The sequence below is a fragment of the Mixophyes fleayi genome, chromosome 9 (assembly GCF_038048845.1).
Source record: "Mixophyes fleayi isolate aMixFle1 chromosome 9, aMixFle1.hap1, whole genome shotgun sequence".
Taxonomy (NCBI): domain Eukaryota; kingdom Metazoa; phylum Chordata; class Amphibia; order Anura; family Limnodynastidae; genus Mixophyes; species Mixophyes fleayi.
The window spans coordinates 47,904,069-47,975,856 of record NC_134410.1 but is presented as its reverse complement, the minus strand read 5'-3'; the positions used below and the strand labels follow the sequence as shown (position 1 = coordinate 47,975,856).

At 40.6% G+C, this 71,788-nt stretch overlaps 4 protein-coding genes, 1 long non-coding RNA gene and 1 other non-coding gene across 6 annotated transcripts; 4 read left to right on the top strand and 2 right to left on the bottom strand.

The window, feature by feature from the left end:
• Positions 1-28,956: 28,956 nt before the first annotated feature.
• Positions 28,957-35,985, top strand: LOC142100626 (putative defense protein 3). Its single transcript, XM_075184302.1, has 5 exons — positions 28,957-29,266; positions 33,110-33,222; positions 34,060-34,175; positions 35,296-35,360; positions 35,801-35,985. Exons 1-5 carry the CDS (start codon positions 29,068-29,070, stop codon positions 35,893-35,895), a joined length of 588 nt encoding a protein of 195 aa, XP_075040403.1. The 5' UTR covers positions 28,957-29,067; the 3' UTR covers positions 35,896-35,985.
• Positions 35,986-36,883: 898 nt separating this feature from the next.
• NDUFA1 (NADH:ubiquinone oxidoreductase subunit A1) lies at positions 36,884-42,800 on the bottom strand. Its single transcript, XM_075184303.1, has 3 exons — positions 42,584-42,800; positions 42,244-42,333; positions 36,884-36,984 (listed from the first exon to the last, which is right to left on the bottom strand). The coding sequence occupies exons 1-3, from the start codon at positions 42,683-42,685 to the stop codon at positions 36,964-36,966; spliced, it is 213 nt and encodes a 70-aa protein (XP_075040404.1). The 5' UTR covers positions 42,686-42,800; the 3' UTR covers positions 36,884-36,963.
• Positions 42,801-43,635: 835 nt separating this feature from the next.
• On the top strand, positions 43,636-57,578 carry UPF3B (UPF3B regulator of nonsense mediated mRNA decay). Its single transcript, XM_075184300.1, has 10 exons — positions 43,636-43,845; positions 44,323-44,429; positions 44,871-44,977; positions 45,914-46,012; positions 46,444-46,554; positions 46,803-46,846; positions 48,139-48,327; positions 50,369-50,514; positions 52,674-52,989; positions 54,236-57,578. Exons 1-10 carry the CDS (start codon positions 43,732-43,734, stop codon positions 54,374-54,376), a joined length of 1,374 nt encoding a protein of 457 aa, XP_075040401.1. The 5' UTR covers positions 43,636-43,731; the 3' UTR covers positions 54,377-57,578.
• Positions 57,579-58,594: 1,016 nt separating this feature from the next.
• Positions 58,595-60,980, bottom strand: LOC142100623 (uncharacterized). Its single transcript, XR_012678867.1, has 3 exons — positions 60,825-60,980; positions 59,018-59,103; positions 58,595-58,873 (listed from the first exon to the last, which is right to left on the bottom strand). It is a non-coding gene; the product is annotated as an uncharacterized LOC142100623 (long non-coding RNA).
• Positions 60,981-61,048: 68 nt separating this feature from the next.
• On the top strand, positions 61,049-64,914 carry RPL39 (ribosomal protein L39). Its single transcript, XM_075184299.1, has 3 exons — positions 61,049-61,128; positions 61,992-62,095; positions 64,729-64,914. The coding sequence occupies exons 1-3, from the start codon at positions 61,126-61,128 to the stop codon at positions 64,775-64,777; spliced, it is 156 nt and encodes a 51-aa protein (XP_075040400.1). The 5' UTR covers positions 61,049-61,125; the 3' UTR covers positions 64,778-64,914.
• Positions 64,469-64,601, top strand: LOC142102645 (small nucleolar RNA SNORA69). Its single transcript, XR_012679300.1, has one exon. It is a non-coding gene; the product is annotated as a small nucleolar RNA SNORA69 (small nucleolar RNA).
• Positions 64,915-71,788: the final 6,874 nt, after the last annotated feature.

The following is a 71,788-nucleotide window of genomic DNA, read 5'->3' as shown; positions in this document are numbered from 1 at the left end:
GTACACGTTAGCAGATGTCAGTCACGCCAATGGGAAATCCAAACAGAGTAGTGAGGGCCGAGCTGGGTGGGTCTGGTACACGTTAGCAGATGTCCGTCACGCCAAAGGGAAATCCAAACAGAGTAGTGAGGGCCGAGCCAGGTCTGGTACACGTTAGCAGATGTCCGTCACGCCAAAGGAGAATCCAAACAGAGTAGTGAGGGCCGAGCTGGGTGGGTCTGGTACACGTTAGCAGATGTCCGTCACGCCAAAAGGAAATCCAAACAGAGAAGTGAGGTCCGAGCCAGGTCTGGTACACGTTAGCAGATGTCAGTCACGCCAAAGGAAAATCCAAAAAGAGTAGTGAGGGTCGAGTTGGGGCTGGTACACTGGGAAAATTCAGGAGATGCAGGAGAACACAGAGAGACTCAGGGAGCTAGAAGATAGGGAGCAGGAGTCAGGAACTTAACTTGTTGCTCTGACACAGGGCTTGTGTCAGAACGCTATATATATAGGAATAGAGGCGGAGATTGAATTCCCCGCCGAGGGTCACATGATCTGTGCTGCCGCATCCCGGAAGCAAGAGGCGGCCAGCAGCAGGAGGATCGATGAGAGGTGAGTATTACAGTTGAGTCTTGCTGTCACTCACCGTGAGTGCCTCTTCTCCGGTTATTAGGAACCGTGGCCGCCCGCCATCCTGATGGTCTGCGCATGCGCAGCCTCTATGAACCCTTCAGACCTGTTGCTTTTAGTTAATTGGCTGATCAGGCAACACTCCCTATTTAAAGCACCTGTGGTCATTACCTCGTTGCCTGTTCTTGGAGTCTCATTCCCTGTGAGTCTCTGAAGGTGTTGCTGTGTTTCTCCTCGTGTCTTCAGCTCCAGCTGATTCCTTGCTATTACATTGCCGGTTTCCAGACCGCTTCAACTCTCCTGTGTTTCATCGTGTCTTCAGTCCCAGCTGATTCCTGACTGCTGCATTGCCGGTTTCCAGACCGCTTCAACTCTCCTGTGTTTCATCGTGTCTTCAGTCCCAGCTGATTCCTGACTGCTGTATTGCCAGTTTCCAGACCGCTTCAACTCTCCTGTGTTTCATCGTGTCTTCAGTCCCAGCTGATTCCTGACTGCTGCATTGCCGGTTTCCAGACCGCTTCAACTCTTCTGTGTTTCATCGTGTCTTCAGTCCCAGCTGATTCCTGACTGCTGCATTGCCGGTCTCCAGACCGCTTCAACTCTCCTGTGTTTCATCGTGTCTTCTATTCCTGCTGACCTCCACAAGAATCATCACTGCTCCACTCGTGTCAAGTTCTCTGCCTGTGTGCTACACAGACACGGATTACCGCTACCACTCTCCTGTGGCCTCTACTTGTCTCGGCGTTCAGCCGCTCAGCTATCCCTGTGTTTCTCTCGTGACAGCCTGCTAAACTGAATCGCGGTATGCTTACCTTCTATTGACTTTACCAGTTTATTGCATATCCGCTTGGACTGTGTTCAGCTCATCTACGGAGTCCTTTATCTCTCGAAGTTATAGATGCTATTGACTTTGTCTCATATGACCTGGATCTCAGTAGTGACTTTGTATCTCTCAAGCAGCGCTAGTCATTTGCTATTGTATTATATATACCATTTGGAATCAAGTTCCTTGTGCTCTCCGTGTTACCTTTGATGTTCCACTCATCTACCCTAGTGCCTATCCTCACCTATATAGCAGTGGTACAACTTGCTGAACGCAGACCACTGACTCCCTGTTTCCTATTGGCACCAGTTACAAGTTTCCTCACTATAAGCAGTGGTACAACTTGCTATACGCAGACCACTGACTTCCCCGTTACCTACTTGCACCGGGAACCAGTCCCATCACTACAAGCAGTGGTACAACTTGCTGTACGCAGACCACTGACTTCACTACCTCCTATCGACTCCTGGACATTCCTCTCACTATAGCAGTGGTACAACTTGCTGTACGCAGACCACTGACTTTCCTCACTTCTTCACGTCCATCAAGATCCTCGTGTTCATATTGTTTAACCCATAACCTGTTGCTACTAGTCATAGACTTTCCTCTAGCATCCTCTCACCATCTGCTGATTCTCCTGTTCCGCTAGTCACCCTGCTATCAGAAGACCACTGTGTGCATACACTACTCTGGTAAGACTACATCTGGTGATATCCTGGGCAAAGACTCCTAGTGCCCCCAATCAAGTAAGACCGTGGTCATTTCTGCTATTATTTCATACTTCTATTCATTACATATATATTGCTGAGTTTATACTTATAAATGATGTCTCCAACTTAAATTGCATATTAATTTTGAAATTAATTTAGATAGTAAAACGAAAGATTATCTGTAAGTAATTGTACAAGATTCTGTTTGTTAACTAAACCTACATATTCTTACTACACCGCAGAACTTGCTGTATTTTGCTTAGTGGGATATAGAACCACAATGCTACGGGATTTTATTTATTTTCCCTTTAAAAGTATTAACTGGTCAATAAATGTTATGACCCTGTCCCATGTGCCAAGTCATTGATTTGTATGAGTAAATAAATGCCCTGCTAGCAGTAATACATAGTGCGGTACATGCTTTCACCTTGTTCTGCGTGGTTTCAGATAACAACACTTTTATTTGACAGCTGAAAGTGCCTTTATATTTGCATATTGCACTTTATTTTGCAGGAGATAAATTATATAGATATTGTTTGTATTTGTTTGAACAATTTTGAAGTCAGCAGTTCTGCATAAGGCAGCCACCCCTATTTCAGTGATTTTGTTTATACCTATCAGAACAACTATCATAGTGTTGTTCTGTAAATATACAGAAAAGTAACGTATTGGTTGGAGGGTAAATGGATAAGTGAAAATACTGCACTCTGTAGACACAGATATTAAAAAATTCAATACAATAATGTACATTACCTTAACTATATTAAATAAATTGTTATTTTTAATGAGGCCTCTTCCTTTACATTGTAACAAATAAGGAGAAAAAAAGAATTTCTGGCAAGGGTATTTTTTTACAAAGCTGTAGCTTTTACCAGGTCTAATACAGATATAGTAATTGACTAATTACCTACCAAAACTTAATAATCCAGATATAATGACTTTCCCTAGATCCAGTAAGTGAATTAAATCTGGATTTCCCTAGACATGCCAGGTGTATTATAACAACTTCTTACCAGTATTCCTAAGTATAAATCGGGTATTTACAAATAGGACTTGAAAATAGTGTAAATATGACTTTTAGAAACATTACTATGTCCCGGCCACTAATGAGAATATCAGTCATGATTGTCAAACTCTTTATATATATATATTTACACCTAAGCCAATGAAATGGTTTGTTTTGTAAAAAATAATAATACATAAGAACATAAAAGTCTTCTGACAGTAATGCCAGATAACAGAACATTTTCCATACTACTTCCTCCAGCAAGTCATCATTTAAAGTTTTTCCTATTTACGCCACCTGGGATAAGTAACAGAAAGCCAATTGATTTCATAAGCTATGGTTTTGCTAATGTTTTTGTAAAATGATAGCTGAGTAGTTTGAGCACAGATAATGGGCTAAATGTATCAAGCTGAGAGTTTTCCGGCGGGTTTGAAAAACCAATCAGATTCTAGCTATCATTTATTTAGTACATTCTACAAAATGATGGCTAGAATCTGATTGGTTGCTATAGGCAACATCTCCACTTTTCAAACCCGCCGGAAAACTCTCACCTTGATACATTTAGCCCAATGTCTTCAAGTAACAGAAATTAGAGAAAATATAGATAGAAATTAAGATGAGGTCAGGATTGGAGCTTTGAACAAAACATACTTACAGATCAACTCGCAGTAGAGAAGTAAAAATTCCAAGGCCCAGTGTGTCACATGATTAGACTTGTGATGTCATAATGTTCAGGCAAAGTGAATGAGTGTGACATCATTGTGTATCAAAAACATCAATCATCATCTGCTACAGAGGCTCATGAGTTTATTAAAATAATGCTTATTTTCTGTAACAGGAGGGGGACAAAACATTAAGGGGGATATTTACTAAAAGTCACTTTGTAGAAAAACTTATATAAATCACTAATTTTCAGTGATTTGAAGGTTGATTCCCTGATTGTAGAATCTATTAAAGGGAATGAAACCTATAAATCACAAATTTTACAAACCCTGAAAACAAATTGCCAGACATGGCAAAATCACTGAAATCACCCATTTCTCAGGTGAATCTATGAAAGATCAATTTAGTTAATGCTTCTTGGAAATAATAAAAAATGTTTTTAGTGATTTCAGACACTCTAGATTAGGTCAAACCAATTAGCTAAATTTGTATGCATGTTTAATGGCCCATTCATTTCAATGTTTTTTCCACACACAATCTTTTAACCCTGTTAAAATATTGAGATCATTAAGATGAATGGGAAAAGCTGCATCTATGAAGTTTTCCATTTCTAGCCAAATAATTTGGCATTTGGACATCATGCTGGAGTTCTTGTGTAAAATCCAAACAACCCTGCAGTTATTGTGTGTAAACATATTGCCAGAGCACCATTTATTGATCCCCTCCCTCAAATACATAAATATTTAGAAGCTTTTATTTAAGTGATTAATCATCATCAACATTTATTTAAATAGCGCCAGCAAATTCCGTAGTGCTTTACAATTGGGAACAAACATTAATAAAACAATATGGGGTAATACATACAGACAGAGAGGTAAGAGAACCCTGCTCACAAGCTTACAATCTTTGGGACAATGGAAGTGTGAAACACAAGGGCACGTGCTACATCATATTGCACGCTGGACCAGCTAGAATACAAAGGTAAAAGTATTGAGTAGGCTGTGTGATCAATCACACAGCAATGTTGGTCAGAGGGTTGTTGTCTTGTGTTAGCTGTGTAGAGGGTGGTAATAGGGTAACCTAGGGAGATTAAGATGGTGGTTGAGGAATATCATAAGCTTGCCTGAAGAGGTGGGTTTTCAGAGAACGCTTGAAGGTTTGAAGACTAGAGGAAAGTCTTACTGTGTGAGGGAGGAAATTCCACAAATTGGGTGCAGCCTTAAAAAAATCCTGTAACCGGGAATGGGAAGATGTGATGAGAGTGGAAGAGAGACTCAGATCTTGTGCAGAACGGAGGTGTCGAGTTGGGAGATATTTTGAGACAAGTGAGGAAATGTATGTCGGTGCAATTTTGTTGATTGCCTTGTATGTTAGTAGAAGAATTTTATATTGGATTAGTTGAAATACAGGCAACCAATGTAGAGACTGACAGCGTGGCTCAGCAGAGGAAGAACGGTTTGCAAAGAAAATCAATCTAGCCGCTGCGTGCAGAATAGATTGTAGGGGTTCAAGTCTGACTTTGGGAAGACCAGTAAGGAGGGAATTGCAATAGTAGATGCGGGAGATGATGACTGCATGAATTTAGGTTTTTGCGGTGTCTTGTGTGAGATATGTGCGTATTCTGGAAATGTTGTTTAGATGTATATAACATGATTTATATATAGAGTTGGCGTGGGGAATAAATGATAGTTGTGAGTCAAGGATTACACCTAGGCAGTGAGCTTGCGGGGTGGGATTTATGGTTATGTTATCAACAGAAATAGAAATGTCAGGTAGGAAGTTCTGTTTTCGGGTGGGAATAGTATTAATTAAAGTTTTTGAAAGATTGAGTTTGAGTTGGCGAGAAGACATCCAACATCCAAGAACAAAGACAGTCAGTAACGCTAGACAACACAGATGGTGAAAGATCAGGAGAGGATAGACAGATTTGTGTATTATCCACATAGAGATGATACTGAAATCCAAAGGCGCTTATTAGTTTTCATAGAGAAGTGTTGTAGATAGAGAATAGCAGAGGACCTAGGATTGAGCCTTGTGGTAAAGGAAGCGGAGCAGAGGTGGATCCAGGAGAGAGTGGTCAACAGTGTCATATGCAGCAGAGAGACCCAGGAGAATTAGAAGAGAGTAATGGGTTTTACTTTTTGCTGTGATCAAATCATTGACAACCTTGGTCAGTGCAGTCTCTGTGGAGTGTCGAAAGCGAAAGCCTGACTGAAGAGAATCTAGTCGGTTGTTTGCTGTAAGAAAGTGTGTGAGGCAAGTGTAGGCAATTCTCTCGAGAAGCTTGGAGGGGCATGGGAGCTGAGAGATGGGGCGGTAATTTGAGAGAGTTTGGGTCAGAATTTTTTTTCTTTAAATGGGAGTAATCACTGCATGCTTGAATAGTGCTGGAAAAATACCAGTAGAAAGAGATAGATTACAGATGTTAGTTAGAGGGGGAATGAGCACAGGAGACAGGGACCTACTAATTTGTGAAGGAATGGAATCAAGAGGACAGGAGGTAGAGTAGGAAGATGAGTAGAGAGTAGAAACTTCCTTTCCATTTCTGGGATCAAATGAAGAGAAAGTATCAGAGGGTGCTACAAAGGAATTAAGCAGATTGCTTGTCGAGGGAGATGATACCATTTCAAGTCTGATCTGATCTATTTTGTCCTTAAAATAGGAAGCAAGATCCTGGGTACTGATGGTAGTTGGAGGATTTGGGGTGGGAGGATTGAGAAGAGATTTAAATGTGCTAAAAAGGCGTTTGGGGTTAGAAGCCTGAGCATAGATGAGAGATTGGAAGTATGTTTGTTTTGCAGTGTCCACAGCATTTCTATAGGAGTGGTAGATACCAGTATAAGTGATGAAATCATTAGAGGTACAAGATTTACGCCAGTGACGTTCTGCTTTATGAGAAAGTTTTTGTAGAGGTCGTGTTACTTTAGTGTGCCTTGTGTGGCAACGAGGTCTACGTTGAGTATGTAGTTTTGCTGGAGCCACTTGATCAAGGACTCTTGCCAGGGTTTGGTGAAAATGGGGTACTGCCCGATCAGGGAAGGAGAATGTAGAAATTGGGGAGAGAAGGTATTCGAGAGAGGTGGAAAACTGTTGAAGATCAATAGAGTTGATATTCCTGCGGTTGTGAGGAGGCTTGGAAGTGTTTGACACCAGGGAAGGTAAAGAACTGGGGGTAAGCGAGTAACTAATAAGGTGATGATCCGAGAGGGGGAATGAAGTGTTAAGGAAATCAGAAACTGAGCATAGTCCAGAGAAAACAAGATCAAGACAGTGGCCATCCTGATGAGTAGTGGATTCAATCCTCAAGTGAGGATATTAGAGAGAGTAGTTTGGAAGCAGCATTGGAACGTGGATTAGAAATAGGGATGTTGAAATCATCCATGATGATGGTGGGGATGTCAAAGGATAAGAAGTGAGGGAACCACGCAGAGAAGTGTTCAAGAAATTGTTGGTGTGGTCCAGGGGGACGATAGATGACAGGAACACGCATAGAGAACGGGTTAAAAATCCTAACAGCATGTACTTCAAAAGATGTGAACGTGAGTGATGGGACATTTGGAAGAACTGTGAATGTGCACTGTGGGGAGAGAAGTAGTCCAAGCACACCTCCTTGTCTGCCTCCTGGTCTGGGGGTGTGGGTGAAATGGAGACCACCATGTGAAAGGGCTTAGTGGGAAAAGGAGCTTAAGGGGAAGAGACTTAAGGGGAAAGGGACTTAAGGGGAAAGGGATAAATGGATTCCTCTTTATTTAAATTGATGGAAATCTTTAAAAAACAGCTTTATAGATTAAAGAGTTTGAACAAAAAATTCCCCTTTTTTTGGGTGCCTAATAGCAAATTTCGTCAAATTACTACATGTTAGAACATCGATTTATAGCAGCTCCCTTCCCTAATAGCCCTGTGATAAACCTAATTATTGTGCCACCAAAAAGACAACTCAACATCCCAAACATGATTTTCAAACGAGAACCCATGTTGGCTGCACTGCTAGTGTAAATGGAGTAAAGAAATTAACTGAAAAATCATATCAATTTAAACAAAAATAAGTCTATTTTTGTTAATGTTGAAGGCAATAAGGTTAATTTTAAAATAAAGTGCAAACTGTTCCTGCAACAACCCTATAGATTGTAAGCTTGTGAGCAGGGCCCTCTTACCTCTCTGTCTGTATGTCTTACCCAGTATTGTTTTATTAATGTTGATTCCCAATTGTAAAGTGCTACAGAATTTGCTGGAGCTACATAAATAAATGTTGATGATGATTTTAGTTTCGTGTTTGCTGGAAACAAGGAGCGATGGTCTATGGCAGGTGTGAAGGAGGAGAGCAGAGCAAACGGAGCCACTTCTGAGTACTAGAGAGGTCTGACTCAAAGAGCAGGCCCTTTACCTGTGGAATAATTGCCTTAAATATCCTGAGGGATAATTAGTCTCCCAATAAGTGGAAGGAGGAGAAGGTGATAAAAGCTGGGTTTGCATATGCGCAGTTCAGGAAAGTAGACTGGTTGTATCAGGGGAAGCAGCCATGCCATGGAGCGGGCAGGATGCTCAAGCAATGCAGGCAGGTGAGTGCGCTGGACCCTGGGCGTTAGGTCCAGGGGTCCGATGTGTGACAGTACCCCCCTCCCTTTAAAGGTGGGCACAGAACACTAAGGACCGGGCTTCCTGGGGAAGTTGGCATGGAATCTCTTAAGTAAAGAGGGAGTGTTGATGTCTGAGGAAATTACTCAGGAGCGCTCTTCAGGACTGGAGCCTTTCCAATCCACTAAATATTTAATCCTTCCACAGGAAGTTTTGGAGTCAAGGATTTGACTGATTTCAAATTCTTGTTCTTGTTGACACTCAACCAGTGCGGGAGGAGATGATGGCTGAGAGAAACGATTGATGACCAAAGGTTTCCAAAGCGAAACATGAAAGGTGTTGGAAATACGGAAACATTGTTGAAGCTTAATTTAAAAGAAACGGGATTGGTGACCTACAGGATCCTAAAAAAGATGAAGTGTGGTGTGAATTCCTTGTAGGGAACTTTTAACTGAATGTTCTTTGTAGCAACCCAAACCTTATCTCCAACGCTTCTTATCAGCAGAAAGTTTATAGGGGTCACGTTTTCTTGAGGCAAGCATGTACTTTGAACCAGATGGAAGTGAAGTCACGGTGGAGTGCATCCACAGTAGGTACCTGGGTGGGCGGAAGGGATGAGAATTTTGGTAGAGAAGGATGAAACATGTAGACAATAGAAAAAGGTGTAGCTGAGGTAGATTCATGGAATAAAATATTATGGGCAAACTCAGCCCTTGGCAGAAGATCGGACCAATTATCATGGTTAGCGGAGTAATACAGTCTAACAAAGGTCTTCATTGACCCTCTCCGTTTGTCCGTTCGACTGAGGGTGATAGGCCGAGGAGAAGCTCAATTGGATGTTGAGGAGCTTCCAAAGTGTTGAGGGGCTGCCAAATTTGGATTTCAGAGACAATTTCAATTAGACAGCCATGTAACCTGAAAACCTTCTTGATGAAGAGCTGAGTCAGCACTGGAGACGATGGTAGGCCAACCATGGGAACAAAATGAGCCATCTTGGAAAAACGGTCGTCTATCATCCAAACCGTGTCATTCATCTTGCTGGAAGATCTGTGATGAAATCTGTGATGAAATCCATGGAAATATGTGACCATGGCCTGGCTGGAATAGGGAGAGGCAGTAGAAAGCCTGAAGGTGCTTGACAGGAGGTTTTATGTCAGACACAGGTATCACAAAGAGCCACAAAATCTTTAACATCTGAACATAGATGCACTTGGTCTAGATTTGCAAGGACCTAGCAAGGCGCAGAGTCTAACAGCCCCCTGGTTTTCGCCAAGAACCACAGCAAGGTAGGATGGACTTAGCTTCTAGGGAACTGCTGGTCGCGGTCCTTGATTTGGCCCCTAGACGCGAGCAAGATAGGTGAAACTGACAATACAAGGAGTGGAAGTAGATACCTTGAGAGGACAAGCAGAACGGAACAGGCAGAGTGCTGGATGCGGACCGGTAGTACACAAGGTAGATGACAGATGAGCGGTCTTGTAGTCAAGCTGGCTGGTACACAGTTCTGAAGGCTGCGGAGTAATGAAGTAAGCAGGAGAGTAATCTGTTAAACAAGCCAAGTCGGTACACTGTTCAGATGCGGAGACCTCACTGGAGAATAATGTGGGAATAGAAGCAGAACACCAAAGCAGACAGCCACAGAGAGCTCCAGGAATACAAGGGTAGTCAGGAGGATAACCTGTTGATCTGACACAGGTATGATGTCAGATCTTCCCTTTATTTCGGATTCCCCGCCACAGGGTCACATGATGTTCCAACAGTGAATCACATGAGTTCTTATTCGCAACCCAGGCTAGCGACTGACAGGTGCTGGAGAGAATATAGGTGAGCGGAGTTTTGGGGCTTTAAGATTTTGCGCCGAAACCCACGATCCCTCTTCTGGGCCGTAGCCCCTCCAGTCGACCAGGAATTGAAGGGTTCCTCTAGAAATACGGAAATCAATAATTTCTTTGACCTCAAATTCTTGGTCTTGTACCGACGTGGTAGGAGGTCTTTTGTTGAATGCTGAAAATGTATTAATAATACTGGCTTGAGTAGAGATACATGAAAAACATTGGGGCTCCTCAAATTAGGAGGAAGTTCTAATCTAAAGGCCACTGGGTTGATGATCTCTAGAATTTTGAAAGGCCCAATGTATCGTGGAGAAATCTTCCTGGAAGGTACTTGAAGCCAAAGATTACAGGTGGACAACCAAACCTTATCTCCCGGATTGAGAAAGGGAGTAGGGCGTCTCTTCTTATCAAATTTTTTTTACTGAAAAGAGAAGCTTGTATTAATTTGGACTTGGCAAAAGCCCAACGAGAAGAGAAATCCTGTAAAAGAGAATTGGCTGCTGGAACTCCAGAACTGAGGTTAGAGAATGGTGGAAGCTTGGGGTGAAATCCTTAAAGAATGTAGAAAGGAGAAGCAGAGGTAGATTCATGAAGATAATTATTGTGAGTTAACTCTGCCCATTAAAAAATAGATCAATCCAGTTGTCGTGAGTAGGAGAGATGTAGCATCTAAGGAATTTCTCAAGATCCTGGTTGGTTCTTTCAGTATGACCGTTGGTCTGAGGATGATATGCGGAGGAGAACTTTAATTTGATTACACATAGATGACAAGAAGCTCTTCAGAAGTTTGCGACAAACTGTGTGCCTCAATCTGAGACAATCTCATCCAAACATCCATGTAACCAAAAAATCTCTTTTAAAAAAAGTTGGGCAAGAACAGTAGCAGAAGGTAAACCTTTCAGAAGAATAAAGTGAGCAGCTCGAGATAGGCGATCAGTAACTACCCAGACTACCGATCGGCCTTTGGATGGTGGTAGATCCATGATGAAATTCATTGATAGGTGGCTCCAAAGACGTTCTGGAGCAGGTAAGGGTTGAAGATACCCATACGGGTGTTGTCTAGGGACTTTATTTTGGACACAAATGTTGCAGGTAGAGACATATTGTTGGACATCAGAGGATGGCCACAGTAACTTTGAATAAGAAAATCTTGTTTTTTTTTATTAGAGCATGACCAGCAAAGCGAGAGGCATGCGCCCATCTAAAAAGTTTTCTACGGAGATGTACAGGTATGAATGTTTTCCTTCTAGGAACTGCTAGCTTAATTGGGGAAGTGGCCAAAATACATTAAGGATTGAGAATGGGTTTCATATTGTCTGATTCCTCCAGGTCTGTAGCATCAAAAGAACGGGAAAGGGCGTCAGCCTTCTTGTTTTTTGAACCTGGTCTAAAAGTTATACAAATATTGAATCGTGAACAAGGACCATGTGGCTTGGCGAGAGTTCAAGAATATGGCAGACTGTAAGTATAATACGTTTTTATGGTCAGTGTAGATGACTATGGGAAAAGAGGCTCCTTCTAGAAGATGTCTCCATTCCTCCAATGCTAACTTGATGGCAAGTAGTTCGCGATCTCCAATTCCATAATTAATCTCAGCAGGAGTAAATTTTCGGGAGAAAAATCCACATGGTTGAATCTTCCCCAAAGAACACCTTTGCGAGAGAATAGCTCCCACTCCGATAGAGGATGCATCAACCTCTAGCTGGAAAGGACGAGACGTATCAGGTTGCTGCAACACTGGAGCAGTGGTAAAAGCTTCTTTAAGGAGAGTAAAGGCTCTAGTTGCTTCAGGTGGCCATGTTTTAGTTTTAACAGACTCAGTGGCACACGCAGTGGGGGTTTCTGAGTCTCCAGAAACCCCCCCCCTGCGCTAACTAAATGGCCACTATAGCGGCACTGTCTTATACAGCAGCCGCGGCGCTGTCAAAGAAGCGTCCGCGGCAGTGCTCTAGTGTATACAGCACCGCCGCGGATGCTTCTTTGACAGCGCCGCGGCTGCTGTATAGGACAGCGCTGCCTAAACGGAGCTCGGGCGCATGCGCAGTAGCTCTCGCGCGGGTTGTTTTTTTTGGGGGGGGGGATCCGACAATTCTCCGTGCGTCCCTGAGAGTGTTTAGTTAGAGCAGTTAAAGGTGCTATTAGCGAGGAGAATCCTTGAATTAATTGCCTGCAGAAGTTAGCGAAACCTTAGAATCGTTGAATAGCCTTGAGACCCACAGGCTGAGGCCAATCCATCATAGCTTGTAATTTTGCTGGGTCCATTTGAAGACCCGAACCGGAGACAATAAACCCTAAGAAGGGAAGGCTTTCTTTTTCAAAGATACATTTTGGAAGTTTACAAAACAACTTATATTGTCTAAGACGGTTTAGAACTGAAAAGACATGTTCTCCATGAGACTTTAAATCTGGAGAATAAATGAGAATGTCATCAATATAAATAACAACAAAGCGGTAAAGCATATTCTGGAATATCTCATTCATGAAGTGTTGGAAAACAGCTGGCGCGTTACATAGCCCAAAGAGCATCACTAAATATTCAAAGTGGTCATCATGAGTATTAAATGCTGTTTTCCACTCATTGCCTTTTTTATCCAAATCAGGTTGTAGGCTCCTCTTAAATCCAGTTTGGAAAAGATTGAAGCTCCTTTAAATTTGTCAGACAGCTCTGAAATTAAAGGTAGAGTGTATCTGTTTTAAATAGTAATTGCATTAAAATTTATATAGTCAAAACATGGACATAGATTTCCATCCTTCTTTTTAACAAAGAAGAATCCAGCTCCAGTGGGGGATGAGGACTTTCTAATGAATGCCCCTCTTGAGATTTTCCTCAATATATGCTGACATGGCACTTGACTCAGGCTTAGAGATGGGGTAAACTCGTCCTCTAGTAGGTGCTTTATCCAGAAGCAAATTGATGGCACAGTCCCAATGGCGATGGGGAGGCAATTTGGAGGCCTCCTCCTCATTGAAAACATCAGAGAAAGAAATATAAGGGACCGGAATTTCCGAATAAACAGGAGTCTGTGTAGGAGTCGTCTTAACTGGTACTATCACTCGTTGTAGACATTGCGAGAAACAAGATGAACCCCAAGAAAGAATTTGAGAGTTTTGTCAATCCAGAACAGGGGAGTGAATTTTTAACCAGGGCAATCCTAGAACTAAAGGATTGATACTTTTAGGGATGATTAAAAATGAGAGAATCTCCAAATGTAAAGCTCCAACTTGCAGGGATACAGGAACAGTACAAGACTTAACTGATCCACCCTCGATTCTACTTCCATGTATAGCTGTGATGGAGATGGGATGCACTAGCGTAATAGTAGGTATAGACAGCTGGAGATCCTGCCAGGCTCATCAAAAGCCTTTTTGAAGACCTCTAGAAAGGTATTATAGGTTTGAAGAAGGGGGTCATTACGCTCCCAGAGGGGGGAGGCCCATGCCAGGGCCTGTCCAGATAAAAGAGAAACAATATAGGCCACCTTTGTCCTGTTGCTGGGAAAATTTCCGGACTGCAGTTCAAATTGAATAGAACATTGGTTGATAAAACCCCTACATGCCTTGGGATCTCTGTTTTATAAAATAGCCAAAAAAAGCAATTAAATATGAACTCCTGGCTACACAATAATGATTCGACGACCATGATTAAAGCAATGCTGTGAACAGTCACCACCCACTTTGGCCTCATCTTCGTGTGCAAAAAAAAAAGTCCCCTTTAAATGACCTCACCATTTTTCAGGCAATCAAAGCTCCTCTTGTGATGACTGATACTTATTGGCAGAGCAGACCCGTGTTCAGTATGAACAGGGTCGACCCAGGAAATCCCCGGGTCCAAGGTGCAGTGTGCACGGGTTCTCTGAGCTGGGATATTCTGTGACTCTGCAAAAACCCGGCTTGATAAACCCGGGATATTGCAGGAGCAGCAATTTGAAAGTGGTATAACAGTCATCAATCCTGAAGTTTGTTTAGTGAGTGTGTTACAGTGCCCAGTGGCCTGTTTTTATACAGTTTGAGTTGAAAGAAAACATTAATGATAACGCTAAGGATCATTCTTCATTGGTTCGGGGTTCAGGATAGTTCACTACAATGCTGTCATAGGTCGGTTCAAATGATGCTCCTCCAAGGGTGGGGGCAACTCACCCCAACAGTTTCGTACGTGTTTTACCTCAGGGAACCATCACAAATCCAGTTTAAACTAACCTATTAACATATTCGGTACAGAGCATTTTAAGTATTAATCTTATACTAATCGCAACTAGCGATCACAATGTACGATTGCTTAGCCGATGATACCAGATTCCTGCTAGTGAAATGTGGATTAATTTAAGACCAAACACAATATATTTCTTATGACCTGTAATAGATCTATAAGTCTTTTATATTAATAATTAAAGAGTGTGAGTTGGAAACTTTATTGTGTAAACTTTAAAGTGTACTTTAAAGTTTAAAGTGTATTTACTATGTTTTTCTATGCAATTGCGTACTTAACCCTTGTACACCACTGTGTACTAATTGCAATGGTACAGGAAATCATTACAACCGGTGTTTCTTAATTTAGAACTATTTCATCCAATTATTTGACTTCAACAACCCATACACACTTAATTTCTGAACCATGGAGGTCTAGGAATTTTGATAGTTTTATACATATCTTGGGAGCCTCACTCCTACTTCCTTATTCAGGACAAATATCACTTCCCTCTCTCGTTATACTTCCATTACCTGCAAATTTGGGCTTTCATTCAATCACAAACATGTTCAAAAAATCTGCATAGACTTTCTCTTTTCAAAAGAAACTGCTTCAACTCATTAGACTGTAACGGAACAATCTCTATAATAAATAACTTGTTACTTGGTCCCAACACACCCTTATTGGAAACCCACGAGAAAGCCTGGGAAGGGGACCTGGGACCTTCTTGAACAATAAAGGATAGTCTATCATTAGGAAAACAATAGCTAAATCCTCCATAAACATTAGTATAACAGAAATTTAATATAATATATACTCACAAAGTTACATGGTCCTGGAAAAAATTAGTTGTATCTATCCCCTTTCATTCAGCAGATGTTGGAGAGAATGTGGTGAAATTGGCACATTCTTCCATATCTGGGGGAATTCTGAACAGGTTATTGAAATTTGTATAGCAAGGGACTCTTTAACACATCTCAATAACTCCATGAAATCTCTAAAACCACCAACAAACTGATACAACATATATGCCATGCTTCCAAAATATTAATAGCGAGAGAATGGAAAATACTTCCCCCACCAGAACAACATTGCTGAATAGGATATGGCATATATCGTCTATGGGACATGTCACTGGCCTACTCAACAATTGCCAAAATTTCAGAAGATCTGAGAGCCTTGGTTCCAATTTAAAAACTCACATAACCCAGGTTTGAAATGATAATGCGAATAAGGGTCTCCCCATGACCCCCCCACACACACACACACACACAAACACACACACACACACATACACACACATTTTTCCTATTATAAAAAGGCACAAGTTTAACACGCTCCATTACAAACATACATTGAAGGTCCTCAGGATAACAATGCTTTTCCTCAAGAGCCGTAACAAATTTACTTGTTATTAGCATGTAAGCTAATCATTTTCAGGGCCGCCATCAAACGGGGTACAGGGAGTACAGCAGTATGGGGCCCAACAGCAGAATGGAGCCCCACCAGCCCTGGGCCTAAACAAATTTATTAGGGAAGGGAGCCTCTGCAGTCAATTAAGAGAGGTACCATCTCTAGGCAGCAGCTGTTCCTGAGATGTGAGAGGTGGTGTGGAAAGAGATGCTGGGGCCTCAGAGCCGCCGCCATTTGCTCCAGTCCCAGCCCCCCAGTTGCCCGGTCCCCAGACAGAGAGCAACGACAAGTAGTATCACTGATGTCATGTAAGTAATAAAGTCACAGCGCTGTCAATAGAGTGGAGCTGAAAGAAAACAACAAGAAGACACAGAGAGGTAAGTAAACTACTGCAGGGGTTTGTTGGAACCGGGGATGAGGGATGGCTGTAGATAATGGGGGGGAGATGTTGGGTAGATAATAATTTAAAAATAAGGGTGGGATGAAAGAAGGAAGGTGGGGGGCCTTCATATTACATTTGTACTGGGCCTGACAATTTCTGGTGGCAGCCCGCCCGAAGTGTAACTCTAGATACCCGGAGGACATTTTGGTTGCTATGGCATCCTGGTTCCCAGACTTTTTCCCAGATCCTCTAAACTTATTAAAATATCGGCCTTTAGGGGCACCTTATATTACCAAGTAAGAGATATAAAACAAAACGTTGGTGAACAGCGAAGCTTTATGCAAATTGGTTATCCTAAGTTATGTCACTTACTTCAAGATAGTTAAGTAAAGCACCTCCGTTACTCAAAAACTTTTATACGTGTGTAGAACCGATTATTTAGGTAGTGCTCTGGCATTACTTAAAGCCTGGTGACTCAGTGGTTAGCATTCCTGCCTCACAGTGCTGGGGTCATGAGTTTAACTCCCAACCATGGGCTTTTCTGTGTGGGGTGTGTATGTTATCCCCATTTTTGCGTGTACACTGCCTCACTTCAAAAACATACTAGTAGGTTAATTGACTGCTGATAATATTAATCCTAGTCTGTGTGTGTGTGTTAGGAAATTGAGACTCATATATATATATATATATATATATATATATATATATATATATATATATATATATATATATATATATTGATATTGATATTGCAAACCATATTTATGCCATATACTGATCTGAGGATTCACACATAAATGAGGATTTTCACATTTCCATTGATGGAATATTTCAGTGTCATAATATGCTGATATTCTTTTTCTATGTGCATTTTCTCAAATTAATTTTGAAATCCCAGTTCACATTCAAGGCTATTTTTCAAAGTCAACTTTCTAAATAAATATCATTCATTTCTTATTTAAGTGTGATTAGCTTGTGACAAGAACTATATACTTGTCTATGATTGATTATTTTTGCTTTAGCATTGCATTAGTTATGGATTGATTATTACATCCCATGATTTTGTAGTTGTGTAAGAAAACTGACTTTTGAAGTTGAGCTGTAATGTTGAGAATTAAATATATATAATAATTAAATGTGCTTTTTTATATTGCTTACATACTAATTTTGCAAAACATTAACAACATGCAGAGTAAGGAACAGCAAGTTTGTTTACATAATGTCGAATTCTGAACAACATGAGTGTAAGAATAAATCTATATATCTATATTTATATAGCAAAAAAATAAATATATATATATATATATATATATATATATATATATATATATTGCAACAGAAAAACAAGTAGGGCGCCCCAATGTGTATTATCAAATATGAAATTTGGGAAGATGTAATAACTGCGTACCGTAAAGATGTAATCAAGAAGTAAATGGTCATATGGAAGTTCCTCTTCAGAGGTAATCCCTCTCAATCTCCATCAGATGTAACGACAATTCAGAAAAAAACAAAACAAAAACTAACATAGTGTAGTATTGTTATATGCTAAACTGCACCAAATCTGGAAATAGTCCTCCACCAGGAGAAAGAGTGCTAAATCAGGTGGTGCATCCCTAAATATATATAAACTTCGTACCAGATAGTCAGAAGACCATGGACTTTCTCAGACCATACATAAGGGATCAGGCAATTCCTCTGTCACAACCTCATCCAATGGCGGTGATGAAGCCCCAACAAAGATGGCGCTCCGGCCAGGTCACACTCCGCACATTACGTTTTTACCTGGTTTAATCTCCACCTAGGTGCATAACTATGCCAATGTTTTATTCTGTTTGTATACTTTCTCTGCCTTTTGTCAGAAAAATGCCTCCCTTTGTTACACATCCCTCCCCCTAGCGTCTCCAAGTAGGGGGACACGGACTTCGCGAGGTGCGCATATTTTCGTGACAATGCATCTGCATTCTTGTGCAGAATCCCAGGTCTATGTTCTACTGAGAACTTGAAAGGTTGCAGTGCCAAGAACCAGCGGGTTACCTTGGCATTTACCTCCCGGTTGTTCTGCATCCATCTTAATGGTGCATGGTCTGTTATTAAGGTGAACTCTCTGCCTAAAAGATAATAGCGCAGAGCTTCTGTAGCCCATTTTATGGCGAGACATTCTTTCTCCACAGTGGCATATTTTTGTTCCCTTGGAAGCAACTTCCGACTTAGGTACAGGACAGGGTTTTCTACTCCATTCTTCTCCTGTGACAAGACTGCACCTAAGCCAACACCAGAAGCATCAGTTTGGAGGAAGAACCCCCGGGTAAAATCTGGTGCTTGTAGAACTGGAGAGGAACAAAGAGCTAACCGAAGATCAGACCAGGCAGTTTCTGCAGAGTCAGACCAGGTTAATCTGTCTGGACAACTTTTTTTTTAACATGTCCGTAAGTGGAGCAGCTCTAGTGGCAAAGTGGCTTACAAACCGCCTGTAGTAACCTACTAAGCCTAAAAAGGTTCTTAACTGCGACTTTTTTTCTGGTCTTGCCCAATTTTTGACTGCCTCCACTTTGTCTAGCTGGGGTTTTACATGCCCTCGACCAACAATGTACCCCAAATATTTGGCTTCTCTCATGGCTATGGCACATTTCTCTGGGTTGGCTGTTAATCCTGCTGACCTTAATGAAGCTAAGACCGCCTCAACTTTGGCTAAATGTGATCCCCAGTCTGGGGTATAAATCACCATATCGTCCAGGTAAGCGGCTCCATAAGCGGTGTGAGGTCGTAGCAATTTATTCATGGCCCTTTGGAAGGTGGCAGGTGCCCCATGCAACCCAAAGGGTAGGACTTTATATTGATAGAGACCATCAGGGGTGGAAATGCAGTCTTTGGCTTGGCCGTGGAAGTCAGGGGAACTTGCCAATAACCCTTTGTTAGATCAAGGGTTGTTAAATAATTGCTACCAGCAAGATTTTCCACTAGTTCATCCACACAAGGCATCGGATAGGCATCAAACTGCGACATACTGTTTAGGCGCCTAAAGTCATTGCAGAACCTAATTGTCCCATTGGGTTTCGGGACAAGCACAATGGGACTATTCCACTCACTAGTGGACTCTTCAATCACATCTAACTGGAGCATCTTCTCGACCTCCTTCTTCACATCCACCCGTCTGGCTTCTGGAATACGATACGGCTTCTGCTTTACAATGACTCCTGGCGCAGTGACAATGCCGTGTTCGATTAAGGTAGTGCGCCCAGGAATGGAAGAGAAGACATCCCTGTTCCGGCGAATCATTTCTTCAGTCTGTTGTCTCTGCTGAATGGACAAAGCTGGCTCTATGAGCACTTCAGACTTTTCAATGGAGGTACTCACTACCTAAGAAGAGGTTTCCTCATCATGCCAAGGTTTAAGGAGGTTAACATGGTATATTTGCTCCTCCCTTCTCCAACCTAACTGGCGGACTCTGTAATTGACAGGACCGACAGCCTCTAGAACTTCATATGGTCCCTGCCAATGGGCGAAAAAATTTTGCTTTCCTGGGTGGGAACCAGGACTAGGACCTTGTCCCCAGGCTTGAAAGATCGAACAACAGCACTTTTATCATAACTTTTTCTCTGTCGTTCCTGAGCCTCATTTACATGTTGCTGCACAATGGGCCCTATCTTTCCTAGCCTCTCATACATTTGTGCCACAAATTGTACCAGATTTGGCTCCCTGGGCTGCTCCCACCCTTCTTTTAACATATCCAAGATACCCCTGGGCTGTCTCCCAAACAATAACTCAAAGGGACTAAACCATGTTGAAGCTTGAGGTACCTCACGGATGGCAAACATCAAATAGGGAATAAGAGTGCCCCATCTTTTTTTTCTTGAGCCACTGCTTTCTTGAGCATGTGCTTTAATGTGCTGTTAAAGCGTTCCACCAAGCCATCTGTTTGTGGATGGTATACAGAGGTGTGAAGCGCCGTAACCCCTAGCAACTGGCACATGTCCTTCATCAGTTTAGACATGAATGGAGTACCCTGATCTGTGAGAATTTCTTTGGGTATTCCCAAGCGTGTTAACATCAATACAAGTTCCTTAGCTATGGTGCTGGACTTTATGTTTCGTAGGGGAAATGCCTCTGGATACCTGGTTGCATAGTCAAGCACCACTAGTATATATTAGTGCCCACGTGCGGATTTTTCCAGTGGCCCCACAAGGTCCATAGCTATCCGTTCAAAGGGAACTTGTACTATTGGAATTGGAATGAGAGGTGCCCTGTACATGGGTTTGGGACAGGTTCTCTGACAAATGGGACAGGACCGGCAATACTTTTTCACTGCCATGTGTACACCGGGCCAGTAAAACCTAAGCAGAACTCGTTCCCGTGTTTTATCCTCCCCTAGGTGTCCCCCACAGACATGTGTATGTGCTGCTTTTAACACTAGGGTTACATGGACCTGAGGAACCATTGATTTTTCTACTTTATCCCCCTGTACAGTAGCAACTCTATACAGGAAATTTTTTTTAACAATAAAATATGGTATACCTTCTGCAGGCTGGGCGGCTTTTGCTCACCCATTTACCTCAGTCACACTTTTGAAGGCATGTTCCAAAGTGGCATCATTAAGTTGGTCTCGAGCAAAGTCCTGCAAAGGAAACAAAATTGGTATTGCGGACCAGTCCGTATCCTCACTGACAGGCGGGGTGGACTCATCTACGACATCACCGACCAATGCTAGTTTGGACTGTTCATGTTTCCCCGCAGGTGGATGCTTTTGTGGAACTCCTGCTGTGACTCCCAGGATGGCATTCCAGTTTGGCGGTTCCCAAAGATCGATGCCCAGATGTTGTGGATTCTTAGGCGGTTCCTTTAAGACCGGGCTTCAGACCGTTGCATAAATTGCCGGCATGTCCAGCCGGATCCGCTCACCGAGGACATCATTAAACAGTGGGAAGTCTTGCCCCAAAATGAGTGTATATGGGAGTTTAGGTGCTATGGCAGCTACCACCATAACAGTTTTGTCTTTGAGTGTGACTGGTAGTATTGTTCTTTCATACTCCTCTGTCGTGCCATGTACGCAAAGAACCTTCACCTTGGGCAACCGAGAAGTTATGGTTTCGGGTAAGGCAGAGCTGGAAACCAATGAAAGTTCCCTCCCCGAGTCAACCAAGGCCAGAACAAGGTTTTGGTTGATTAGCAAAGTCACCGAGAACAAACAAGGACTTCCTGATGTGGGACTCATGGTAAAACAGCTTGGAAAAGCAGGCCCAATATGTGCCACGGAACAGTCCATGGGTTCCGGTAGTTTAGGACACTCTGCCTTAAAGTGGCCTGGCTCACCATATTCAAAACACTTCAAATTAGACAGCTTTGCACCTGGTCCTCTGTCCGTAGCAGTTTTGCCATTGGGCCCTGTAGCAAGGATTGTCAAACCTGGCTTTTGGCGTGGCAGCGGCTTTGACACAAATTCTTCTTTAGTCATTTGCTGTAGCGCACAAAACCTTTCTACCACGGTGGCAAGCTCTTCATAAGTTTGTGGGTCTGTGTCACTCACCAGACTGTGAGTGCTTCTTCCCGTGTATTTAGGAACCGTGGCCGTCCACCATCCTGAGGGTCTGCGCATGCGCAGCCCTTTCAAACCTTCAGTACCTGTCCCTTTAGTTAATTGGCTGATCAGGCAACACTCCCTATTTAAAGCACCTGAGTTCCATACCTCGTTGCCTGATCTTGGAGTCTCATTCCCCATGAGCCTCTGAAGGTGTTCCTGTGTTTCCTCGTGTATTCAGCGCTGCTGATTCCTGTGGTTTCCAGACCACTTCAACTCTCCTGTGGTTTCCAGACCACTTCAACTCTCCTGTGGTTTCCAGACCACTTCAACTCTCCTGTGTTTCATCGTGACTGTGTTAGCTGATTCCTATCCGCTGCCTCCGTGCACTACAGTCTTCAGACCACTTCAACTCTCCTGTGTTTCATCGTGACTGTGTTAGCTGATCCCTATCCGCTGCCTCCGTGCACTACAGTCTTCAGACCACTTCAACTCTCCTGTGTTTCATCGTGACTGTGTTAGCTGATTCCTACCCGCTGCCTCCGTGCACTACAGTCTTCAGACCACTTCAACTCTCCTGTGTTTCATCGTGACTGTTTAGCTGATTCCTATCCGTTGCCTCCGTGCACTACAGTCTTCAACTCACCTCCACTCTCCTGTGTTTCCTCGAGACTGCACCAGCTGATTCCTATCCGCTGCTCTCCGTGCTCAACAGTTCCAGCTCAGCTCTACTCTCCCGTGTTTCATCGTGACTGCACCTGCTGATTTCTATCCGCTACCTCCATGTACCTGCAGAGTCCTGCTGGCTGCTACCCCTCAGTTCTACTCGTGTCTGCAGCAGCTGATCCGCTCTCCGTGCTTCTCAGTGTTCCTGCCGGTGTCTACTCGCCAGTCTGCATCGGATCTGCGCCTCGCTGCTTTCATCTCATCTAGACCATCGCTACTCTTCAGGGTTCTCCAGGAGTCCAGTTCTACATACTACTGCTTCCTGAGTATTTGTTGCTATCCCTGCTGGTCTACCTACCTGTGCGCTGCACCTACTTGATTACCGCTTCACCCTCCAGGGACTTCGCATCCTGCCGGCCTCCAGCCGTTCAGGTATCTCTGCACTCCTGTCTGACAGCCTGCTCCTGAACCACGGTATGCATACTTCTCATTGACTGTGCTGGTGTATTGCATATCTTGCTGGACTGAGTTGTTCTCCTCTGGAGCTTACTATCCGCTGAGACTATTGCCATCATTGACTGTGTTATCTTTTGCCCGGATAGTTTCTGTGACTTTGTATTATTGCAGTGCTGTTCAGTCATTACTATATTGTGCATGTCATCGTGGATCAAGTTCAGGGTGCCCGTGTATCCTCTGTATTGCAGTCTCTCCCCGTGCTCCTCCTCACATATATATTCAGTGGTACAACTTGCTAGAGGCAGACCACTGATCCCTGTTTCCTGTGTCACCTGTTCCAGTGTCCTCTCACATAGCAGTGGTACAACTTGCTAACGCAGACCACTGACTCCCCGGATACCTCCACCTGGATTCCATTCCTTCACCTAGACAGCGGTACAACTTGCTAAACGCAGACCGCTGACTCTCATCACCTCCTCGTTGCTGTTGGACATTCCTCCTCACTATAGCAGTGGTACAACTTGCTACCGCAGACCACTGACTACCCTCACGTTTCCTTTGTCCATTCAGTTCCTTGTGTACTACTACATATATATTACCAGTGCTGCTAGTCATAGACTTTCCGAGCATCTCTATCATCTGCTGTCTCCTGTTCCGTGATCACCCCAGAGTACCATATTACCATCTATACTGCTCTGGTAAGCCCATCACCTGGTGATCCCTGGGTAAAGACTCCTAGTGCCCGTGACAGTCTGATTGCAGAACCCACCTTTGCAAATCGCAGTTCAGCCCCAATGCAGTCATCTATCGCCAGAACTTCAATAATCCGAGAAGGCGAATTCTCCTCAGGCTGCAGCCATTTCTTTAAAATTTTAGAAAGCTCAGCCACTTGCGCTCTGACCGGTTTTTCTTTATCATAGCGCCATTGGTGATAGCGCGGGGCTCGGCCTGGCCCGGAAAATTCCAATGCGAGCCAATATCTCAGACTTTAGGCACAGATAGTCAGCGGCCCATTCCTCATCTAGATCCATATAAGCTCACTGAGCTTCACCAGTCAGATATGGCGCCAGCCTCTCAGCCCAGTCTTTAGGAGGCCATTTTGCCTTTTTTGCAAGTCTCTCAAAGGACACCAGATATGCTTCTATGTAACTTATATAAAATGTATTTCTTGCTGGTGCACTACTGGTCCCACCGAGCCCTAGCATGCCAAAACTGTTAGGGTATGCTGGCGTCAGAAATCGTGATGCCCAGTACATATGAAACAGGCAGGGCCCATCTCCCCTTGACGACCGCCCCTGCCACCAACCCCCTTTCCTTGACGACTATGAGGCATAACATCAGGCGACACAACTATGAGGAATAACATTAGCTGGGGCAAAACTATGAGGGATAATATTAGTTGGGGGCATAACTGTGAGGGATAGTATTAGCTGAGGGCAAAACTATGAGGGATAACAATAGCTGGGGGCAAAACTATGAGGGATAACAATAGCTGGGGGTAAAACTATGAGAGATAACATTATCTGGGGGCACATAGTATGAGGCATAATATGAATTGGGGCACAGCCATGTGGCATAAAACTGGGGGGGGCACAGGATTGAGACATAATATGATCTGGGGCACAACTGTGTGGCATAATATGAACATTTATTTGTTGGCCCCATTACGATTAATATTATAATGATATTAGCGTGCTAAAATAAGAAATAATTAAATGTTATAGAAATATATAAACACAGTGGTTGAAGTTGAAATTTCGAAGTGGCGGTATGGATAATGTAAGTGAATGGAATTCAATAGTCAATTGAAACAGTAAAAGAAGTGGCATACCACTGTACAGCAGTACTTTTTGACCACTATATATATATATATATATATATATATATATATATATATATATATATACAGCGGATGAAATAAGCAGAGCCGTAACTTAGAATTCTAGCGCCTGGGGCGAGAAAGACAAATGCCGGCTTCCCCCTGGCCCTCAATTTTGACCAAATTAACCGAAAAAATTCCTGAATTGTGCCCCCCTTCAGCGTTGCGCCCTGGGCGGTCGCCCCTGTCGCACAGCCCTAGTTACGGCCCTGGAAATAAGTATTGAACACATCAACATTTTTCTTAGTAAATATATATTTAATGTGGCTACTGTGATGGAATTTACACAAACTATCAGCAACAGTCCTTGCAATCCACACATGCATGGAAATCAAACCACAGATGGCTATAATTTACGTTTTGTGTAATAATGTGAAATGACACAGGGAAAAGTATTGAACAAGCTTCCTGAAATTTATTTAATACTTTGTACAAAAACCTTTGTGCAAAGTGACAGCTTCAAGACGCCTCCTAATGACAGCTTCAAGACGCATCCTGTATGGAGAAATTAGTCGCATGCATTGCTCAGGTGTGATTTTCCTCATTCTTCAACATCAATAGTCTTCAAATCTTGAAGGTTCCGTGGGCTTCTTCTATGATATATATATATATATATATATATATATATATATATATTAATTATAGTGCTAGTACAAATAATATAAACAAGTGGTTAAGATATACTTCCCCCAATGTCGTTTGCTGCAGCTCGGTGACTTAGTGGTTAGCACTTCTGCCTCACAGCACTGGGGTTATATGTTTGATTCCTGACCATGGCCTTATCTATGTGGAGTTTGTATGTTCTCCCCATGTTTGCGTGGGTTTCCAATGGGCGCTCCGGTTTCCTCCCACAATTCAAAATCATTCTAGTAGGCTAATTGGCTGTTATCAAAATTCACACATCTTCATTAGTACCGATGCTCAACTGCTCTGTAAAATAGCTAACATATGGCCAGGTATTCACCAACGGTTTCAAAATGAAACTGTATGGAATACAATTTGTCAAAGTAGAGAATTAAATTGTAACAAAATGACAGGACTGAATGAATGTCTCACCAGCTCTTATATAGGGCATCCAGGTGCGTTCTCCTGTGATTGATGCATGTGAGTTTTCTTGTGACTGCCTGTGTATGAATTGCTAGGCGGTGTCACGCCCCTAATTGCGTGGAAACGGTTGACGACCAAGAATAATTAACAGGTGAGGCAGACATCTTATATAGGGTATTTAAGGGATCCGCAAGTGACGTACCTACGCCTACACGTGCACTGACAACCAGCTGGTGCACCGAATATTGAAGAGTGTCTCACTTGTAAACATAAAGGCTGCTGCGTTTGCCCGTGCAGAGCTGCGGGTATTAATCGCAGCTATGGATAACTTGCAATGAAGATAAACTGCAGGCATATATGGCCATCCGCAGGCCCTGCATATACAGTTGAACTGCAGGTGTACTGTGGTCCAACTCCAGCGGAGGTAGAGCGACCGCAGGAGGAGACAACCCGAGCTCCTAGCAGACTTGCGGGGAGAGATTTTTAGACGTGCGTTCTCTATTAATTGCAATTGTTTTTATTTTACAAACACTGTTAGATGTGGTATATTACAATATAATATGGCTGGCAATAGCCTTCATTTGACAAAGCACAAGACCTGCTATACTATGTAATAGTGAAGTTTCTGATTCACTACGTTATTATTAACAGTATTCTTTATTTATATGGCGCCACAAGGTTTCCGCAGCGTCATACAAAATGCAGCACAAACAGTAGATCAAACAGTTTACAAACGTATACAGTAAAACGATTATAACCAAGACTTCAGCATCTCCTATAGATTGCAAGCTTGCGAGCAGGGTTCTCTTACCTCTCTGTCTGTATTACCCAGTATTGTCTTATTAATGTTTGTTCCCAATTGTAAAGCGCTACGGAATCTGCTAGCGCTATATAAATAAATGTTGATGATGATCTCCAAGCATAGCAAGTACAGTGACGAAGGAGAAGAAGAAATGGTATTGAGACAGAAGGGAAGAGGGCCCTGCTCATAAGAGCTTACATACTAAAGGGAGGGGAAACAGACAGCTGACACGAGAGGAGTCATTGGAGTAAATCAAGGGCAAGAGGAGACAGGGAAGTGGGAGGTGAGGAGAACAAGGATGGAAAAGGTTAGTTGGATGGCTGGTAGGCCTTAAGGAACAGATCGGTTTTGAGAGCCCATTTAAAGGTTCTAAGTTTAGGGGACAGACGGATGAAGGAAGAGAGGTTGTTCCAGTGGAGGGGGGCAGCACAGGAGAAGTCTTAAATTCTGGCGTGGGATGAGGTAATCAGTGCGGAGGAGAGGCGACGGTCATTGGCCAAATAGAGGAAATCACTATGGGATTAACATAATCCACCCAGGCCAAATTCATCTGTAAGTGGAGCAGAGGTGTGTTTTTTTAGCCACTCAATTGTCTATGTGTAGAATTGGATATTTCACAATGCAACCTAACATTATCTGGCTGTCTCTATGTAAGTGTGAGACAGAGATAAAATTTAGAAATTGTTAGGCTGACCGGTCTCGTAATAAACTTAAACAGAACTAGCGGTAGAGGTCTTCACCTATAGCAGCCACCTTTCCCGTAGAGCTTGATGTGCTCACAGGTATTTGAAACTTGAATACCCCCAGGTCTTAACTCTATTGTAGTGCAAATTTATTAACAAAAACTGCAGCGGCAAGGCTGGAGGAGGGAATCCAGATGACAACGGGAGGTCAGACGTAAGCCAAGGTCAGGGGTCCGAAGCAAACAGAGTAGTCAGAAACAGGCCTAAAGGTCAGGGCTGGTAGAAAGCAGGAATATCCAAAGAACAGACAGAGGTCAGGGCAATCAGAGTTCAAGCGGGTCCAAAACAAAGCCAAGGTTAAAAACAGGAAATCTATCAGGAATGAGCAACACAGCACACAGCAGGTCAGCTATCCTCAGAGAGTAAACGCTATAAACGGCAGGAAGGCTAAGCCCTCCCTGCCTTAAAAACTGAAAGGAACCAATCAGAGAGGAGAGGAGGACTAATGAGCCCCAGGATTAGACTAATAAATTCACTAATTAGCCCCACAGGTGTTAGTATAGAGCGTACGCGCCCAGCTGTCCAGCATTGCCGGGACTCGGCGCCGACTAGAACAGCATCCTGGCTGTTTCCCTGACAACGGCTGGGACACAAGAACCGGATGTGATGTCCCGGCTGTTGTCCTGACAACAGCCGGGACGCAGGTAGGAACGAGCGGCAGGGAGCCGCCGCTAGTAACAGAAATGAACTAAAATTTCATATTTTTTTCCAACAGACCGTCTGACAGTGCTCCACCATTTACACCTTCAGCCGTGAAGAAGTGGGGTGAGTGTGGAGCCCAAGGGGGAGCAGGAGGCCGAGGAGGCCACTGATTTGGAGGAGGACCAGGAGGAGGAGGATATTGAAGAATGTAAGTATCTTGAGGTAATAATATTAGATATTTTGTTGGGTTGGGGGGGGGGTCAGCATTAAAGTGTAGTCGTCGGAAAACCTTGATTTTACACATGTAATTTACCCTAGACCTAGGCAACTTGCCAGACATGATTGGCCTAATAAGTGTTTGTTGTGAATCAACCCCTCCCCCCACACACACACAAAAATATGTATATCTGCATGTTCCTTCAAAAAGTATTAGTCCTCTGGCTACTACTGTGTATAGCATAAATCGGGAGGCACTACTGTCTGGCATAATATGAAGTAGGGGCACGGTTATGCTGTATAATATGAATTGGGAGCAATACTGTGTAGCATAATATGAACTGGGGGCACTATTGTGTTGTATAATATGAATTGGGGGCAATACTGTGTGGCATAATATGAACTGGGGGCACTGTTGTGTTATATAATATGTATTAGGGGCACTACTGTGTGGCATAATTTGAATTGGGGGCACAATGTGATGATGGAGGGACAAAAGTGTGTGTGTGGGGGGGGGGGGGGAAGGGGGGGGGGGGTTTTAGCACCTGGGTCCACAACTTGCTAGTTCCGCCTCTGGGTTCTTTACTTACTAATGGTGTTTTATTGTGGACAATCTGAATCCGTCTATTTACATTTTACATTTTCATAGCATAACAAACAAAAATTGATTTCACAGAATACAATAGGCTTAGCAAGATGTTATGTCAAACCAGTCCTAAGTCCTATTTTTATCAATGCAAGTACTGTACTTTGTGTATTACAAGTGTTTACGGTAGAATTTATTGAAAAGGCTCAGAGTGTGTTTGGAAATTACACAGGGATATCAGAAAGAACGACTCTTAGTCTTCGGTTGTGTCTGAAGTAGACGAGTGTATAGACACATCAAGCTCTCATACCACGAGATGACCCAACTTAATCTCTCACTATTGCTGGTTCTGATGACCTTCTGTGCAGTGTCAGTGTCATATCCAACCGGGGCACCGATATCCGCCTGCCAGACAATGAAGCCGGTTCACACAGGAGTCTTTCCACAGCCAAATCCTGCACCCTATATATTCAAGATCAACTCCAGTTCCTACCAGCCTGGAAAACCTATACAAGGCAAGTCGATTTAAATGATATAGCCACATTCTGTACGCAGTGCTTTACATAGTTATCAAGGGTAAACTACAGAAAATGCAAAACAATAGTTTAAGAAATAAGGGGAATATATAAAAAGTAAAATGGCTTACAATTTAATTTAAAATTGTCAAAATATCTTAGTAATTATATTTATTTGCATTCAATGTCAAAAAATAAAACCAATAGCTATACTAGATGGATTTATATGATGATGACCATCTACATGCATACCCATTCCGAAATATGATCCCTATGTTAGTTACTAATCTGACGTTGTTGATGGATAGCTCTAAGCATAATCAGTGAAACACAGATTTTTGTAAATGTCACATGGGCCTGGGTGTAGTGCATTAGGGAGCTGTGTAATGCCCTTCTTGCACAACAATGTTTTAGATTTTTTAATTTTTTTATGTAAGTACATTTATTATTTGCATATACTAGACATTTAACCATGGTCATTATAAGAGCTATATATTTTACCTACATTTACTCTATGCAATCGAGGTTGAGACCATGGAGATCAATAGTGGTGGATGTATTGGGTGTCACAGAAATGTTGCCTAGGAAAAATATATGAATTTGGTATGATCAAAGTTGGGTGTAACAAAAGCTGAAAGACTTTGTGGCTAGAGTAAAGTAGCCACCCGTTTGTATCTGGCTTTGTATTTGTGATTATCTTATTCTAATGTTGGATATTTTATGAAAATATGTCACCAAGTCATATAGGTCATCACCTCCTGTATTTACTTCTAGAAAACATGTCCTATTTTCCGGAAATTTTATTACAGTACTTATTGATCCAAATTATTATCATTTTTATATAGATGATTAATGGCAGCATAGAGTAAGACACGTTTTCATTATTTCCCTAAGACATAAAGGTACAGCCACAGTATATTTTCCTCTGGTCACACAGCTGGCAATCTATCAGCTTTTGTTAAATCCCCAAATCTGATCAAGCTAAATTGTCGGGAGAGCTGAAAGTTTCATTGCTACATAGATGCACCAGTCCAATTCTAATTTTGTTGTTCTTTTGGTCACCATACACATATTGCAATTGCTTTTTGAGCCTTTATTTTGCTCAAATTTGTGAATGTATTTTACAGCAAAACATCTCCTTAAGCAACTGTGTAACAAACCTATTAGTTGCACTTATTTAGGTGCTCAAGTACCTCTCCTGGCTTGTCCTATGTTTGTCTGCCAGTGACCTTGACATTGGCCCTGTTTACTCCCCCAAAGCTTTGCATTCTGCCCCTGACCTTTGGTTATTTTTGCCATCTAAGACCCTGCGCTACCAGCCCTGACATAAGCCTGTTCCCCATCCCCCCTCTTGTGAGTCAACAGCTGCCAGCGAGACTAACCTGGGTGCTGTAGAATGAGTGCCCCGCAATAAGCCCATCATTCCCTTGTTGGTGTCCTCGGTGTAAACCAATGGTTGCCATTAGACTCTGTATCCCATGTGAGCTAGCATAGCACAATACATTCGTTTTAATGAATCAGGCCCTGTATTGACATGTTATGCAGCTGAATGTGGGTAGCACGGTGGCATAGTGGTTAGCTCTTCTGCCTCACAGCACTGGTCAAGAGTTCAATTCCTGACCATGGCCTTATCTGTGTGGAGTTTGTATGTTCTCTCCGTGTTTGCGTGGGTTTCCTCCGGGTGCTCTGGTTTCCTCCCACACTCCAAAAACATACTAGTAGGTTAATTGGCTGCTATCAAAATTGACCCTAGTTTGTGTGTCTGTCTGTGTGAATGAGTTCTCTGTACAGCGCTGCGGAATCAGTGGCGCTATATAAATAAATGATGATGATGAATGCAAACTATTGTTCTCAGTGGCCATTTCAGACTAAGTGAGGCCCAGTCATTCTTCTATACTGTAGACAGAAAGTCTGGTGGGCATAAGAAAACATTTTTACCCCATGATCACAATTGGATCTATAAAGAGAAATGTTAATTTCTGGTAAAGCTTCACATACACTTGATTCTGTGTATGTATGTGTGTATATATATATATATATATATATATATATATATATATATATATATATATATATATTACACACTAGTTAAAAGAGCCCATCAAAATGGCAGAAAAAAATAAGAGTAAGATCAAAAAGCATTTTGCTTGACTCTGCGAATGGATTAAATTGAGACCTGAAAGTACTTATTTCTTGCATCAGATCAGGATTGCACTCAGCATTTACTGTAATCCTCATTCCTTGATTTGCAGCCTCATTAGTGTCTGATATATATATATAGTTGCGCAAACTTTCATTGATCCTCATTTGGTGGATGCAAAGTTCCTGCTCTATTGTAAATTTGACCGTTAATTCAAAACAATAGGGACCGTAGCCAGGTGGCTGGGCAATATTAGCACCCATAGATGCAAATGCTAAAACACTAGTATTCAATCTTATGTTGTCAAAGAAATTTTTTGAATGTACATGCTGTCCCTTTATTAAGTGCTCAATAACAAGGGCAGACTTATTGCACTCAATTTTACTTTACCCTTGTGGCAGCATTGATTGAATACTTTGTCAGATGGCTGCTCAGTCCCAAAATGCTTAGCGTGGCTAAATTCGCAAATACTGTTCATGGGACCACAGTTATGAGCATTAATATTTGTTTCATCAAAGTTACCGACGTCAAGAATGGCGTGACATCTTGTTCACTGACTCTGTAGGTGTTGACGTGATATTACCTCTGTCCTGTTCCCTCTTCAACTGTTTTCTCTGTGACAGGCAATTTTCTAAGGAGTCATATTTGCATAGCGATAACGCTCACGTTGTCTTTGGTCATCAGCAGGGCCAGATTAACCCGAGGTCTAACTGGGCCAGAGCCCAGGGCCTCGGGCATCTGGGGAACCCGTCGCATTCATCGGGTTGAGGGTGTCCCTGCCCCCGGCTCCGACTGTCAACTGCTCAAGGAGATTTGCTGTTAGTTGTCTGCCAATGTTATGCTGTTAGCTGCCTGCTGTCACTGTAGTGCTTCCGCGGCGTGCAGTAATCTCCTTACTGAGAAGATCTCGTGAGAGTGACGTGAGAGTGAGACTATGAGTCAAAGCCTCACTCTCACGAGATCTCCTCAGTAAGGAGCCAACAGCGCATCGCGGAAGCATTATAGGAAGTGACAGAAGAACGCAAGTTGCCTGTAGACAGTGAAAAAAGGCCGGATCAGGAACAGCAGGTAAGTGCTGGGGTGGGTGGGGGGCTCACAGCTTTATATAATTCTCTATTATATAAATCGGTGGGGCCTCATAGTACCCTTGACCCGGGGGCCTCCATTCCCTTAATCCGGCCCTGGTCATGTTAGTTTGTCGCTGGACTTTATCCTGCTCCACCCTTTTTCTATTTGTTTCTTCTTGCTGTGCAGTTACTCCCACAGCAGACATTTGCCTTTTAGGTGGCATCGCAGTTACATTTTGTTGCTTAAATTAATTAGTATATTCCTGTTAACTTAACACTTAAGTGCAAATAAAACGAGTGGATCAAAAATCGAGTCAATTTGCAATAGCAAAGGTCTTTATAAATGATAACTGCCAGACAAAAAACTGAAACTTAATCAAACAAAAGAAGCCTAAGAATTGAGGAGAATCTAGTCAGCAGGAATAGTCAAGGTCATCAGTCATTTGCAAACATTTTTACCAAATTTGTTTGTGTGTTTTGTGTTTCTTTATAAAGGTGAGGAGCAGTGTTGGCCTTTTAGATATATAATACACAGATAAAGGCATTTGTGAATGTTCTTAGTAGCTTTTTTCCACAAGGCAGGTTGAATTTTAGGGTTGGTGGTCCTTATTTATCCAGTGTTTGCTTTGTTTACAGTTCAGATACTGGGTCCTGCATACAGAGGGATCTTGCTTGAAAGTCGGACTTTTGCACAGACCACACTCTTTGGAAAATGGCTGCAACCCCCAAATAACACCAGGATATTACCGGTAAAGCAATTATTTAAGCATTTTAGCCCATTTCTATTTTGTTTAGCGGTTCTCATTCATGCCCCCGCTCGGTGAAAATATGAAAGTCCAGACGTGCTTAAAGTCTGCACAGATTGATAGCATAGAAGTATATCCAGCATGTACAATTCATTGCACAGGGCATAATTTAATTTATGGAATGAAAAGACTTTTTGTGGCTAATTTCCTTAGAGATCTCGTGTTCCTGAGAAGTCTTTTATTGACGTCTTTTAAATTGTTGAGGTGAGAATGATAACAGCTCCATCAGCCTCTGTATTTTTCAAGTTCTGTCCATGTTTTAAACCAGAAGGAACAGCATGTGAAACCTCAATAATATACAGGGTCACAGGGATGAGGAAAATCATACATCCGCATACACAGAGAAATATGAACACCATCCATATTTTCTGGATACTTTGCTTAATTACAGGTTTAGTAGTTCAAATAGCTGCTTCACTAATTATCCATCTATTGTCAACCCTTTTAAATATTTCTTACCTTCATTTTAATGCACATAATACTGACTGTTTTATTTATAGTAGTGGCTCAATGATTGTCCAAAATGGGTTTACAATCCTGTACAAAATCAAAAGGTGTGATATCAGGTTTATTTCTTACTTACCAGTATTGTTTTGATGCTGAAAAATGCAAACGTTATTGGTACCAGCTGATGTTATTAACCTGGTTGCCAGTGGGTCCAGCTGATGTTATTAACCTGGTTGCCAGTGGGTCAACTGACCTCCACATACCCCACCTTTATTATCCGACCCGATTAATAAAGGGAACCGTTCTGTGGTTCTTTGTTTTGTTTAATTTCAGTGTCCAAAATATCCTGTTGGAGCAATTACACACGCCAACACTAATTTTAAGGACCAGTCTACAACATACATATGGATGCCTCCAGAGTCAAGTTGCCCACCTGTTCTATTCTTCATGTAAGTAAGAGGAAGTAGGGGAGGCTAAACAAAGCATATACCATAATGAGGGTCCAGGAGAGTTGTATCAGACTGTAATCTAATGATTGTCATGACTGATCACCTTTAGGGCAACACTTGCTCTTGTAATTGGTCATGACACTTCAGATCAAAAACTGAATGTGTCCTGTTAGCAAACTTTAAAATATTTCCCTCGTATAGGAATGGATACATGTGTCAAACTCCTTCTTTACCCATACAGCATCTCTCCATTACTATCGGAACAGAAGGTGACATGTTGCAGTCTTATAGGGAGACAGCATTTAACGTTCTGGCAACAGGATACATGCGTGCTACCAACCAAAAGTCAAAATGACTAGGGTTACCCTGCCCTTAGGATGGGTAACACACATGGTTAAGCAAACTGGATAAGATGACTGCCATATTACACTAAGGAAATCATGCCCAAAAATGTTTGAGTTTGAATTATTATACTGGTACAATGTCAGTGAATGGCTAGCTTAACACTAGATTCAGAGTTTTAGTCACATATAAATTTATTTGACTGACCTGTTGGGGTACTGAGGACTGGAAAAGCCCTGAACTAGACAAACAGGGACAACTTTCAATTTAATTTCCCCCATCAACATCAATAAAATTCTATCTGAGGCCCTATGCTTTTTAAATTCGTTTTACTTACTTTTTATCCAACAACACTTTATTCATACTCGTCTTCTATAACATTTAGTCATCTAAAAAAAAAAAATTCTCATAGTAAACTATTTATTTTATGCATCTAATCATTCTAACAAACCTTGTTTTGCACTATGAGTTGTGGAAACTGAATATCAGCCATTCATTTGATTGAGAACTGCTTATTTTCCTATACCAGAACAATGGTGCATTCACACTAGGTATCCCAGTTAAAATTGATAGAGCAGGGTGCGCTATCTGGTGACTTTACTTCTCAGCATATTTAGTTAAAAGACCACAGTACACCTCCCCTGTACTTCATCTCACTTAAGCTGGTCTTTTTCTTTTCATGCATATAAATTAGAGCATAAGATGGCTGCAAAAAAAATCATTATATTATTTTTAAAAAAACATTCATGGTAAATAATATTTGTTTATTTTTCATTAGAGCAACAGTAGCAGAGTCTCATGATGTGTACTGGCTTGGAATCCAGTCCGGCATTATGTATAAAAGTAAGTGTTACTGTAAAACAAGTAGATGATTACAGAAGCATGTACCATATCAACTAGGCAGCATTTTAATTCACCACTACTTTTTATTGAAGAATCATTGCTGGAAAAGTATCTGTGTTCATTTACTAATGTTGTATTTAGGTGAAAAATTTGCACTAAAACATAGCGACCAATCAGGGACTTACTTTCACAAACAATTTGCTGATTGGCTGCTGTGATTCAGTGCAAATTATAAGCCTTATTATCCTTAAAAATGTCACCCAAGCTCTGTACATTAGCATACTGGAAGTTTGTCACCTGATCTTTATACACTTTATCATGGGAAAGGGCATTCTGGGGATTGTAGTCACAGTGACAATAAATATACCGCATGAAGAGACACCAAAATGTAACCTTACAGTACTTGTGCATTAATAACACTATTCTTTTCTGTTTAACAGATTCATCGGTAACTTGCAGTAACAGTGAAATCAGCCAGCAAGCAACCTTGTACTTAATTATGTGTATTCAATTTACAATGTTACTGGTATTTTAAATGACAATCAATTATTCATGCATGATTAACCTAAAGAAAAGAGTGGGCTAATGAATGCATCTCCAATAATAAAGTTATATTGGAAAATGAGTTTGTTTACAACTTTAGACTTGGGGAATTACTGGACAAATAAATTTGTCTGTAAAATGGGAAAAAGAAAAAAAAAGGCTGGCTCTGCAGGTAGACCTAAAGTTGCAGCTCATATGACAGAACGCTATACAATATTAATACAAATGTGTAGGTAGCACATGATCTGTGCCTCTCTAAGGCAAGGGGAATTGGCCATTCACCCCTCTGCACAGCAAGGAACTTCTAGGGCTCATTCGGATGAGCATACCCACAGAATTTGCTCATTGTATTCCAGCATGAGCGGATTACACGGTCTCTTATATAAGCAATCTCAATGTCTGCCAGATCGGTTTGCTCACATCATGTGCTCTTTAGAGTGTGACATGAGCAAGCCCTAGTCAGAACAAGTGTGCCTTAGAAGCCAATCTCTAATTACATGCCAGTGGTTACAGCATGCATGTGCTTGTCAGTAAGGTTAAATAAGCCCTGTTTTATCAAAGTTGCCTGAAGGCAGTAAAACCCCTTTTAGTTTCCATTTCTGTGATTAAATCATATGAATAATAATTGAATAACCTGGTGCAAAAATTACAGGTAACCCAAAACTTTTAGCAAACCAACAAATATAACTTTTCCTTTATCTTACAGTAAGTAGCAAGACGAAAGGAAGCATTAATAAATATTGTTCTTCTACATGGAGGTGTTGTTACCATTAACTGAGCTTTGCTGCAGTTAGCGGAGATGGGGGTCATTGCTCTATACACAAAGCTCAAGTTGGACGCTGCTTTCCACTAGTACGCCATACAGAACAGTCTCTGAAAGCGCATGCCACAGACACTCTTCTATCGCAGAGGTTTATCACTAAAGATTATAAGTGCTTTGTTCACCCCAGGCTGAATGAAGTGGAACTCAGACATCTAAGTGAAGGATCTGTACATAAACGTCATTTTATTGAATACAATACAATCTGGACATTGACAGGAGAGACTTTTGAGGTTGATCTTAGTCAATATTTTCCAAACCCTAAAATAGAAAAGGAAAAAGAAAAGGTGTTAAAAAATTTCATACTTTTTGAAATACGGACCATTAAAACAGCCAATTATTTTATTTTCTGAAAGAGCAACAGTAAAATTCTAACTTCGTTACTACATCTCTGAAATAGAGTTTCAAACTAGATCAACAGGCTGAAATGCAGGACAAGTCCAGAGACAGCAACTTGGTTTTCTGACAAACATTTATACAACTGAGCACATGGAATTTCTACCCCCACCCCCCAATTAATGTATTTGAAGTCTTCTATGCTTCAAATAAGCCCTAAAAACTTGCAAAGATGTGTTCTCATTCACTCCTATGGAAGTCTAAAGAAAAACGCTCAAATGTTTTCTCCAGAGAACTACAGGTAGTTTTATGGATAATGAAGCAGTCAATAAGTTATATGTTTTATTAACAAGTGGAAACTTTCAAGCTTAAAACAAATTAAAAAATAAATTTAATGAAAGAAAAAGACAACTATATGTAATAATATATCAACAGGCATTTTAAAGGACAAGTGTTACAAGATATAACAAATACATCTTACAATAAAACAGGAAGGAGCTGAGGGCTCAGATGGCTGCTAGTTGCCCATCACTGGTTTATATAGAGCCAAGCACAGCGCTGTATAGAGAACATGTAGTCATTCATGTCAGTCCCTGCCCCATTGGAACTTACAATCTAAATCCCTAACACCCACATCCACACTAGGGTCAGTTTTGTCAGAAGCCAATTAACCTACCAGTATGTTTTTTGGAGTGTGGGAAGAAACAGGAGCATTTGGACAAAATCCACGCAAAGACAGGGAGACCATGCAAAATCTACACAGATCAAGGCCCTGATAGGAATTGAACTAATGACCTCAATGATAACCACTGTGCACCACACTGCAGCGGTCTATAAAATGTCTTAATTAGTAAATATACCGATGGATGATCACAGAACTAAGTGCCTATATTGGTTCATTTTGGTACATACAGGGGTGGCAGACGTGGACAAGATATGTTTCTGTGGCCCTCAGGCCAAGTAGCTGCTTAATTTCCAGCTTCACTGCAGCCAGTTAGTACAGATAGAAGATGATTACACAAAGGCTTATTGCAGTCATCTTCTTACTGCGTTTTCCACCATGTCTCAAAGTAATCCCATTAATTTGGATAGGATTGTTATCTGGCATGGAGGTTGGTTGAGGCCAAATGCCTGGTATCAGCTGTGTTACTGCAGTGTTTGGCAAGCTTAAGGCCAGGTACACACTGATGTTGTATTAGCATTTTTTTTCAATAGCTTTAATAATACGGTTTTTAACTCCCTCTAGGCTTCCACAATGCAGTTATGCACTGTAAATACACGTGGCTATAACATCACGAGGTCTGAATCCTGGGATGTAACATTACTTCAACACTAGTAAAAGCATTAGTGAGTATGGCGGCACTAGTTTATATGCATTTTACTAGAAATAAAAACAATACTCAACACCTCCGTTCTGCACAAGATCTGCGTCTCTCCTCCACTATCACATCCTCCCATTCTCGGTTACAGGATTTTTTCCGGGCTGCACCTACTTTGTGGAATTCCCTCCCACGCACAGTAAGACTTTCTTCTAGTCTTCAAACATTCAAGCGTTCACTGAAAACCCACCTCTTCAGACAAGGTTATGATATTCCTCAACCATCATCTTAATTTCCCTAGATTACCCTATTACCATCCTCTACACTGCTAACGCAAGACAACAACCTTCTGACCAACATTGCAACACACATAGCCCACTCAGTACTTTTACCATTGCAGTCTGGCTGGTCCATTGTGAAATATGATGTAGCACATGCCCTTGTGTTTCAAACTCCCATTGTCCTATAGATTGTAAGCTTTCGAGCAGGGTTCTCTTACCTCTCTGTCTGTATGTATTACCCAGTATTGTCTTATTAATGTTTGTTCCCAATTGTAAAGCGCTACGGAATTTGCTGGCGCTATATAAATAAATGTTGATGATGATGATGATGATGATGAATAGTCACACACACGTAATTATTGTCAGTGGGTATGAGAGCTTAAAATGGTTGTTATTCAGGCTCCTAAAACCAGCCTGTACAAGACAACCTTTAAGTCATTCTAATCAATTCCCAAAGAGTCTTTAATATAATAACTGTGTTATAGCCATCAGATCTCTGCGTTCCCTTTGACTAGTTTAATCATTGGAGATAAGGAGCACAATTTCTGTGTATCCTGGCCCAGTCAAAGGGGTGTATTTACTATGTTGCGGTTGCCGGTGCTTTGAAGTCATTTTCTTCAAACGGCAATTTTATTAAAGACAAAACCCAATGGGATACAGTTTTAAACAATGATTTCAAAGCGTCAGGAATCCACATAGTAAATATACCCCAAAGAATTAAAGATAATAAAAAATACAATCACCTTCTCTCTAAAATAAATCCAAACACTTAACTGAATTGCCATATATATAGGGCAAGCAATCAACAGACAAATCTGCTAAAAGTTACCAAAAAACAGCAAGTAAGTAAGGATGGAGATTTTAAATAAGTCATGAAAACACACCACATTTAAGGATACACAATCAAGCATGTCAAAGAAAGTATTATTTTTGTTCGTAAAATAAAAGATGATTTATTAATTTTCTCACTTTGAGGATTAAGAGGAAAATCTTCTTTGGTGATGTCACACACCTCGATTTCCATTGGTTAGCCTAGATTTCCATTAAAGTGCACGGTTTTGCAGAGCAAGAGGGCAGCGCTCGAAGAGGAACAGTAGTTTGCATTGCCCGGAAGGAGGAGTTTGGTAGAGAGAAACCGTTACTTGCAAATTACAGAGTAGGCGCACTGGCAAACTTAGATTAGCAGGGCAGTGGAAAAATTAAACTTTACAAAGTCATGTTATTAAAATAAGGTCATGGAAATTGTGCATTTAAGGGACACTCCCTGCTTTGTGGACATGTACACAACCATTTCCATTCTGTAAAAGCACTTCAATCTTTTCATCAGGATGAGCTGGTAAAGATTGGGTCTCGCCCTAAACTTCACTGGAATTAAATTGCACCTTTCAGTTGCACTTCAGCAGAGAACAGAGTTTTTAGGTCCAATTTTCACAAATGTAAAAATAAAAAGCTTCAAATCCCACAAAAGTATCACATTTAATAACTCACAAATTTCAAGATTAATTTATGCAAAGGAAGAAGCTAAATTGGGCAGAATTTCTGGAGAAACACAAAAGTTTAATTAAAACTCTCCGTAAACCTAAGCACATATTTTTTTATAGCTTCAAAGATCTGAATGTAAATGTGTACCTTGAAGTGTATTGAGCACACCAACTAGGCACACTGATGCAAAACAAAAGTGATTTCTGGCCTTTTTGTGTTAATGATCAAAGCAACTTCGCCCCAATTTGATTTGTATTCTCTTCCAAGTTATTAAACAATCCAAACAAATTCATTGACACATGAAAACATTTGTATGACTGTTTCTGAGCCCTTATGGTTGGGGGGGGGAATGATACACACACACAAATTAAACTGACAAGTGCAGTGAATAACATTAGTCATCTAGTTACAATGACACCTGTCAAGGGGTGGGATATGTTAGGCAGTAAGTGAACAGTCACTTCTTGAAGCAGATGTGTTGGTAGCAGGAAAAATGGGCAAGCATAAGGATCTGAGCGATTTGACAAGGGCCAAAATGTGATGGCTAGACTACTGGATCATAGCATCTCCAAAACCGCAGATCTTGTGGGGATATTCCCGGTATGCAGTGGATATGGGGCTGCATAGACACAGACCAGTTAATGTGCCCACGCTGACCCCTGTCCACTGCAGAAAGCCCCTACAATGGGCATGTGAGCGGCAGTACTGGACCATGGAGCAATGGAAGAAGGTGGCCTGGTCCGATCCATTAAGTTTTCTTTTACATCACGTGGACAGCCGGATGTGTGTGCATCGTTTACCTGGGAAGAAATGGCACAAGGATGCACTATGGGTCGAAGGCAAGCCGGCAGAGGAAGTGCAACGCTCTTGGTAATGTTGTCCTGGGAAATCTTGGGTCCTGATATGTACCACCTATCTAAACATTGCTGCAGACCAAGCACATCCCTTCACTGTCTCTTTCAGCAGGATAACGTGCAGAAATTGTTCAGAAACGGTTTGAGGAACATGACAAGGTTCAAGATATTGACTTTACCTCCCAAATCCCCAGATCTCAATCCAATCGAACATCTGTGTAATGTGCTGGAAAAACAGATTGAGACATGGAAGTCCCACCGCGCAACTTAAAGTACCTACTGCTAACGTCTTGAGCCAGATAATACAGGACACCTTCAGAAGTCTTGTGGAATCCATGACTCTGCAAATCAGAGCTGTTTTGGTGGCACGAAGGGGGATCTACACAATATTAGGCAGCTGGGTGGTTTTACTGGTGTGTATGTGAAATATATATACACACACAGATCTATAGCGTACATTATGACTACATGTGAAGGTTATATTAATCTCTTAAGAACAGAGCCCTCTACCCTCCGGCTCACACCTGCACCTCCAGTCACAAGATGCAATCAAAAGAATCAGTCTTGCGATTGGTCCTTCTGCTGACCCCATTTCCTCCTTATGCTGCCATTGTCAAACAGCACAGTTCTGTATTACCGAGCCCTAAGAAAAACAATCGCATTTTGCAGCCCCCAAGGCTCTGTAGGGGAACGGGCTGTTAGTAAAAATCTTATCAGTAGGTGGGAGGACAATTTTACGCCTTCAGATTGTTGTTCCTGTTGGATATGAACTAAAACTTATCAAGTTTACAGTGAAAAACAGAATCCATGGTTATCAAAAACAGCTACATCTAGTTGATATAAATGCTTTGGTGAAATACACAGAACAGAGCCAGAAAGATGGAGAAATATATATTTCTTTGTAGTAAATTTTGCTTAGGGTATATATACACACACACACCAATAAACTCTGGAAGGTGGATCCTTATATGTACAACAACTTCAGTTATATTACTCATATATATTATATTAAAAATATTAACATTTACCAACAAACAGAATAATTCTAACATGACATTTACTATCAAAATTACTTTGTTAGATTTTATACTTCATGCTAGCTGGGCAAAGGCCTTTTTGGCTCAAATAAAAATAAGTATATATTTAATTGCATTATCATCTAGACCTAATTTGTCAAAGACTACACTCGCAACTTCAACAGACAGCTTTCTGGTTAACCTGGCTCCGTACTCCATAAAATATACTTACCTTTGATTTGTAATAAAGCCGTTCCCCAGAAACTCTTTCATCTCTCTGCATAAGGTACCACTGGTAAGGTAACCGAGCAGTTCTCTTCTCCTGTATAAGAAATTACCCAGCATATAAGTGTTAGTGTCACATACATTTGATGTAAAAATGCACCAGGACAGTAAATGTAATACAAAGAAACAAGAGTATGGCAGCAGTGGCTATAATATAGACAACACAGCATATTCCTTTGATAAGTAGATTATTACAGAGTATGTAGCAAAAACAGTGTCTCTCCAGGTGTCGTTGAACTAGAGTGAGCTGGAGAGCCCCTGCAATGGTAAGTGTATGACAGACTCACCTTGCCCCCGTTGGTCCAGCGGTGAATATATATAGTAGATAGACCAGGGATCATTAGACAACCAGCCATGATAGCGACACCGGGCAGTATTTCGTACCACATGACGCCACTGCTCTGGTCTCTCCTCTATTCTTAATTAAATGAACGGGCCCAGGACCAGCTCAGGGTCACTCTGCTAGACCAGCATGCACAGCGCACCCTAGTGTCAGAAAAGTCGCCCATATTTGACACTGGCAAATCTGCCAGTACAGCGGGAAAAAATAAACGGCAGAGAACTTTTAAAATTGTGTCTTTTAAAGGTCACAATAATGTTATGGATAGCAGGAAATATATTTTTTCTTCGATTTTTCCATTAGAGAATGTAAGTATAGCCTTTTCTCCTACATCAATCAAGGTGACATATTTGCAGGAAGATGACGCCGTATTCTCGCGAAAGTACGCTGAATTTCAGCTCATTTACTTTATACTAGAACTAGATAATAGCGTGTGATTTATAAATAAGTTACTGACGTAAACGCTTTTTCTCTTTGACCCTAAACATTTGTAGGCGGATTTTTAATTAGCGACACAATTATAGGTCATTAACATATGTTTTCCACTAATAAAAAAATTGCAATTGGCTTTCTTCGCGTCGCAATGATCAGTTAACATTACTGTAGAGTGTTAATAAAGTTTTCCTAGTTCAACGGGGTAATTAGGAGGAAACCAAATAAAGTTGCAGTAAATAATCTCGCGAGTTTTGCGTTCTACCGAGAAGTTAATAGCAGCACAGCAACAGATGACGTCAGAGAGTGGCCATCTTGTGAAGGGAAAAGTTCCTACGAATGACAGATACTTTCTGCAAAGGGACAAGTTATCGTATATGCGTCTTGTGAATGTTAGCAGACATGCAAATATGCAATGTTGGGCTAGTGGTTATGATAACGTTGTGTCCATTGGGTGGCTGTCCTGTTTCCTATGGAGAATAATTAGTGTTATTCGTCTGTTAATTCCCCACTCAAGATGGCAGCTATTTGTGCTAGTAGTGACCACGTGACGCGCTGGCTGCCCAATCAGAGAGAGGGGCAGGAGATTGCTGAGGAGAAGTACTGCGCTTGAGTCAGTTAGTTTTGGCCATCGAGCACTTGTACCCACCTCCTCTCTAAGCCATGAAGGAGGACAAGGAGAATACAAAACCCAAGGAGAGGAGAGGGGAACAGGCCAATGTGGAGGATGTGGACAGACCCGAGAAGGTGAAGGAGAAGAAAGAAGTCATGAGCAAGGTGAATAGGATCAGGCCTTCCCAAAACTGATATGAGGCAGTAAGGATGACACCTCTCAGTGATCTCTAGCACTGACAGCACAGCATAGTGGTAGATGGTCATCTGTCAGAGGTTTATACTACTTATATACATCAGATTGTTTCCTATATGTTCCTTCTTACAAATATAAAAGTTGGGTAAATAGCACTATTGACTGTTCTGCATACAATAGTCATCAATAGTCTGCAAAAATTGCTGGTTCCTGTAGTGTGTTTTAAATATCCAAAACAACAGCTCCTGCCATCAGAGCACAGGTTAGCAAGCTGCAGTGGACTACAAGTCCCAGCATGCATCTCAACAACTGGAGAGCCATGGAATGGGGTTGTAGTAGTAGTAGTAGTAGTAGTAGTAGTATTATTATCATTATCATTGATTTATGCACATCTGCCCTACAGTTGCACTAAAACTTCAGTCACTTAACAATATTTTATTTTCTAGGTAGTGATTCGTCGCTTGCCTCCAAGTCTTACCAAAGAGCAGCTGGAAGAGCATCTTCAACCTCTGCCTGACCATGATTATTTTGAGTTTTTTGCAAATGACTCCAGGTAACCAGCATACTTCTGTGAATGCTTATTTAAAAGCAATACATTATCAACAGATTTATTATTTCCATGATGTGATAGCAAAAATGTGCCAGTACTCTTAACGGCCATTAGACATTGGCTTTCATTTCATGTGCACACAGCCTTTTTTATTTTTTACTCCCTTCTGTTACTTTTTTAACAGGAAAGACTGATATTTGTATGGAGATCTATGATCTCTATATAGTAATGGACTAACCTTGCATATTCAGGTGCTCCATAGATATTAATGGTCATTATGAGATTAGTGTGCATATAGACCAATGAAAGCAAATGTTATTTTTTGGAGTTTTGCCATCACGTTATGTTATTAATTAATGCACTGATAGTATGTTATAGTCATCTTGATGATGTCCATACAATGTCTCCTATATAACTTTACAATCTTTTGTATTTCGTCCGCAGCTTATTTCCTCATATGTTCTCAAGGGCATATATTAATTTTAAAAGTCAAGATGACATTGTGTTATTTAGAGATCGTTTTGATGGCTATGTGTTCATTGATCCTAAAGGTAAGATGTTTGGATTCTATCTTTTCATTTAATATTAGTTGGCTCTAAGCAAGTAGTGTTACATAAAGTTTCATTTTTTAAAGTGCTTTTGGCTAGAGTCTGAGTGCGTCCCCTGCACATCTGTGTCTCCAATTTTGAAGTGGATTGGATAGAATATCCTGTAGCCAATCAGATTATTGAATGTTGACAGCATTGCAGAATGTTGACAGCACTGCAGAGTATTCATGACATAAGTGTGCTGACCTTGTTGGAAATAGGGAGCAATCTAGTTATGTGATCCTGGTAGTGAGGAGTGTGGTACATGTGATAGGGGTGGTGTCATGTTGGGTGGTGGGGTACGGCTTAACGGTGCTGAGTAAACCGACAACACTTGCCTCTAAATCTTCAGTCCGGACGGCTGCTCCACCGACGACTATCCATGACGACTCTTCCGTGAAGCGACTTGAGGCAATCGCGATGAAGGAAGACGCCGGCGGGACTTGATGATGTCAGTGAGATAGGCGACGCTGTCAACGCTGCTCTTAAGGGGGTAATGTAAGTATACAGCTATGGACAATGTCCAACCCTTTGTAAACTACATTGTACATAGCTGTATACTTACGCTACCCCCTTGAAAGAAGCATTGACAGCGTCGCCTATCTCACTGACGTCATCAAGTCCCACCGGCGTCTTCCTTCATCGCGATTGCCTCAAGTCGCTTCACGGAAGAGTCGTCACAGATCGTCGTCGGGGGAGCAGCCGTCCGGACTGAAGATGTCGGGGTAAGTGTTGTTGGTGTAGTCCGCATCAATATGCTGACTGCCACCGGGGGAATGGATGTGAACTGAAACACACAGAGTGAGTGTTAGACAGTAGAAGAAACAGGATTCTAAATAACATGGTCAAACAAACCTCCAAATAAAACGTTTACACGTTCAATTTTGGCTTGTGTTACAGGGCAAGAATACCCTGCTATTGTGGAATTTGCACCTTTTCAAAAAGTGGCAAAAAAGAAAAGCAAGAAAAAGGATTCCAAGACCGGAACAATTGATGATGGTAATACATTATAAGAGTCTTCTTGGATAAATTTAATTTTATAAACCTTGACTACAGATTTTCTACAAATGCATATCTTGTTATCGTTAGCATTTATTGGTACAGTCTACTTTTTTTTTTTTTTTTTTTAAGGAAAATGTGTTCTGGCAACAATGAGAGGCCTATAGTTTTGTAATCTCGTATTGAACATTTATTTTTAATATGTAAACGGCTGTAGTTTATAAATTTTCCCCAAAATGTGCAGTAATGAAGCTACTACCAACATGTAAAGAAGTAGCATTCCTGGTTTTTTTCTACTATTTGCAATCAGGTTCAAAGCATTTTTTAAATCTTTTATTTTGTTGACGCATCTAGAATATACATATTGCATCAATGCCCATAAAAATCTAATGCTGTAAATCACATTTTGAATTTCTTTTCCTGTGACGAAGATCCAGAATACAGAAAGTTTTTAGATGCGTACAGTGTAGATGAAGAGAAGCTAACTTCTACCCCAGAGACTTTGCTGGAAGAAATAGAGGCAAAGAATAAAGAAATGACAGGTAATGTGAGAGCACACTCATAAGTGAAAAATTTTCTTTTGTTCATTCCATAGTATATATATCGCTTCCCTAATGTGGTGGAAGAACATACCGAGCTGTGTTGTTCAACAGCTGGAAAGCCCAGTATTGTGTTTTCTTACAAAGTAAATCTTTATTTTGCCTTGTCATACCCTTTAGTAAGAACATAGCTGTCATAACACTGAGTGTTGCACTTAGTCTCTGAAATTTGTTTTCCTTTTGTTTTGTAGCGAAGAAGACTACTCCACTGTTGAGCTTTTTAAAAAATAGACAGGTATGACTTTCATATCCCCTCTTACTCTGTGATGCTGCAGTTGCTCCATCTATACTCGCATGGTTTCTTAACTTGCATTCTTTACAGCTGAAAACAAAGGACCCCGATTCTATTTCTGTTTATTTATATTTTGTATAATGTGTCTTTGGAAGCAAACAGTTAGTCAGGCTTGTTATTCCTAAATTTGGACTTTCCACAATATTTGTGGATTCAAGCAGGACATATGGAATGGAAGAGGATGCAAAGAATACGTTCACTAGAACCAGTATCTTCATTGAGGCACACAGTAAATGAATAGGCTGCATAGCTATAAAGACTGGCTCGCCGGCAATATGGATGCTGACAGTGTAGACAACAGATGCACTTTAGTGGTATGCATTCCTCTTCTGTTAACTTGCGACAACTGTTGTGAAAATTGGTCTTTTCGCGTTTAATGATGGTCACGTACAGGATTGTCACAACAAGCTTCCGATTAATATATTTAAGTTACATAATCGATTATAGATAAAGCATTGATTCTATACATTTGGCACTGCAAGGCATCATTAAACATTTGACAGCTAAAAAGCTGGAGCTCAGCAAATACAATCTAATTATGTATTTAACACACACACAAATATAACTAGGGGCCTGATTCATTAAGGATTTTACCTTAAGAAACTTCTTATTTCAGTCTCCTGGACAAAACCATGTTACAATGCAAGGGGTGCAAATTAGTATTCTGTTTTGCACATAAGTTAAATACTGACTGTTTTTTCATGTAGCACACAAATATTTGATAGCTTATTTGTACACTGAAATTTAAATTTTTGATATTTGTGTGCTACATGAAAAAACAGTTGGTATTTAACTTATGTGCAAAACAGAATACTAATTTGCACCCCTTGCATTGTAACATGGTTTTGTCCAGGAGACTGAAATAAGAAGTTTCTTAAGGTAAGATCCTTAATGAATCAGGCCCTAGGTTAGTAGGAGCTACAATGTTAGCTGTATTTCGTAGCATGTCCGCAGTTAGTACGTGAACAATAAGCTGAATATAGATATCTCAAAAGCTGTACGAATAGCAAAATAGCATTAATATTAATCTTTCAGATTCAGGTGAGACTGCATCTTCTCAATCACAACATAAGCAAATTAATTGCTCTTTACAATATAACTTACTAAATATGCCTAATTTCTTGCAATTCTGCTTACCAAAAGTTGTTGGGTTTTTTTCTGCTCCAAAATGTTGGGCAGTTTAACTTTCAGTACAGATTATTCAAAAACTATTTTTCTGTATTTTTTTTTTCCAGAGAATAAGAGACGAAAAACGAGAAGAGAGGAGGAGACGGGAACTGGAGCGAAAACGACAGCGTGAAGAAGAAAGAAGGAAGTGGAAAGAGGAGGAGAAAAGGAAAAGGAAAGATGCAGAAAAACAAAAGAAGTATGAGAGGACTCCGGAGAAAGAACTGGAAAGATCAAAGGATGAGCCTAAAATTAAGGTATTACCAGGTTTTTCACAGGAATTTTACTTGCATGTTGTCTGTGTTTATTTTGTTCTTTAAGTATTCAATTTCTTATTTCTATTAAACAAAAACGCATAAAACATAGGAGGGTACACTCTACATAACTATTTTAAAATTGAACAGCATAAATAAAAATAGATTGGTTTCAATAGGTTTTCCACCTTCTGTTGCCTATGTACATTGGAGGAAGCCGTGTTGTGGAATGAATACGTGTTTATAAGAGCATAGCATATTAATCCAGAAGGAACCAATGCCTCATAATTACTGGTTATAAAGTGCCTCAGTGATGTCTCTGCTTCCGGGTGAATTGATTCTCATGAATATTGATTCTGCATACAAAATAATTGCCTCAGCTGCCTGTAGATGACTGATCTAGGAGGCTTCTATTGGGCTGTAGATGCTTTCCTGTGACTTACTGGTTATTATTATTAGCATTTATTTATAGGGCACCACAAAGTTTCCCACGTGCCGTACAGAGACAGCCATAAGACCAAACAGGGTGGTAGATACAGTACTGAACATTAAACAAATACTACCAGGGCTTCAAACACTCCAAACATAGCTTGTATAGTGACGTAGGAGCAGAAGAATAGGTAGAGAAACAAGAGGGAAGAGGGCCCTGCTCATAAGAGCTTACATCCTAGAGGGAGGATAAACAGACAGGAGGCACAAAGGGAGTTAGAGGAGGGGATCCAGCGTGAGAGAGAGGGTAAGACAATTGAGTATGGATAGAAGATTAGGTGGATGGCTGTTAGGTTTTGAGGAAAAGATGAGTTTTGAGTGCCCGTTTGAAGGAGCCCAAATTAGGAGACAGTCAGATGGAGCGAGGTAGGTCATTTCAATGAAGAGGGGTAGTCTGGAAGAAGTGTTGGATTCTAGAGTGGGATGAGGTGATCAGGGTGGAGGAGAGGCGACGGTCATTGGCCGACCACAGGCAACGGAGTGTGAATGGAGAGAGGGTTAGAAATGTAAGAGGCAATGGAGTGGGAGAGAGCCTTGTAGGTGAGTGTGATCAGTTTGAAAAGGATTCTGTAAGGAAAGGGGAGCCAGTGAAGGGCAAGGCGGGAGAGAAAGATGAGTTTCGCAGCTGCATTGAGTATAGCTCTGAGGGGAATGAGGTGGGAGGGGAGAAGGCCAGTGAGAAGATTACAGTAGTGAATATGGGAGATGATGAGAGGAAAATTGATTTTAAGTCTGAGGCAAGGAGGGGGGGGGGGAATTGAATGTGGCGAAGAGACGGCAAGGGTTGCAGGACTGAGAAGAAATGAGGGACTTAAAGAAAGATTGTTTAGTGAGGAAGAGGGCAGAGCTGAAAGGGAAGAGGATAAATTTGAAGTTAAGAAAGTTGGCTAGGAAGCAAGATTTCCTCGAGTGCACTTCTGGAGAAAGCAGGTGAATTTGGAGGGTCAGGGTTGGGGTATCAAGAGGCAGCGGCATTCAGGGCAGTGGTGAGGGAGTGGTTGTAGATTGAGGTAGCTTGGTCAGGGCAAGCCAGGAAGGGAAGAGGGGAGAGGAGGGTTTCAAGGGATCAGGAGAATGAAACAGGATCAAAATTGCACCTGGTGAGGGTGGCTTTAGGTGGATGGGGGATAAGGAGAGGAGATGGTGGGAAGGGAGAGTTGTAGAAAAAAAGCACAGAAAGAAGATAAAGCAAGGGTATTTTTAGTAAAATTTGGAGAGAGATATACATTTGGTATATTTACTAAACTGGTTTAAAAAAAAAAAAAAGTGGTGATGTTGCCTATAGCAACCACTCAGATTCTTGCTGTCATTTTGTAGAATGTACTAAATAAATAACTAGAATCTAATTAGTTGCTATAGGCAACATCTCCACTTTTTCACACCCACAGCTTAGTAAATATACCCCTGGAGGTGGAAACCCCCTTTAATTATTTTATAAAGTTATTTTTAGCTATCAAAGTGTCTTCTGTGTGAGCTGATTTAGTTCAGTACGTGGGTTTTCCATTTAACCTTCAGGATCTGATAAGTGCCTCTTACTACCTCAAATTCTTTATAGCTTCTTAAGAAGCCTGAGAAAGATGATGAGCGAGAACCAGAGAAGAAGTTTAAGACCAGAAAAGCAGAGAGAGAGAGTGCGAGGGAAGAGCGCAACTCTGCAAGCAAAAGATCTGATGGTGAACCTGGAGAAGAGAAGATGAAGCGGTATGTTATCCTCTGGCCGTTTCCATAGACAGATTGGAGAGACCTCTATAAAAACTGTTCCACATATAACTGAAGAAAAGTTGGTGTTGGCAACTACTTAGATTCTAATTCATGGTTGCTATGGGACCATCACATTTTCTTAATTGTCTCTATATGTGACGCTATTTTTCTGTTTACTTGAGGATTAAGTTTTGACTCCTTTGTTTAAGTGAATGATGTTTGTCCATCAATTACAAAATTCAATGAAGGACATTTATGAAAACTTCAAAGGAAAATGGTTGTTTCCCATATCAACCTGTCTGACATGTTCTTTTCTCCAAACTCCTGTAGAAAAATGACAATCTTTTTACTTTGCATTAGGTTTCTTTTTTTAAAAACTAAATGTACCCTATAGAGCAGTGTTGAAGGCTCCCAGCCTTATTGCAAAGCGGAGAACGAGGCAGAATGGGGGAAGCCGACTTCCATGGCACGTGTCCTCTGCACAGTGCAGGGGGATCATGTTTCATATTTCCTCCTTCCTCTGTGTGGTCCTTTTTGAAGGCCAGGGGGCCGTACAAGTTGCCCATTACTGCTATAGACATATAACAAACTGTTCCACTGGTAAATATGGAGCAAAGGTGGTGTTGCCCATAGCAACCAATCAGTATATTCTTTTACTGCAGTTCAGAAAATGTTTTCTATTCACATCACCAGCTTTTTCCTCAGCTACCTGTAAAATAATTCTTATAGATGGCTCTCGCTGCTCTATTTTACAGGGCCATTAAGACTAAAGCATTGGTTGGCTCTTTATGAAGATATATCTTGTAATATTCACAGATGTACACTAGCATGCAAAAGTTTGGATTCGCCAAGACATCTTTTTTATTTTATTTTTTTTATTTTATTGATATTTGTTCTCTTTTTTTTTTTTTTTTTTTCTTTTCTTTTCTTTTTTCAATTTCATGGTACCATTAAATTGACCTGAAATTAGTCACATTGACAATGTCATAACTTATTTGGCATTCTAGCTGTTTTTTAAGATATTCAGGGTAAATTTGTAGCTATGACTTCTGCAGCTCTTTCCAGACGTGTGACTGGCTTGTAGGGTATTTTCCCTGACCTTACAGTCACGCTCTTCCCGCAAGAGCTCAGTAGGGTTGAGATCTGGCGATTGTGCTGCCCAGTCCATCAGACACCGTACTCTGGTTTCCTGTTTCTTCACCAAATAGTTTTTGCATAGTTTAGAAGTATGTTTAGTATCATTGTCCTGCTTTATGCTGAAACTTCCACCAATCAAGTGCTGACCACAAGGGATAGCGTGACGTTGTAAAATAGTGATGACCATTCTGGATCATTATACCTTGCACTCTGTGTAAGTCTCCCACCTTACCAGCACTAAAACCACTCCTTACCATTACATTTCCTCACCATGCTTGACAGAATGCATTAAGCACTCCTCCAGCTTCCTTTCATTTGCTCTATGTCTCATATATTTTTCTTTGATCCAAACACCTCAAACTTAGACTCATCCATCCATAATACTCTTTTTCAGTCATCTTCCATCCAATGTCTGTGTTCATTTGCCCATTTTAACCATTTGTTTTTCCTATTTGCCAATTTCAAGCTTGTACCTTAATCTAAAAAAAAAAAGTATCCGTTCTTTCCAATCCAAGAAATTTCTTGGTGATTCCAAACTTCTGCAGCTAGTGTATATGGGATTCCATACAATGAGGTGATTTAGATGACGGACGATGTACTTTACTGCATACTGATGTTCTCAGGCTCTTTAGGTTTAATTTGGGGCGCTGGGGAAAAAAAAGTTTTGGCGAATGTAATGCTTATCATGAAGCAGGGCAGTCAGGTAAACGTTCCTCTCCCTCTGTATCCTACTACTAATTGTAAAGCAGTGATGGGCAACAGCTGGCCCTCCAAGCTTTCCTGCTTCATTGTCCAATGTGTTTGTTATAGCTTGTAACACTTGTTTACCATACCTGCTGATATGTTATTACAGATAGGTGTCTTTTTCATTGATTAAATGTATTTCTTTAACTTATTACTGGGATTAGGGGTAGTGTGCAGCCCCTTTTAAAGGTTACCGGGCTGCACCAATCTGCCCTTGAAGTGTAGCAGGTTGCCTATCGCTGTTGTAAAGGTTGTGTGTGTCTTTCATACATTTTTAGATGTGATGATGAATATGTGAAAGATTATAGAGATAAGGAATACAGAGATAAAGATTATGATCCAGACCGACGAGCTAGAGAAAAGGAGAAGCAGCGATATCATGAGGATGAGCGACGAAAACAGAGGGATCGATACGAGAAAGACAGATGTTTCAGAAGACGAGATGATGACTACAGGAAAGATCGGGAAGCGGTGAGAGAGAGAGGGAGGAAGCAGGAGGCTAATGAATGTCAGACGAAGACCGATAAAGCCGACCGCCCTTCTCGAGAGGACAAGAAAGACGATGCAGCAAAAAGGGATCGCATAAGGAACAAGGTGGGACTAGTCCTCCTAGCATTGGCTAGAGTAATATACTGCCTCCCCCGTAGACCATGATTTCTACAAACCTAGTAACCATTCTGATAACTAACATTAGTATGCAATCATTTAACTGGCAAATATTGGCATACAACATAACTCTTTAAATCGAAATCATAATTGCAGTGTGTGATATAATGGTGCTGTATAAATAATTAATGATGATTTCATGGTTCAGTGTATATCTAGTGTTAATAGTATATGTATATATTTTTGTGTGTAATTTTTTTTTTTATGTATTAAATTTAATACATCCCCCATGCAAGGTACCTTAGACCCATTCCTATATGATTAGTATTTGTATTTTTATTTGTATTTGGGTTTTATTCAAATTATTTATTTCTAATGAGTGAATTTGTGTTTATGTAAGGCTTCTTTTTAAAGGGTTGACAATAGGCGCTGTATTAGCTGCAGTGGTAAACTACTATTTTGCATTTGTATTGAAATGTATGTTATTTATAGGTTTCTTAGACGCAATTAGAATTGTATTTCTGCTATCGGCGCCAGAGTTTGTCCCTTCCTGTGTGGAAGGTTGGTGTTCGTTTGTATTTTGTACAGTGTCAAAATGTTAGTTTCTTCCCTACATGACGGAGTAAGAGTTGCCAACTCCTCCCTTTGGGCGAATTATCTCCCCTGACAGAGTGATTTGGTCACTAAAAATTACTTCACACCGCTTCCCAAAGACATCCATCATGTCTTATTTGAAGATATTACATCAGTGATTTTCCTCTAGCTATTAATGTCACTGCTATTCGTAAAATACTACTGAAAAATACACTCCCAATGGTAACCAAAGTTTATTCCCTCCCCCCCAAGCCATGCACGCCCCCCAAGTACCTGTACTCCAGGAGAGCGGTGTGCAGAGGAAGTCACATGATCCCATTCAGTAGTATTCTCTGCTTTATAACAATGGACCGGCAGCAGTCTGCTGGGGGCCGTAGGCGAAGGCTTGCGGGCTGCGTGTTGCCCGACATTGGTATTGATGATTAAAGTAAATGTCAGGATTATATGGGTTACAAAACTTCTGGGTGCTTTTTCTAGGTATATTTTCCTATTTAATGGCATATTACACAATGAACCTGGTTTATTTGCTCTTTATGACGTTACCTTCAGTAAGGTTAGAACTGTGAGTTTTGGTAAAGAATGCTAAAATAATTCTGGATAATAACCACTGAAAGCTGAACATTTTGTATTTATTTGAAAGGATCGCCCAGCAATGCAGTTATACCAGCCTGGAGCAAGGAGCAGGAGCCGGTTAACACCGTGTGATGAGAGCCCAACAAAATCCAGTGATCCGACCTGTGACAAGCAAGAGAGTGAGACCAATGATACAAAAGGCGAGTAAGGAGCTAGAAGATTCGGAGTGTCCTGCCCGTCGTGACAACCAAAGAACACAAACTCTGCAATCCAGAAGTGCCTTCACGGAGAGAGGAGTCGGGAACAGACAGGAGACGTGTCCAGAGGAAAGGTGTAGGGGCGTCTTTGAGGGTATAGAAAGTGCAGAGTTTGGCTAAGAATCCATGATGGATTCCCATAGCAACAAGGCCGCTGGTGGAAAGTTTAGTCTTCAGTACTGTAGTAGTAATGGCGAGAAAGAGCATTGCAAATCTCCAGTTTACAATATCTTGTCTTGTGGCCTTAATGAAACATGAGTCCTCCATTCCTGTATTGGCAGAAGTTAATGACAGAAGAACATTTTCGGCCAAATATCATACGGGCTGATTCCATAGAGCTTGCCCTGTATTTCAGTTATACGATATAGGTGTTATTGAAGATCTTTGGGTTTTTTTGTTTGTTTTTTTTTCCCTTTCCCTTTCTCTTAATGGATGTTCTGAAGAAAAGAATAATTGCTGCTGTAAAATGCTGAAAAGACTCAGAATAATGCTGTGATTTTTGGTTTTCCTAATTATTTTCATACAGATCTTTATTACTTACAATGAGAAAAGTATACATTGTCATATTCACAGACAGGTGACCGCTTATTTTATCATGTCTGGATCATATAAAGAGTTAATTATCTTAAACAAATGTAACCTAAATGTTTTCTTAACTTTTTTCTAGGAAAAATAAAATGATATTTTGAATCTAGATTTCTGCTACTTCCATAAAATAAGATGAACCAGAATATAGAATGTCAAAATTGGTAATATATTGCATACATATTTACAGATAGCTCATATATGAAAGTAATATTAAGTCATTGCATGTTTTTTGGGGTTTTTTTTCTGTGGTATCACAAATGTTTTATAGAAATGTCTTTGGCAACCCCCCAAAAAATATTGACCCTTCTACTTATGAACAATAAACCTTTTTCAGTGTTTACATTACATTCCACAGCAGCTGTTAAAAAGTACTCTATTACCTCACCACTCCATTACAGGCGGTTTAAACTCGTCCCACCTCATTAGAATGTGTCGTCATGGGATCTTACACAGGTCAAAAAAATGAGAATGCAGTCATCTGAGCTGCTGTGACACCACTAACTCCGCCCCCTTGTATGAATTCACACAGTGCATTTCTGTACTCCTTGCTTAGGGAAGCACCTTCCTCATAACATGCAGGTTGCTGCAGAGGAGTTAGAGCATGGTTATTTCATGTATATTATTCAGCTAAGCTATATACAGGCTTTGATATATTACTACAAAACAAAAAGACCGTTGTCAGCGCTTATCCTTTACACTGCATATCTGTGTGTATCTAGCAAAATGAAAATGCGGTATTAGTTCATATTTTGATCAAAACATTTAAGCCTGCACCCCAGCGTCAAGGGCACCTCATTATATGCAGGCAAATACTGCCTCTACTTGCTCATTACATCCTATGAAATAGAAATGAGGAGGTAACGAAGGTCCACAAAGTGGGGAGGGGGACGGGACCGAAGGATAACTTTTTTTTTCCCATGTGGCGAGGAAATAAGGACTATCTTGAGTATTAAATCTCTTCCCCCCCACCTCCCCCATATCCCAACTTGAGTATTAACAAATGGCCTGGAAAAGAACTATGGGCCTGATTCATTAAGGATCTTAAATGAAGAAGATTCTTATTTCAGTCTCCTGGACAAAACCATGTTACAATGCAAGGGGTGCAAATTAGTATTCTGTTTTGCACATAAGTTAAATACTGACTGTTTTTCATGTAGCACACACATATCAACTTTAAATTTCAGTGTACAAATAAGCTATCAAATATTTGTGTGCTACATGAAAAAACAGGCAGTATTTAACTTATGTGCAAAACAGAATACTAATTTGCACCCCTTGCATTGTAACATGGTTTTGTCCAGGGGACTGAAATAAGATACCTCTTTATTTAAGATTCCTAATGAATCAGGCCCCATGTGTCTGCTGCCATTTTCAGTATAGGTAAGTTTAGTAGAGATGTTTTGTTTCCTGTATTTCTGCATGGCAGTGGACGCCAGTGGGATCTACCCAAGCAGTAAAGAAAACCAGGTGCTGCAATAATATGATATGAAAGAACCTTGAAGCTACTGTGTTCCCTCTAGATCACCCCTTACCACCATATTTCCAGCACAAAAGGGCCATAGAAATGTATCAATTCCTTTATATGCTGTCCTGTGTTATAAGCTGGCATTACAAGGTCTGAGTACTTTACATCTTCAGCTTTTGACGACACTGCGGGGCCTGTTTCTCACCCACCATTTCTGCACATGCAACAGTACTCTTCAAGTGTAGAATCTGAAGGGGGTATAGCCCCAAAAGGGTCTTGTGTAAGGAAATTCAAAACTAAGGATAGGGCCCAGGTTGCTGTGAGGTTTGAAATGTTTGGCTGGTTAGAAAAATAATTGTAACAACATTAATATTGGAGCATCTTAATTCTGATAATCTTGGTACCGGGCCTTAGAGTATGTTTAAACTAAGTCCTTTATCCAACCCAATGAGGGAAATACTATGTCTTCCACTGGTAGGAATAAAAGGGATCCATTCAATATAAACTTTCCAACTCTTGTAATCCTTGGCTTGTGTCTAGTCATCTGTTAGTGGTGTTTTTCCAACCTAGACTTCTCAAACTCCCTTAATAAACTAATGACAGGTTCTAGTTGAGTACTGGTTCCTGAGTTAGTAACTGCATCTTCAGTGAAAGCTTGATCTACTGCTATCTGAAATAGCTGAGCTACCTATGGCCTGCTTGTCTATCGTGGCAGGCCAGAAATGACCACTCCCTTATTGTTGTATAAGGTCTATTGTCACCATTAGTCTTGAGGACATATCCTACTATGGGCATGGCCACTGACATGACATTACCTACTTTTTATAACACTTTTTTTTTTATTGTCCTTTAAAAAAAAAAAAACAACTAAAATGACATAGTATCCCATCTACACATAAATGAAGCTTAGTTTACCTTCCAAGTGTGATAGTATTTTATATGGCAAGATATTGCCATATTTTGTTTGAATTACAGGTTTTAGATATTGTGATGTGAAACCACAGAATATGATTACACATTACATTATGCTGGATGACTTACTAGCTGGGGCAAATAACTGTAATGGATTCCCTGTACAATAAAGTTTTTTGAAATTTGAAGAGTTTATTTTTTTTATTTTATTTTTTGTACTATTGCTTTACAAGTCTTCCACATGAAATGAAAACCCATTTAGATGAGTTATTTATATAAACAATATTTCATGAACGGATGTACAAGTTCAATAGCGTCTAAATACATTATGCCAATAAGATACATAGAGCTCCATTTAAAATTGGATGTAAGGATGAGGCAAGAATATACACGGAAGAAAAAGGGTAGCAGTGCCCTTCCCCGTTACTGCTCGGCTGTAGGAGAGCTGGCAGATATAACCAGAAGGGGTGCTATGTAACTGGAGATGGCCAAACAGAGGACTGTAGGGCTTGCTATGTTTCTATGTCAGTCAGTAGTTACGACTTAGAGCAGAGCTGACATTACGTTAATCTCTGCCAGCAAGCAGTGTTTCTGGTCGCAGGGTATTTCAAAGCAAATGTGTAAAAGACACAAATAATAAAGTTGGGTTAAGGGCAGTGTGGGGTTAGATCTAAAATGTACCGACCAGCACATAACACAATATAAGGTTATGGAGGGCCAGGCACACATTGCCACAGAAACTGATTTATAGTATATCCAACTATTTTTACATTTTAAATCAAATATTTTTGTTCCCTGCTACAAAAATGGATTTTCTCTTTAATAAAATTGCCATTTTGATAAAAATGACAGGAAAGCCCCAAGAATTCATTGGTTCGTCGGAACCACAGTTTAGTAAATATACCCCTAAATATTGGATAGGCGGTGCCCCTAAGGTACATATGTTGCACATATGGATTCACCATCCTTGACTGAATTATTTCTGATCAGAGATTATACCAATAGCCAGTCAGGTTCAAGGGGTTGCCCTTTACCCTTTACTGCTTCTGTTTACTTCTGGGATGAGTTCACTGCTGACACAAACCAAAAAAAAGTCAGCGCTGAAAAGTGATATATGGGTGTGTCCTTAACTTGAAAAATCAAAGAAAACCATAAAACCAGAGATAATATATAAAACATATTTTTAATATCTCAATAAATATAATACATAGGCCTCATAAATTGGTAATTAAAACCAAACATTTAAAAAAACATTGGTACTAAAAAGTGTATAAATGGAAACACAATTGATGTCTGTAAATGGATGAGTATATCCGTATAGCTCTAAGAAATATATGGTAGGTCTTATAAAGATATAGTCACAATAGAATCCCTCCAAGATTTCCAGCAAATTGGCCCATAAGTTAAAAGATGTATAACAAAGTGCTGGTATATTGATGGTATTCCATGTCCAGATCCTGATGAAATGTCACTGGCAGAGGACCTGCATAGGAAATAAATGATATAACTCACTTAATTGTCTCAACAGTTCCAATACTACAGGCTCCCTGCTTATGACTCTGTCCGAGTGCTCTGGACACAATCGTCGGAGAACATTACCCAGAAGCCCAAAGGTATGTTTCCTCGCCGTCAGTGGTGTTAGTTGTGTTTATTTGGTGTAATGCAGCCCAGCGCAGGATTCCATTTTCTTTTTTTGTTCTCATGAGTTCACTGCTGGGGAAGAAATCAGACTGTTTATTTCTTACTCATATACTGAGCTCTGTAACAAGTTTAATACAATTAAAATGGAAACATTGCCCACTGTTAATCTTTGCCTCAACTATCCTCAGTACTAACACTTCATAGATGTGTGGGGTATTATTATTATTAATTTTTATTTATAAGGCGCCACTAGGTATCCGTAGCGCCGTACAGGGACATACAGAAACACGATACAGGGTGAGACAGCACGGTACAGTTAACAAAAAGCACAGTAACTCAGAAGCTCAAAGTACAGCTAGATGATAGGTGAGAGCCCCCAGCGGTGAAGCTAGAGTGGCAGAAGGGCAGGAGGACCTCACGGAGGAGACAAGGAGCTGGAGAGCAGAGTTAAGGTGGTGGAGAACAGGAGGAGATGAGGCCCTGCTCAAAGGAGCGAACAATCTAAGGGGAGGGTAGGACGGACAGAGACACAAGGGTGGGAGTTCACTTCTAACTTCACTTCTAACTAACTAAATTCACTTCATTGAAACCCTCACCAGTCACAAGCTAGAACATGAATTGGTTGAGAGTAGTTCTTAACCATTTAAAGAGTTTATTTTTAATTACATTCTCTCATCCTCTCCAATATGGAACCTTTCACAAGAAATCATGGTTGTTAGGTCTAGATGACAGGGTTACTGGCTACACCTCTATTCCTCACACAATACAAGACTCTATGGGGGAGATTCAATTGCTGCCGAAGTCCTCGCACCACATCGTGGCCTCCTCAAAACCAGGCTGGAGCAGTCCTCCCCTCTCTAACCCCACTTCTAACACCTAATGTTACCCCATCATTGTGCTATTTACTGTGGGGTTTCTAAACTGTTACTAAGACATTTAATAGGTAATCACAAGCAACTGCATACTGAGCTATATGTAAAGCATAATATTCAACATCCTTCCCCCACCCTTTGTTTTCATTACCCTTCTTACATTGGAAAATTAATAATAATTGATACGAAATTGGTAGACACAAAGGTCCTGATGCAGAGTTGAACTTAACTTGGGTGAAATTCACAGCCCAAAAACGTAGACTCAAATATAGTGTATTTCAGCCCCTAGGCGGGTGCAAATAATACAGCTGTAAAAGGTGTTTCTGCATCGTCTCACTTTCACAAGATCTCCTCAGTAAGAAGATTACTGAGTGCCGGGGAAGGACTACAGTGACAGGCTCAACAGCATTGATCGGGCTGTGGGCACCCCTGCCCCTTGCCCGATCAACAATAATGCTGCTGAGCACTTTCAAGGCCCCCGATTGCCCAAGGCCCCTGGGCTGTAGCCCAGTTAGACCTCGGGTTAATCCGGCCCTACACTAGGCAGACGGGAATACATTCAACTCTGCATCAGGCACAAAAAGTTTGGACTGGACATCAAAAGATTGGAGAAGTGGTTTATTTTCAGTGTGAATCTAAAAACCAGAGCTCAAATGTGTCTCTGTTTAGATTCTTGTATATCTAGACTATACAATAGGTATGTCACATTGTGCCACATAAGTTTAGATGAATACATTACTTTCAACTCAACTTTAGACCCTTATAACTCTATCCATATCTTTCAATGAAAGATTTGTGATTTGTTCATAGCCACCAAGGGCTAATGTGTAATAAAATGAAGAAAACAGAACATAAATAGGGAAAAATAATGGACATCTCACATTTAAGTTCTCATATATTAAATTAAAAAAACACATTTACCCCTTCACTATTTTCATCAGGTAGGTCTGTTTAGAAATACAGAAGCATCTGCCCAAAAAGTGCAGTTTGTTGGAGGTCATGCCGCATTGGATTTCTCCACTTACAACGAAGTAACATAATTGACAGTCATGCAGAAAGTCTTGCTACCACGAGGTGGCGCCCGTTCTCGTACAGATCCTTACAGAACGTCTCCTCTGATTTTGCTCTCTATTGTTCCGCCGCGGTCCTAACCTCTTCCCTCTGCCTTCCGGTTTCCTCTTTCTCAGCCGCCATTGTGGTGACAGGGTCTCTCTGGCTCACCATGGTGAGTGAATCCGATGTAATCCTCAGTAGTAATGAACGATCGCTGCTCTGATTATAGGTCCTAGGAAGGCCGACACCCGGGCCGTCCTTTCAGGGGGATATTGTACAGAATATCAGGGTGTAAGTGCTGTGGGAGGTGTATTCAGCTGTCCGCTAATGGATCAGGGATGAAAGACTTGCTTGGGCTGGTACTGAGCTACCCTGTACCTGAGTACAGCGCCTGTTACTGGGGGGACGTATTACTAGATGTCTGCAGCAATGTGATGGTATCTGGGGTATACTTGTTACTGATACCCGGAGTACTCCCATTGTCTCATGTGTTGTCCCTAGAAGTACAGTGAGCGACTCCACAGTATCATAGGTTAGAATTGTGTGTACGTATGATAGGGTAATATGTATTTAAAAATATCACAAGTATGTCCAGTGGTCATGTCTTTCTGGTGGTGTAATATTCATTGTGTACATGGTTTACTAGTTGCTGTGGAACTACAAGTGCATGCTGTGCTGGGACTTGCTCTGCATGCCCACCAAATGTGGTAAGCCACAGGCTGCTTATCTCTAGTACATAATGATTGTAGTATGGGCTTACAAGCCGTGTGATGTCCCTGGAATTTATATACAAATGCTGGCAGCTGTAGAACACATAATGTGAATGGGTGGTGGAGGCTTCAGATGTGCAAGAGCCAATGGTCCTGTGTTTTAGATAGAATGTATCACTAATTTGCATTACTTCATTGAAATGTGCAGTAGGTATCTTATTTTCTGAAGGTAATTGTATATTATGGGCATCTGTACACTAACTACTTTGGTTCAGTTGCTGTGATGAACTGGCTAATGTTTGTACTCCCATCTTTCTTCTATCAGTCATCCCACAAGACCTTCAGAATAAAGAGGTTTCTTGCTAAGAAGCAGAAGCAGAACCGACCAATCCCACAGTGGATCAGAATGAAAACTGGCAATAAGATCAGGTATGTATTAATCTTGTCGGATATTGAGTACACTGGGGACTTGCATGGACATCAGGGCTGAAATGCACTGTATATGTACATGTGTTTATATGTACACACTGTCTGTTCAGGTGCATGCACACTGAAAGTAGAGCAAGCTTTGGGATGCCAATGCACCTCATTCATTGTGCACTCACAAGTGCCTTTTAATAGATCATAAGGGGGTTGTGTGTTGCTCTCTTGCAACTTTTACTACATATGTCTTCAGATTTCCATCGGGATATTTTAGCTATATCTTCAGGCGACATTGATTTTCATTTTGAGTTATGTCGCATTCATTTGTGAACTCTGCATTGGATACAATTGTAAGCAGAGAGCCGCTTTGTGCGCATCATAAACATTACACTATGTTTTAAGGATATAGTCAGTTAATCAAGGTTCATGTTACCTTCTGTTGTATTGAGAACCTACAGAGTACAGTGTTTCATATGGATGTCTATGTACTTTGCCCTTAAGTTTCGTTGGAGTCAGAAGGAGAGGGGTAATGAGCAGGAAATGGTGCTTTTATTCTCACCTGGTTGAGATTCAAAATATTGCTCAAATAGGTTTTCCAGAGTTTATGCTTACACTGCTCAACAGAGCAATTGTACAAAATAGTTAATGCTTCAGGGCCTTTAATTAAATATTTGTCAGTGTGTCCATCTTTGTGGAAGTTATCCTATGTTACCTTTCCATGCAGTATCTGTCAGGAGAGTGTGGAGGGTGCTTCTTGGGAAAATTCCACCAAATGTGGTGGAATAGCCAGCTCTTGTGTTGGGGTTAATTCTGAAATGCAGTTGAGTCAAGAACAGGTCTCTCCTTGTAAATGGATATATTGCCTATGTAACCACCTAAGAGTTAATGTAACTTAATCGTAAAACACTTTCTATGGTTTTGCAAGTGTTACTGTATTAATACATTTTGGTAACATGGAAAGCTTTATATAACCTATATCCATGAATCTGTATTGGTTGCACATTTGCTTGGCATGTCATTTATAAAACTTCAATATGTCTTTTAGCATTGATCATTAGTGAGAAGTTGAATATATATTGGATGCAAAAGGCATGCACTATCAACATACAATCAGATGAAAGCAGAATGATTAAATGTATAAAAAACAATATGAACCATAAGATAACAAATGGTTTATAATGACAAAAATATTTTTAGATGACAATGTAATTGAAGTCGAGTATAGAAAAAAAGTACTGTGTATGTAAGACATATATGAAAGGCAAAGGGCCTCATTTAAATAGGATACAACTAATAACCACATAAAGACGCAGTCAGAATTTTATTGGATGTTGATGGGGGGAATACTATAAGCTGCTTTCCTCTGTTTGTATGTTGATATTGCATGTCTTCTGCATCCGATGCAAGCTTACAGAACACAGATGGAGGGGGCTGTGCAGGGCTATAAACTGTTTTGTTTTAGTCTACCTCATTATAGCAAACAATTGCTTTTCCTGATACCTACCACAGAATTCACACTATTATTAATAGTCAAAAATGCAAAATTCCTGCATATTTATCCATTAACATACTTTGTAAAGTCACTAATCTAGTAGTATTTGTGTCGAGAGATCTGACCTGGCTCTGCCCTACACTTCTAAAGGATCACCCAACAACTGAATGGGTCCCAGTGATGTCACAGGGTTTCCTCCCAATCTAATGCTGGCATAGTGGTGTGAGCAGGAAACCAATAATCTGTTCTTACCCTCTCTGCACCTTTGGGCTGTCACTGAATACCATTACTGTCTAATGTTTATCTACATTGGTTCTGAGTCATGTGATGACATATGGTGTTGGTGGCCATAAACTGGTTAAGGGGTAATGGTCAAATGGAATTTTTTGACAATGGAAGTTTGAGAAAGTAGGTCTTTGATGGTCACAGTGATGGGCGATGCACTGTTGCTTAAATTATGCTCCGTTTACCATGTGAAACATTCCAAAACAGCAGAACATAAAAACAAACTTTGTATACATCCTTTTTAAAGGAGAGGTCAAATATCCACCTCAATGTAACTAGCTTCTCTCTTGCAGTAGAGATGTTTGGATTACCCCATTGACCTATTTCACCTAATCATAAAATGTGCTGCCCTGTTACTTGTTTTCCTGTCATTAGGCCAGGAGAAAGTTGAAATTAAGCTCTGTCCATACAGAGGAATGCTGCTTTTGACATTTGCCATCTGCAGCTCATGGAATGTCTGGATATATCTTTTAATCCTTGCACTCAATCTCCCTTAAGGCTCATCATAGTGTGGAGTAGCCATTAAGATGCACATTTTTAGATTTCATTGATTTATGTTTGTTAGAAAAATGATTATACTTGGTGCTAACACAACCTTTATTAAAGCAGGCTGCAATTACAGTACTTCATTTCTGTGGGAGTGCTGTCATTATTCTGCTGAGATTAAAGATGTCGGCTTGTCTCTTGGTTTCACCTTTATGTGGGAGGAATCATTCAGAGTTGACCTCTACAGTGTACTGATATGCCTGTTTTATTTTATTTTTTTACCTTTGTAATGTTGGCTTTCATTTGTCCAGAAAGAAGCATATTGTTGATGCTGTAAGTCATTGAACAAGTACTTATGATGTAATTGTGCACACAGGTATAACTCTAAGAGGAGACACTGGAGAAGGACCAAGCTCGGCCTGTAAGCTGTGCAGATGGCAGATGGGCACCCTGTGTGGTCCTTGTGAAGACCTGATCAACGTCTTGTTATACAGTTATTATTTTTTTGAAGCAGTATCTGCTAATTCAATTGGAAATAAATGAAAACAACATCTGAACATTGTTTGAATTGTGTGGAAATTGTGACACACCAAAGAAGACAGTAACTACTCAGTCACTTATTAGGTCATATGAAAGGACAGTAGAAACACACTTTTAAAAAGTGTAACATAAATAAGCATGTGGGAACTAGAATTGTAAAGGTTGTGACCATGTACTCAATGTACACAGAAGTAGAAGACCTTTATTTTGAATGCCTTTTTTTTTTTTTTTTTTTTTCCTTCTTGTTTCAAAAGGTGTAAATTGATTTCAAGACTGGTTTAATGGCTAAAGGAAGATGTGCAAAGATAAAGAGCAGCATAAATAAATAGTACATGTACACACAGGAAATTAAACACCTAAGCCTACAAAAACTACACCAGCAGTTGACTTCCTAGTTACATTCATTAGTCCTAGTAATCTAGGAAGTCTCTCTTCGTGATTGGCACATTGTGCATTGAGCACACAATACTGAAAAGTATTTTTTACTGCTTGATGCCCTTGTCTTGTTTGTTTAGCAAAAATAATCGCACACTCCCCATTCATCAGTCCTAGCAAGTAACTTTGCGTACATGTGAATACAATAATTTAAGACGGCAGCCAAGGACAAATAAGACCAATGTGCAAATAAAAGAAAAATGTCCAGCGCACAGAAACAAACTATATAAACTCTGTGTTTCGGCATACAAAGGAGAGTTTTGTGCACAATATAGCTATATTGGGGTTAACCACTCCTTCCAGGTGCTGCAGGCTTTATACGATGGAGGTTCAGGGGAAGGCTTTAAATGGGACACCCTGAAAATAAATTTATATCACTAGCTTAGGGACTCGCAAACAGGAGATGACACGCTTGCAGGTGAGCTTAATCCCAATATAGCTATATTGTGCACAAAATTCTCCTTTATATATGCTGAAACAGTAATTGTTATATATTTGTTTCTGAGCACCGGACAACATTTTTCTTTTATTTGCACTTGCACATTGTTCTTATTTGTCCTTGGCTGACGTCTCAAATGATTTTATTCACTTGTACGTGTTTCATTAATTTAAAGAAAGAAAGAAAGCTTTTTTCTAATTATTTTTTAGTTTTTCTGGGAGTTGACCCCTCCCTACATGTGCTGCAGGCTTTATAAAGATTGAGGTTCTGGGGAAGGTTTTAAATGGGACACGCTGAATATTAATTTGTATGATTAGCTTAGGGACTCGCGTACAGTAGATGCCTTGACGCTTAACCTCCAATGTGTCGGATGGTCTGAAGTGTTGCGTGAAACTAAAGGTAAAAACGTAAAAAAAAAAAATTTGTAACAAATTGTCCACCAGTAGAAACTGAAGCTAAAATAAAACACCCATCAGACACAATAACATTGGTACAGATGTTGACGACAACAACATTGTAAATGTGGCCTAATGGTATACAACTTAAATTTATTCCATAATGCAAACATTCATAAATATGATCATTCCTGGTATAACGGGAGTATTTTGGATACCACGAGGGCTGATGTAGTATTTGTACAGTGCTGTTACACAACAATTAGGCAATTAATACTGGCTTTGTTCTCTATACATCAATTCAAACGCATATTAAATTAAAAGGGGTGCTGCCAAATAGTTGTTGATTAATTATTAAAGCAACATGTTAGTAATTACCATATTATGGGGCACTCAGGTAAAGGTAGTGGCATTAGGTAAATGTAAGATGATTACTTATATGCAAATTGGTTTCCTGATAAAAAAATTTTTTAATGAACTCTGCAGTATCCTCACACATGGTTTAATCCTTATCCAGCTGAGTAGACATGAGAAAAGTGACACCCTCAGAAGACATATAATGTGACTCCTTTTCTAGCTTGTTTTTTAAATCACTTCCCAAGCAGTCATTGAAAAATATTGGACCCAAACATGGGAAGGAATATTGGGGTTGCCATGGAGTTCTTGAAAGAACACTGATCAACAGGTAAACATGACTCCATGTCATCCCAACAAATGAGATATATCAAACAATCAAAAAATGGGAAACTGGTTGGCAATAAGAATCAAATATGATCAATTGATGCACATAGCTAGAAAAAATATTATTGATCAACTGCTTCCAAAATCTTCTTTCTAAAATGGAGTGTCATCCAAAGATGATATCCAGACCATAGTTTCTGGAAAAAGTATTGGTCGATTACCAGTCTACAGCTTTTCAAAGAGTAGGGGTTTTTAGCATTTTACGTCCTTTCCTGTTATAAGCCTGTGAAATAACTTCTCTAATCAGTCTCGCAAGTGTGTTTCTGGATGGAGCTTAGCTGTGCCTTGGTCCCTTCAGGAAGTATAAAGAAATGAGTTGTTTTTTTCTGACATCCTTAAGAGACACCAATTTTGCTCTGACCAGCTCCAATGTATGCATAGTTCTCTCTTTCATTAGATGACTGGACACAGCTGGAAGTACAATTTATTGGTTAACATGAAACTTGGAACCACTAATTCTGCAGCGCTGTACAGAGAACGCACTCCCATCAGTCCCTGACCCATTAGAGCTTAGTCTAAATTCCCTAACAGACTAGGGACAATTAATAGCAGCCAATTAACCTACTAGTATGTTTTTAGAGTGGGAGGAAACCCACGCAAACACGGGTAGAACATAGAAACGCCACACGGGTAAGGCCATGGTTGGGAATTGAACTCCTGACAGGAATAGAAGGAAACATGTTCATCAGTTTGAATTTCCAAGGACTTGTTACAGCGCCTATTCCCTCTGCTTTTGAGTCCTTGGAATCAGTAGAATCTTTTAAACTTGCTGTTTTGGGCGTTTGCCATCAAATCTTTACCTTCTCTATTATTTGCATAAGCACTTACCTGTTCAACGCCAGTTCTCCTGAACTGATCTGATAACGACTTAAAAATTCTGCTACTTTATTTCCCAATTTGTGAAGTGCTGTGAAGATTTTCTGCATAGGATATGATTGGTGATATCTTTGCTCTTGGTGCCTCCTTGTCTGTTTATGAAGGCTACAACCATCCATTTTGTAGATATTTGTGTTGCAATTGAGGCATAAGTCTTTGTATTGCACACTGAGGTGCTCTTCCATGATGTTTGCATGTAGTCTGCTTTCCTTTTGACTCCATGCACCTTGTATTACTTGTACACCGATCAGCTACAACATTAAAACCATGGGCAAGTGAAATGAATAACATTGATTATCTCGTTACAATGGTACCTGTCAAGGGATGAGATATATTAGGCAGGAAGTGAACAGTCAGTTCTTGAAGTTGATGTGTTGGGAGCAGGAAAAATGGGAAAGCATAAGGATGTGAGCAACACTTGATAAGGGCCAAATTGTGATGGCTAGAGGACTGGGTCAGAGCATCTCCAAAACTTGTCTTGTGGGGTGTTCCCGGTATGCAGTGGTTGGTACCTACCAAAAGTGGTCCAAGGACAGACAATCTGTGAACCAGCGACGGGGTCATGGGCACCCAAGGCTCATTGATACTGGTGGGGAACAAAGGCTAGCTGTCTGGTCCAATCCCACAGAAGAGCTACTCTAGCACAAATAGCTTAAAAAGTTAATGGCAATGATAGGTACAAATAGAGAGAAATATCCCCAAGCACACTGCTATAACCAGCAAAGGAGCTGCTATTCCTATTTGTACATAAAACTGCAGAAATCTCAGTTGCACACATTTGCAAATGTATGGAAAGCCACCCATCCCGTCAAGGCAGTTCTGCTAATAGGGTTGTCTTAACTCTAAACTATGAGAGTCCCTATTTTTGGGCCAACACCTTTGCTGGTTAAAGCAGTATGCTGGGGGATATTTCTCTATATGTTCCTTGCTGGATAAACCCTGCCCTTTCAAACACCTGCTATGAACCTATAAATTGAGCAACTTCCACTTCTGTATTATGATTGAAAGGTGTCAGAACACACAGTGCATCACAGCTTGTTGTGTATGAGGCTGCATAGCCACAGACCAGTCAGAGTGCCCATGCTGACCCCTGTCCCCCACCAAAAGTGCCTACAATGGACACGTGACCACCAAAAATGGACCATGGAGCAATGGAAGAATTTGGCATGGTCTGATGAATCACGTTTTATTTTACATAATGTTGACGGTCAGGTGAGTGTTCGTCGTTTACTTAAGGAAGGGATGGCACCAGGATGCACTATGGGAGGAAGGCAAGCTCACTGAGGTAATGTGATGCTCTGGGTAATATTCTGCTGAGAAACATTGGGTCCTGGCATTCATCATCATCACCATTTATATATGTGGATGTTACTTTGACACCTTAACATTGTTGCAAACCAAGTACACCCCTTCATGGCACTTTCAGCGGGATAATGCACCCTGCCACACTACAAAAAATGTTCAGGAATGATTTGATAAATATGACAAAGGGTTCAAGGTGTTTACTTAGCCTCTAAATTTACCAGGTCTCAGTTCACTCCAACATCTGTGGGATATGCTGGAAAAACACCTCCTAACTGACAAGGTCTGCTGCTAACGTCTTGGTGCCAGATACCACAGGACACCTTCAGAGGACTTGTGGAGTCCACGTGTTGGTGTGTCAGAGCTGTTTTGGTGACACTAGGGGAACTTACACAATATTAGGCAGGTGGTTGTAAGGTTGTGGCTGATTGGTGTATACACACATACATACAATACAAAGGTCTACACTGTTCAGTACTATTGTTTTAACATTATTGATACCAGATGCACATTCTAAAAACAATATTCATGGCTGAAATATCCATACATTCTGAATCCTCACTCTTTATTTTTTTGGTGTGCACTACCATTAAAAACTTGGTTTTATGTCAATATTATTTATATCATCTGGGATATAATAATTGTGTTTTTAAATGTCAATTGTCCGCGGGTTCGAGCGCGGAAAAACTATTACTGTTAATACGGCAATCTCCCTCAGCTGCGAGCTGAAATACAGCGAGTACATTACCGTATTAACGGTTTTTCCGCGTAGGATTACCGTAATAACTGTAATCCTGCGCGGACCGTGGGATTTTCGGCAATCCCGCGGACAATTGAATATGCCCCTTATTGTTTTATTTTATTAGTTGCCAGATGCATCCATTTTAGTAACATCTAATCAATGATTTCCCTCAATTAGTGGTTAGGATGACAAATTTAGATACCATAGTAAGAGTTACACAGGAGAAGAACAGGAGGGGAACATTCTCCATGGAAACACTGCTACATGAGGACAACATTCAACAATCTGTGAGGTCTGATATCCTCCACCTCATGCACCTACATTGTGCACTGCCTGGACACTTCCTGCTCAACTGTTTCTCAACCCTAATTCTTACAGCTGCATTTTATAATCACTTTTTACTTTGTGATCTGGATGAACCAAAATGCAATATGTAGACCTCATGTGTCTGACTCCCATTGACCTATAGATTGTAAACTTGCAAACAGGGCCTTCTCATCTTTTTGGGCTATATGTACTAAACTGTGGGTTTGAAAAAGTGGAGATGTTGCATATAGCAACCAATCAGATTCTAGTTATCATTTATTTAGTACATTCTACAAAATGACAGCTAGAATCTGATTGGTTGCAATAGGCAACATATCCACTTTTTCAAAACCGCAGTTTAGTAAATACACCCCTTTGTCTTTATTACCCAGTATCTTCTATTACAATGTTTGTCCCCAATTTTAAAGTGGTAGGGAATTTGCTGGTGTTATATAAATAAATTATGATGATGTCATACACTGATATTGTATCCAACAGTAACAATATATTGCGATTATATATTGTCTTTCTAAAAAAAAAAAAGCCCCAAAAAACGGTGTAGCTAGGATTCATCTGTCTCTTTTTGGGTGTTGTTATATACTGTCTCCTTTCCAACCTGTATCATCCTATTTGACCACTTTTACTTTCAGTTTTACATTTTATATTAGATTTTCTCCAAAGTGCATATATATATTTTTACTATATGTACATAAGTGGCCTATCATTAATGACACCATGGAATCGAGACTTGTACGTTTTATTAAGATGCATATAGAAAATCATGACCTCTTGGATTGGACCAAGTGCCTATTCCAACTTCAGGTGCAGATCAGTCCTATTGCAACATGATGCTCTTTGGATAGTGATAATTAATACCCTTGGATTTAATGATAAAAATGACAATATGGTAACAATATGTTGTTACCATTCCAAGGCTATTTATATTGTGTAACATTTTATATAAGATGACATATAAAGGGTGGGTTATTGAATATGGAGATACTAAATATGCATTTTATTTCACGTCACAACGGATGTTTGTTTAAAGTAGGGTTGTCTCTGCCTACCAGGAAGTGTGTATAAACACATGAAACAGCTGGAGGCATCTGTTCTTTCACACACTAGCACTCAGTTTTGTTTAGAACTAGATTTCCCTATTGGATGTGGTTACTTTCATAAAGCAGCTGTTTATATACTTGTAAGCGATTAGTGGGCTACGTTTTCATTCCTTAATTCCTATGAAAAGTGCTGTCTCTCTAAGCACCATATAAAATGTTTTTAGGAATTTTACCTTATGCCAAATACCAGTTATTTTAAGATTCGAATATGGAAACACTGCAGGAGTGAGCACCTCATATACCGTAGAAATATAAATGTCCAATTCAGGCCCATCTATTATAGGGTGCACTGAGCAGTTCTGTGCGTTATGTCGTAACTTCATTGTCTTAAACAAACAGTAATCGATAAGAAGTCCCTGTTCTGTGGAGCTTACTGGAAAATGTAAAGTGCAAAGTTTTGCATATTCAGCTTTTGCATTATACACCATATGAATGACAAGTAATACAAAGCAGCCTATGCCACCTGCTCGGAGCTCAGACCACAAACTGACTGTTCCTTATAGCATGACGTACCCCTCCCTTCCTGTCATTACATTTTCTGC

Coding starts and splice junctions, on each gene's coding strand:
- LOC142100626 (XM_075184302.1), top strand. CDS start 29,068: ATGACCCAACTTAATCTCTCACTATTGCTGGTTCTGATGACCTTCTGT. Junction 29,267..33,109: donor GCCTGGAAAACCTATACAAG/GCAAGTCGATTT, acceptor CTTTGTTTACAG/TTCAGATACTGGGTCCTGCA. Junction 33,223..34,059: donor ATAACACCAGGATATTACCG/GTAAAGCAATTA, acceptor GTTTAATTTCAG/TGTCCAAAATATCCTGTTGG.
- NDUFA1 (XM_075184303.1), bottom strand. CDS start 42,685: ATGTGGTACGAAATACTGCCCGGTGTCGCTATCATGGCTGGTTGTCTA. Junction 42,334..42,583: donor GCTGGACCAACGGGGGCAAG/GTGAGTCTGTCA, acceptor TTTCTTATACAG/GAGAAGAGAACTGCTCGGTT. Junction 36,985..42,243: donor GGCTTTATTACAAATCAAAG/GTAAGTATATTT, acceptor TTTCTATTTTAG/GGTTTGGAAAATATTGACTA.
- UPF3B (XM_075184300.1), top strand. CDS start 43,732: ATGAAGGAGGACAAGGAGAATACAAAACCCAAGGAGAGGAGAGGGGAA. Junction 46,847..48,138: donor GCTTTTTAAAAAATAGACAG/GTATGACTTTCA, acceptor TTTTTTTTCCAG/AGAATAAGAGACGAAAAACG. Junction 50,515..52,673: donor GGAGAAGAGAAGATGAAGCG/GTATGTTATCCT, acceptor ATACATTTTTAG/ATGTGATGATGAATATGTGA.
- RPL39 (XM_075184299.1), top strand. Junction 62,096..64,728: donor AAAACTGGCAATAAGATCAG/GTATGTATTAAT, acceptor TTGTGCACACAG/GTATAACTCTAAGAGGAGAC.